This window comes from Dipteris shenzhenensis, chromosome 8 (assembly GCF_047967505.1).
Source record: "Dipteris shenzhenensis isolate YYH24624 ecotype China chromosome 8, Dip_SZ_1.0, whole genome shotgun sequence".
In the NCBI taxonomy this organism is placed as follows: domain Eukaryota; kingdom Viridiplantae; phylum Streptophyta; class Polypodiopsida; order Gleicheniales; family Dipteridaceae; genus Dipteris; species Dipteris shenzhenensis.
The window spans coordinates 40,857,402-40,929,490 of record NC_141603.1 but is presented as its reverse complement, the minus strand read 5'-3'; the positions used below and the strand labels follow the sequence as shown (position 1 = coordinate 40,929,490).

Genomic DNA, 72,089 nt, shown 5'->3' with positions numbered 1-72,089 from the left:
TTGAGCTGTAAAAACAAAAAAGTGATGTAATTTTTGTGCTCCATCTAGCTATGTAGTTAAAAATGATACTTTTCATCCTTCCAAGACACTTTCACCAGATAAAGGGTCCAAGGAGATATGATGATGGTGAAAAAATGGTCATAACTCTCAAACTGGAGCTCGGATTGACGATCTGTAAAAAGTAAAAAAGATGGAATTTTTGTTCTCTATCTAACCATGCAATCAAAACTAAGTTTTTGAATAAAGAAAAAATATGATTTTTTATTTGTTCTATCCAGCCATGAAATCAAAATTGAGTCTTTCCATGCTTCTAGTATCCTTTTGCCACCAATGAAAGCATCAGTGGAGATGTGATGAGAATTAAAAATGGTCATAACTCTCAAACTGTAGCTCGGATTGATGAGATGTGAAAATATATATTTATAAAAATCTATCCAACATAATGGTGAAAATAATCTTATAGGGAAAAAATTACCTCCCAACTCAAAGAAAGGTCTAGGGAGGGTTACATTCAAAATATGAGTCTATGCATGGTGCGCTAAGTATATACATAATGAAAAAGATAGATAGTATACACATGGTGCATTGCACCCTTTTGTTAGTGTGAAAGGTGTCATGGTGGCATCCATCTAAGAGCATGCATTTCCTACAACCATTGGATTCCAAGAGACTCATGTGCATAACAATTATTTCCCTTGATGCTATGCTACTAAGGATTTCATGGTGAAAATATCCTACCATTACTACATTCTAGTAGGCTCATAAAGTGTCCTTGCCACTACAAGCTTAATAAAGTATTCAACATCCCTTTCACTGAAAAAAGGGGTGGCAAAGGGTTCATCCACCCAACCAATACAAGTCATTTTGATGAAGCCCAACAAGAGGGGTTTCAAGGGTTAATAAACCCTTTGCTAGCAAAATGGGTACTAAGGGTTGCATGTCTCCAAGGACTCTTTTTGAAACCATGGAAAAGTAACATGATGTTGTTATCCCTTGTGACCTAAGGGTATGATTCTAAAGTCCTCTCTCTCTCTCTCTCTCTCTCTCTCTCTCGTGTTCCTTTTATCATGAGTTATAGGACAATAGCATAATGCATGTGTAAAATAGTATCCTTTCACCCAAAGATGTAGGTGGTATGAAAAACTATTGTGGGGTGTGTGTGTGTGTGTGTGTGTCAAAAAAACTATTGTGGGGTATGTGTGTGTGTGTGTATGTGTGTGTGTGTGACACACACGCACACACAAATTTGAGTATGTGATTTGAGTTTAGGGCTCATCTTGTTCCAGAGACATGCTATGATAATTACAATAGTAAAGGGTGACTCTTGCACTTGGGTAAGACTCCAAGACTTCAAGACTCACAGTGTACATGGTTGAGTACTTCCTTCAAAGTACATATATTTCACCCTTCTTTCAAGAAAGAGTAGTTTGGGTGGCTGTTTTTTGAAGCTATCTTGGCAATGCAAGCTTGAAGCTTGAGGCTTTAGGCTCGAAAAAGGGAAGCCCTCGGGTGTCTTGGAGTAGTGGATGAGAACGACTAAGATAGTACTAAGAAAATGTAGTCTCATTGCACGGAAACAATATTCCACTTATCTTGGAAAATGAAAAATGTATTTGAGGCTACGCTTCTTTTAGTAAATCCCAAATAACCACCATGCTTGTTTTTTTAAATCCCAATCGATAAATCTCATGCTTGTTTTTAGTATATCCCAAACAATCACTATGCTTGTTTTATTAAATCCCATAACTAATCCACAAATCCTAAACCGAATTAATTGTATGCCATTCATCCTATAATAATAGAAGAAAACCATCATGCTAGTGGCAGTTAATATCTTAGTGTGCAACCAACCACCATGTGGGGTTAAAGGTCACTGAGCCTTAACCCCAGTTATGTACAATACTCAAACACATATATAAATGAATGAAAAAGAAGATTAGGGTGGTTCTGCACCCACCAAACTTGTGTGGCTCTCTGTCTCTCTCTCTCCTTCTTCCGTTCTTGCTTCCGTTGAGAGCACTCTCAACTGGTATCAGAGCTCAGGTGATCTAGCTGAGCGTGCGTGAATGCTTGGAAGCTCAGCAGCTCTGTGGGAGGAAGGAGAAGCTCTGTGGGAAGCTTTGTGGGTGACTTTACTTGCATCCGAGTATGTAGAGACCTTGGAGGAACCTTTGGAAAAGTCACTTTGGCTTTACGAAGTGGTTTTGAGAGCCTGTTAAGAGCTTTCAAAGAAAAAGTCGTTTTTTGAGCTTTTCCCTGTTCCGTTCAATGACAGAGACTCCATATTGACTTGTAGAGGCAACTATTGCTTACTTTTGGTGTCCACATTACTTCAGGAGCCTGGAAACACCTTTATTCTTGAATCTGGGATCATTTCATTGGACTTCTGACTCACTGTGTCAGTTTCTGCGTTTTTTGCCCGGGTGTTGGAACTCAAGTTTGGAGCAACCATTTGCAGATCTGTCAGTTCCGGTGGACTCAGGAGGTCCTAAAACTTCTATCTTGCTCATCATTCGCACTCCGGTGGAGTTTACAAACAGCTCTGTTTCAAAAAACGTTTTTTAGTCCGTGTGTTGGACCCAGTGACTGAGACCACGGTTTCCAAAACTGTTTGTCCCATCGCATTCCGGACGCCCAAAAACCCCTACCTATCAGTTCTTGCGTGATTCGGTGGAGGATTTTCAGAGTTATAAATCTCTGTGTATTCGATTTCGTCTCTCTCTTATGCATTTTTCATACTAAGGTTTTGAAACCTTAGATTTATGCCACATGGCAGTGGATAAGTGTTGACTCCCATTTCTCACTCATCAGTTGGGATTTTGGAGTTCTGGCAGAAGAGAGATATTTGCAAATTTTCTTGTTGAGTCCGATTATGCAATGGCGCCCATGTTTTGAAGCATCTCAGGTTCTATTTTCAGTAGCGCTCATTACCGTGGGACTATGATTTCTTGAGCATACCTTATGCAGATCACTCTGGTTGCAGTTTGAGTAGTGTGCGCTCATTCGTGGTATGCATTGGGTTGCAATGGATGATTTATAGGACATTTGGATGCATTGCGGTCCTTATTGGATGCGCTGATAGGCCCAAATTGCCTTGTGGGATGCTATTTTTTATGGACGCTTGGCACATGGATGCTATTTTATGCTGAGGGACAACTTTGAAACATTGCAGGTGATGCACTGATAGTGCTATGCTCTCTTGGATGAGACATTATTGATGCATATACCAGTGGACAGTGTTTATGCTTGAGTCATTTGGCACTTATTGGCATTTTCTTTTGGGCCAGATTTGCTCATATGGATGCATAGTATATGCACATGAGTCAGATGCATCTTTTGATGCTTTGAGCTTTGAGTTTTGGTGATATTTCACACTATTGTGGCATACACATTTGGGTGCACCTGGTATTTGGTGTGATTCTCTCTTGCAGGCACTAGCATTTGGGATTTTGTTTCATTTGTATCATGGCATCCTCTTCCATGTCTGAAAAGGAGTTTTTCAGCATTAAAAAGTTTGATGGGACAAACTTTTCTTTGTGGAAAGAACAAATAAGAGATGTGCTTATTCAAAAGAAGCAGATTAAACCCTTGGCAGGTATTGAAGCTAAGCCTGCGGATATGTCTGAGGATGATTGGAATGAGTTGGATGCATTAGCAAAGTCTACTATTAGACTTCATCTTGCAGAGTCAGTTTATTTCACAGTAGTAAATGAGCAGACTACGGAAGATTTGTGGAAGAAACTGTGTGCCACTTATGAGAAGGAAACTGCCTCTAATAAAGTTTACCTCATGAAGAGGTTGTTTGAGCTGCAGATGAAGGAAGGGGTCTCCATTGCTTCTCATTTGAATGAATTCAATATTATTTTCAGCCAGCTTCAGGCTCAGAAAATGAATTTTGATGCGGAGACTAAGGCAATATTTCTCTTATGTTCATTGCCATCCTCATGGGATACCTTCCATACAGCTGTCAGTAACTCTGCACCTGGTGGAGTACTAAAATTTGATGATGTTGTGGGTAGCTTGTTGGCCGAGGAGATTAGACGGAAGTCTATGGATGGCAACAAGCAGGATGCAGCCTTAAATGTGCAAAGGGGCAAATCATAGTTCAGGGGGAAGTCCCAAGAAAGAGGGAAGTCTCGTAGCAAATCCAAGGCATGGAACATTGAGTGTTACCATTGTGGCAAGAAGGGCCATATGAAAAAGGATTGCTACAAGCTGAAAAGAGAGCAAAAGGATAAGAAAAAGAATGCAAATTGGGGTGCAAATCAAAAGGAAGAGAGTCCAAGGGAGGACAAAGGAAAAGTGAAGATCGAGGAGATCAATGCAGTCACACGTGATAGTGACAATGATGTTCTCTTCATGTCTACTTTATCTGCAGAGTTGCTTACCACTTCAGATGATGCATATTCCCAGGATTGGATTTTGGATTCTGGTGCTTCATTCCATGTTACTCCCCATAGGGAATGGTTCCTTATGACAGTGGAAAGACAGGTTGTGTGCATCTTGGAAATGACTATGCATGTGACATAGTGGGAGCAGGTGACATAAAGTTTTCTTTTGCAAATGGGTCTGCATTTGTTTTGAAACATGTGAGACATGTGCCTAAGCTGACCAAGAGTCTTATTTCAGTGGGTCAGCTAGATGATCCTGGTTTTCACACCACTTTTGGCTTTCAAAGTTGGAAAATTCAAAAGGGCTCTATGCTTTTGGCCAGGGGTGCCAAGTGTGGGACTTTGTATCCCTTACATGTATCAGGGGTACTTGATCATGTTGTTGCAATAACCGAGCAGCCAAGCACTTCTTTGTGGCATTGCAGGTTGGGGCACATGAGCCAGAATGGAATGAAACTCTTATGCCGTTTGGGTTATGTACCGCATTTGAGTTTCTCTGATTTTGAATTTTGTGAGCACTGTCTCTATGGGAAGCAGACTAAATCAACCCATAAAAGAAGGGGAAAGAAAGAGTTTGAAATGCTTGATTTGGTGCATTCAGACGTATGTGGTCCCATGCCTACACGGTCATTAGGCGGGGCTGAATACTATGTGACATTCATTGATGATGCAACTAGGAAAGTGTGGGCTTATGCTATAGCTCAGAAGAGTGATGTGTTCCAGGTATTTCAGAAATGGCTGGCCTTGGTTGAGAATCAATCAGGTAGAACGCTTAAATGCCTACAGACTGACAATGGTAGAGAGTATCTCTCTCATGACTTTCAGCATTTCTGTGATACTCGTGGGATTAAGAGGGAGCTTACATCCCCTCGTACTCCAGAGCAAAATCCAGTTGCAGAAAAGATGAACCGTACCATTCAAGAAAGGTTGCAATGCATGCTTTCCAATGCAAGTCTTTCTGGTGGTTTTTGGGCTGAGGCAATGAAGACTGCAGTGCATGTAATCAATAGATCACCTAGTAAGAGTTTGGATGGTGGTATTACTGAAGAGGCATGGAGTGGAAAGAAGCCCTCTTACTCTCATTTGCGTATATTTGGGTGTGAGGCATATGCACATGTGCCAAAAGAGCTTCGAAAGAAGCTAGATCCTAAGTCTAGGAAATGCATCTTTCTAGGTTATGGTGAAAGTGGAGAGATGGGCTATCGTCTCTGGGATCCAGAAGCAAAGAAGATCATACGCAGCCATGATGTGGTCTTCAATGAGAAGAAGATGCATAAGGCACCCATGAGGGATGTGGAAATGAGGAGAATCACTTTCCAGGATGTGAATCCACCTGCATATGTTGATAGGCAGCAAGCTGTCCATGCACCAAATGTGCAAGAAATGGTACCACCAAGTACTCCCACAGGTATACAATCAAGGGTAGATGATGGATCATCTATTGGTGGAAATGATGAGCCAAATGTGGCTGATATACAAGTGGGACAGCAAGCTGAAATGCCCTTGAGAAGATCATCTAGAGTGTCTAGACCGCCTGATAGGTTTGTTCCAGGGGTAGACTATGTGATGCTTACTGATTGCGGGGAGCCTTCTTGCTACAGAGAGGCTATGATGCATGAGGATCAATGCAAGTGGGATTATGCTATGCAATCAGAGTATGCAATCAGAGATGAGTTCACTTATGAAGAATAATACTTGGGACTTGGTTTCTTTGCCACATGGAAAGAAAGCATTGCCATGTAAATGGGTCTACAAAATGAAGGTCACAGGTGATGATGTGCCTAGGTACAAGGCCCATTTGGTTGCTAAAGGGTTCAAGCAAGAGAAGGGTGTGGACTTTGATGAGATATTCTCTCCATTTGTGAAGATGACCACACTTAGATGCATGCTTGGACTAGTGGCAGTAGAGGATATGGAGCTTATGCAAATGGATGTCAAGACAGCTTTCTTGCATGGGGATTTGCATGAGGAAATTTACATGGTGTAGCCGGAAGGCTTTGAAGAAAAGGGCAAAGAGGATTTAGTTTGCAAGCTGAAGAAGAGTCTCTATGGTCTTAAGCAAGCGCCTAGAGAATGGTATCAGAAGTTTGATGCTTTCATTCGGTCCCAAGGTTTCAGAAGGAGTGAAATTGATCACTGCCTCTACACTAAAAGGGCTAAGGATAATAGCCTAATAATCTTGGCACTATATGTGGATGATATGCTATTGGCTAGCAAGAATACTTATGAGCTAGATGCATTAAAGGCCAAGTTGGATGAGGCCTTTGATATGAAGGATTTGGGACTTGCAGGTCATATTCTTGGTATGCGCATCATGCGTGATCAGAGTAAGAAACTCCTTTGGCTTTCACAAAAAGAGTATGTTACAAAAGTATTACAGCGTTTCAATATGGAGGGGGGGAAGGCAATGAGTACTCCATTGCCTCCATATGTGAAACTGAGTCATACAGATAGTCCCAAATCAGATGAGGAAAGGGCCATGATGGCCAAGGTTCCTTATGCATCAGCAGTTGGGAGTCTTATGTATGCTATGATAGCTACTAGACCAGACATTGCATTTGCAGTGGGAGTTGTTAGCCGGTATATGGCTAATCCAGGAAAGAGGCATTGGGAGGCAGTTAAGTGCATCATGAGGTACATGAAGGGCACTAAGGAGATGTGCATTTGCTTTGGTAAAGGAGACATGCATGTACTTGGGTACATAGATTCAGACTATGCAGGGCATGTGGATAGTAGGAGATCCACTTCTGGTTATGTGTTCACCTTTGCAGGTGGTGCAGTGTCGTGGATGTCTCGCGCACAGAAGTGCGTTGCTTTGTCTACCACAGAGGCTGAGTATGTTGTAGCCACAGAGGGTTGCAAGGAGGCTATATGGCTTGATCGGCTAGTGGGAGATTTGGGGATTCATACAGGTGTACCGACATTGCATAGTGATTCCATGAGTGCTATTCAGCTAGCACGGAATCCGGTCTTTCATCCAAAGACCAAACACATTGATGTCAGGTACCATTTCATCAGGGAGGTACTTGAGGACAAGCGCATACAGCTTGTCAAGGTTCATACAAATGATAACCCTGCAGATATGCTGACGAAGAGTCTACCTAGTCAGCGGTTTGAGTATTGTCGTGTATTGATGGGCATTGATGGGCACTGGTGGATAGTATGCTCACTGGTTGTTCTCCCTTAAAGGCACATTGTCCTTTAAGTGGGAGGTTGTGGGGTTAAAGGTCACTGTGCCTTAACCCAAGTTATGTACAATACTCAAACACATATATAAATGAATGAAAAAGAAGATTCGGGTGGTTCTGCACCCACCAAACTTGTGTGGCTCTCTGTCTCTCTCTCTCCTTCTTCCGTTCTTGCTTCCGTTGAGAGCACTCTCACCACCATGCTAGCAACCACGTATCCTACACTACCACCGTGCTATTCTAAATTGTTACAAAGTGCTATAGTCCCCTTTAGGCTATTTATCTTTATCTGTCAGATTTCATCCCATTGGCCTACTGAAGACATTAGAGTAGTGTTAGAATATGAAGCCAAAGTGAGTCAAAAATGAGTTATTAAGTGTCTAGGGGGTGTTTTATAGTCTAGTGAGTCCTAGACATGCCATGTGTCATATTGGGAGTTGTCCCATATACACTATGGCTTTCTAGAGTCTAGTGTCACACTATATAGTGTTGTACTTATCTTGAGTCATTCACATTAGTCAACATCAAGCTTTATATCATGTGAGTATTTTGGTTATCATTGCCTAGCACATGTTCTTTCATTTGCTTTCCATTTTGCCATTATGCTTTCCATATTTCCATTCCGTTCCTAGTTGGCTTGGCATTCTCCTACTACCATGTCTCTTCATATGGTATCAGAGCCACCTCCAAGAGGTTGAGGTAAGAGAGTAGCCATGAAGCTACCTTCCCTCCTCCTTTTTGGAAGGTCCTCTCCTCCAATTGACCTCTCCCTTGAGCTCTCCTCTTTTCCACCTTGAGTTCCTCTCCTCCTACCCAACCCTCACCACTAGCATTGGAGCTTCCCCAACATGGAGACATCATAAAAATGGAGCTGCTCTTTCTTTTGCCTGACAGTTTGCTGTTGTACCTACATGAAAATTTCCACCATTTGATGAAGGCAAACCCACATTAAATCTTTGCATATTTCACCTTCCTACAAGCCTTGCAAACAGTTGTTTCTTGCCCACTTCTCAGTGACCTTCCCACAGCACCAAGTTGCCTACTCAGCTACCCATTTTCTCCTATGCCCGCCATCTTCTGCACTCGTTTGAGCGCTCTGCCTGCCATCATCTAGTAGCCCATACTGCTGCTATTGCCCACCTAGCTCCTGCTGTCCATGTAGCTCTGATCCAAACTTCCACTCACTTTAGTAGCCCATGCAACACTTGTTGTCCGCATTGCCTCTACCTTCTCTGCCCTCGCCAGCACCTTAGTCCACCACATGATCTACAAAGCGGTGCTTCTGCCCATGCTACTTGAGATACTTCCTATCCACGTTTAGTAGCCCTTGCCTTTGCTCGAGACTGTTACAACTGCCCACAGGAATATTTGGAGTTGCTCTTACCCTTGGTCACTCTCTTCTACTTCGACATTGGTGCATTGCCTTGAGCTTGATGTAGACCATTCTCCATCAATAAGTGATTTCTCCAACCGTGCTTCTTCGATTGGCACCTGAGGTACTACACATTGATTGATTCCTGATTGCTCATGGTACTTGAGGCCTCTACATCGACTTTTGGGTGACTCTCACTCCGACACGTTGAGTCATGCAGCGATCGCTCCACGAGTTGTTCCCATGGACTTCATCGACACTTCCTTTAGGGGGCATTCTTCTCAAAATTCACCCATATATCAGGAAGAATGTGCACACACATGTGCAACAACTTTGCAGAGGACATCTCGTATACAAGAGATTTTTTTAAAAACCTATTCTATGGCTTGATGTACTTGGGTTCTCTGCCTTGGGTAGTCCCCCAAAAATTGATGTATTGAATTTTGGTTTTCAGTCCTCCTAAAAATGATGTATTGGGTTTTCTCTTTGTGGGTTCCTAACACGTCCTGTTATGAAGCCAAGGGGGGATGTACTATGGGAGCCATATGTATTGGCTTTGATAGGTCTATTTGTTTATCAGGCCTGGCTTGAGAGTTCTAGGATGTTGGTGCATTGGTCTCCTAGACCTCTGAGTTGGTCATGCATCCATGCATGATGAGCCTCTGAGCCATGCTAGATGAGATTTCTATGTTATGCTCACTAGCCTCTAAGCCATGCTCACTTGCCTCTAAGATTGTGTGGGAACCATGTCTTCTAGATCGGCATGCATAGTTTTGATGACCGTCATTGTCATGTTCAATTCTTTGTTCCATTCCAATAGTCTCTCACCTTGCCTTCATGGGGGGGTGTTGGAATATGAAGCCAAAGTGAGTCAAAAATGAGTGTACTAGGTATGTAGGGGGTGTTTTTATAGTCTAGTGAGTCCTAGACATGCCACGTGTCATATTGGGAGTTATCCCATATACACTATGGCTTTCTAGGGTCTAGTGTCACACTATATAGTGTTGTACTTGTCTTGAGTCATTCACATCAGTCAACATCAAGCTTCATATCATGTGAGTATTTTGGTTATCATTGTCTAGCACTTGTTCTTTCATTTGCTTTCCATTTTGCCATTATGCTTTCCATATTTCCATTCGGTTCCTAGTTAGCTTGGCATTCTCCTACTGCCATGTCTCTTCAAGTAGTCCTATTTCATCGTTTCATCCACCTCGTGTATTAAGAAGTCATGTATTAAATTGAGATATGAGTGTACTTTGGTCGACTAAAATAAGATCAGTTAACAGTTTACTTGGTCCGATAATTCGTATATCTTACAAAATATTACGCTCACATATTATGTACACTAAAAAACTAACTGTCTTTCCAAAGACATTTAAGTATTAACATGGAAGTAGTTTGACACAAAAGCAAGTATTATGAGCACCATAGATCATGGATGATCGCAATCTGAGAAGTTTAGAAGTCAAAGAATTGCCTGCAAGATGTTTACTAAAAAAATAATAATACGACATTTAAGTATTAACATGGAAGTAGTTTGACATAAAAGCAGGTATTATGAGCACCATAGATCATGGATGATGGCAATTCGAGAAGTCCACAAGTCCAAGAATTGCCTGCAAGATGTTTACTAAAGAAAAAATACAACGACATTTTGTGGCTCAGGGAAATTGCAAACTCCTAACTATCTTACCAACCTCTCTATAGCAAGCATTCTTTAGGCCAGTTTGATGCACTATCGCAGACCTCATTACACACTTGGACCACCAACTTCTTGCTTGCTTCTGCCGACTTGTACACCCATAGTAACTCCTCCTTTCGCTCGGGGTCCTCTTCATCCTGGTTTTGGTGCTCTATACAACTTTGTACTGCCATCATGTCCTGCCAAAAGAACCTACATCATGAGCTTGACAAGTACCTTAAAGTAGCAGGAAAACCGATAGTAGCCAGGGGAATTAATATTCACCATCTTTGTCAACTCCAAGTCATACACCCAATTGTGAAGCATGTTCTCCTTGTAGCTATTATCCTCCCTCTTCACTGGGTCTGGTTCTACATGGAGGTCATCCAACAGTGTTTTGAGATAAAACATGAGCCATAGATTTGGGTATGCCATAGATTTGCAGTAGATGGATTGGTCTACAGAGTTTTGGGGCTAGATTTTAGAATGGGCTCTTAGTTGTGTCTGCATTGCACTTAAATAGGGAGAGAGTTCATTGAGCCTAGCCTTCTCATTCTTCTTTCATACAACCTGACATGTCCACCTCTCATCATTCGGCTGAGGTGGATAGTCTTCTCTATCAGAATGTTAGAACTCTAGCAAAGATATGCAAAGATAATGTGCGAGCAATGACTTCCATACATGGAAGTTACAGACAAAATCACAAATACATGGGGTGATGTCACAAGAATCTATGTGGACTCCTAAATGAGCGAATTCTAAATGAATGAATTGTAAATAAATCCTAAATCCTAAATCCTAAACGAATGAATTGTAAACGAATCCTAAATCCTAAACAAATGAATTGTATGACATTCATATTCATATTGTAATAATAGAAGCAAACCACTGTGCTGGTGGCATATAATATTGTAGTGTGTAACCAACCACCGTGTTGGCGACCACTTATCCTATATTAGAGGGGTGGTTAGCCCCTAAAAAAGACTCAAGTAATATATATCCAATATTTACTCCTATACATTTTGATTTGGTTTCACTCAGAATGAAAAAGTGGTTCTGAGGTTGACATCGAAACCAAAAAAAGATGGGTGAAAACAAAAAACAGAGTAGCTGAAGCTCCAAGAGATCAAGGTTTCCATTTTATATTCATGCAAGGCTTTCAGGATAGTGACACAACATAGAGCATAGTGAGAGCCTTCATCAAAGTACTTTGCAAACTGTGGGTCCTTATACATTTTGAATTGGTTTCACTCAGAATGAAAAATTGGTTCTAAGGTTGAAGTCAAAACCAAAAAAACACGGGTGAAAACAAAAAAACTGAGTAGCTGAAGCTCCAAGAGATCAAGTTTGCCATCTCTAAAGAACTTTATATTTACACAAAGCTTTTAGGATAGTGGCACAACATAGAGCACAGTGAGAGCCTTCAGCAACGTACTTTGCAAACTGTGGGCCCTTATAATATTGACGGCCTTCCCACAGCTCCTCCTGCAATCAATCCATCTTATGAATGACAATCTTAGGTCGATGTTGTGGAACACTAAGTTCCTCCTCTAATCGATCAATCTCATGGACAACAATCCCGATTATTGAGGTACCCATTGCAAAATAGCTTCATCTTCCGCAGGACAATAGGCTGAAGAAATGTCGTTGCTACCGTGGCTTTCCATCTCTCTTCCTTCGTTGTTCCTTCACTAGTTTGTATTGAAGAGGACGCAAATTTTAGAAATCTTTCTACAACATTGCTTCAATCACTTTGGAAATACTTATAATATTGGATCATATTGATCACTTTGGAGCTTTGTACAACATCACTTCGATCATTTTGTCTATAATATTGGATACATATAGACATATAGATATATGTAGATATTTGGTCTGACATTACAGTAGTCCTTGGCATGTCTTGACACTATCCAGACTCAGAGCATTATCCTACCATACTAAGTGCTATGTCATCATAGCAACATCTCTTCCCCTCTCATTAGCATTATCCAACCACTTTATTTCAAATCTTCAACTCGGTTTAATTGAAATCCAAGCACTTCAAATCTTCAACTCAGCTTAATCAAAATCTTTCATCTCACATTATGGTCCTTGGCCTCTCAAATGACACTATCTAGTCACATAGCTGAGAAGACATCACTTCAATAACTTTGGAAATATTTTAATATTGCATATATATACATATATTATTATATGTATGTATATATATATATATATATATATATCTTAACAACTGCACTTACATTGAGAAATATGAAATCCCATAACTAATCCACAAATCCTAAATGAATGAATTGTATGCCATTCATCTTGTAATAGTATGAAACCAAAAGGTAAACTCTTCCACACAAAATTCACCACTTAATCAATTGGAGAAGAAGAACACAAATCACAACACGAAAGCGACAGGAGCCAAAATTATTCGTCTCTTCCAAACTGAGGGATTTGCTTTACATAGCCATCTTTGGGCCCAAAATTGAATTATGTCCACTCCAAAATATATTTCTCAAACTTGCAATAATAAAGATATACAAAATTGGCCCATGGCCATAAATAATGCACTGTATGACACCTCGATCGGTACCCTCGCACTAACTCCAATCCTTGCTATGAGTTCCATCACTTGTACTCAAGCCGCCAATTACATTAGTTATTAACAATTGATTGAACGAATCACTGAATCAACCAACATAACCGCACTCAAAGCACAATAATCAAGCACAACACCAATAACACTAGCGACATCAGTATTCACATGGAATCACTCACAATACCAACCATCTACCATGGCAAGACACAAGCTAGTCAGTGTCCCCAACTAGCCACACAAGGTATCCACTAGGACCCCCGCCATGTCTGATGCGCTCCTATGGAGTACTTTGCCATAGTCACACGACTAAAATAATAATGTCCAAAGCAAGATATACCAAAAATATAATTTCCATAACATCCCTCTTGCTTGGATTGCAATTGACCTCAGTTGCACGTTTGATTATAGGAATTGATGAGGTCTAGAAAAGTTCAAAAGAATCGCTCAAGCATCCACTAAGCATCATCTCTCGGATGATTCTTAAATTTGAGAAAATATTTAGTATAGACATTTCCTTTTTGGGTCGAGGTCTATTGATGATCAATAATGCATTCAAGTTCTAATATTTCTTCTTCATCAACAAATCAATGGAGCCTCTTCATAAACAAGATGTATAGGTAAAGGTCCTTTGAAGGGCTTTAAGAGGCTGATATGAAAATCATTATGTATTTTCCAATTATCAGGTAATTCAAGCCTATAAGCTAGATCATTGATTTTCTGAATCACCTTGAAAGGTCCATAAAAACGAGGGGACATCTTGATTACTAGCAATTTCTCAACACTCTTCGATCTTCTTTTCTCAATCCGAAGAAGTACATAATGACCTTCTTTAAAAAGCATGTGCTTCTATTTCTTATTAGCTTGTTTTGTGTAATTCTCTTGAGTGATTGCAATGGCTTCTCAAATCTCTTTGAGAATATTTTGATAGTCATGGGTAAATGCATCTGCTGCCTCCACTCTATGGGTCAATCGTGTGATAGGAATAGGTAAAACCTTCCCATAGATGATCTCAAAGGGTGCTCTTCCAATTGTGGAATGAGGAGTATTATTATAAGCAAACTATAAGAGGTGAAGATATTTGACCCAAGTCTTCGGTTGACTTCTCACATAAGCTCTTAACATGTCCAGAATAGTACTATTTGTGACTACAGTTTGTCCATTCGATTCTGGATGAAAAGCTGATGAGAAATCTAACGTAGTGCCTAGATTATAAAATAATGCAGTCCAAAAATTACTGTAAAACTTCAAATCTCGATCAAACACTATAATCTTTGGCAAGCCATGATGAACAAGGATATGCGTAATGAATAAATGTGCAGCTTGCTGAGTTGTTAAAGTCTTCTTGAATGGGATGAAATAAGCTTGCTTACTAAAATGATCTACTATCATCCATATCATATCATTTTGATTCGTTGTAGTAGGAAAACCTATTATGAAATCCATGGATATTTGTTCCCAAGGTTGCATGGGAATAGGAAAAGGCATTAGCAATCCCAGGGTCTTTCCTTTGTAACTCTTGATCTTCTGAAAAGTGATGCACTTGGCTACAAACTTAGCCACATCTTTTCTTATAGTAGGCCAATGAAATTCTCTTGCTATCACTTTTCAAGTGGCAATCACTCCCCTATGTCCATATATGGTGGTTGGTGCATTTCTTCCATTACAATTTGTCTAAAGGGTCGAGTGATGCACAATTTCTTTTGATAAGAGAGGTATCCATCATTGCACGAATAGTCCAACATAGGATTCCAATTATTATTCTCTAATTTGTTCCATAAATCGGAAAATTATGGATCCTCTTGGTAAGAAGTCTTCATACCTTCAAAAGGTTGGGTCTCTACAGCAGTGATGTGATTAATACTTGGCTTTCTGCTAAGAGCATCAGCAACTACATTTTCTTTTCCATGCTGATACTGAATCATGGGCTGAAAACTCTGTATAAATGATGCCCACTTTGATGTGCCTATCAGATATTAGTGGCTGAGTCAACAAATGCTTGATACTTTGCTGATCAGTTTTGATAAGAAACTCAACTCCCATCAAATTACGTTTCCACATTCATAAGGCATGCACAACAGTGGTTAATTCTTTATCATATGTACTATAATTGCATTCCATTGGTTTTAATTTTTGGCTCTCATATGCTACAGGATGTCCATCCTACATAAGCATGGCTCCAATTCCATATCCCCTAGCATTGGTTACAACTACAAAGAATGGCCTAGAGAAATCGAGTAGTTGCAACATAAGAGCTTGTGTGAGAGCTTCTTTCAAAGCTACAAAAAATTTATCTTGATGCTCGGTCCATAAGAAATGCTTAGCTTTTCTAAGAAGGTCTGTCAATGGATGTGCAATGTATGCAAAATTCTTGACAAACTTTCTATAAAAGCTACACAATCCCAAGAATGATCTTAATTTGTGTATATCTCAAGGTTTAGGCCATGTGACTTTGCATTCAATCTTCTTTGGATCTATTTGAATCCCATCGGCGGATACTATGTGACCCAAATACTCTATTTGATCTTGAAAGAAACTACTCTTTTCAAGATTTATGTACAATTGATTTTCTTTCAAGAGTGAAAAGACTAGTTTCAAATGTTCCTTATGCTCCTCAATGTCTTTGGTAAACACTAGAATATCATTGAAAAATACTACAGCACAATCTTGTGTTTACGAAAGATTCAATTCATCATTCTACTAAAAGTAGCTGGAGCATGTGGCACAGGGATTCACATGCTACACTCACACTATGCTTAGCAAGAAGCTATGTGCTTAGGTGGCACTTGGTGATGTGGCACTTTTAACTAGCCCTAAACCTTAACCATGGATATTATGGCTCACTTAACTATTGACCTAGGTTAGTTGAAAGAAACCTTGGTTCAGTTGGTCAAATTAAGGTTAGTTCTCGTATCTGCCGTGTGTCTTAAGGTTACTAAACCTTAGAAAAGAAGAGAACTTTAAGGCTTCTGCAGACAACGGCAACGTGGTGGGGAACTGGAGTTCTGCGAAGCATGTTGGCTCGAGTTAACGAATGTTGATGGAGAATCCATGAGCTTGGAGCTACGTGTTGGATTGCATGGAGCTTGGAGTATGGCGAGGTGCAGCTGTTCAGGCTGGAAGCCGCTTGGAGTAGAAAAGGAGCATCTAGTGGGAGGAAAAGGAGGAAGCTGGCACCATTGCTTCGTGCATGCGTGCTATAGGTTCCCTTTGCCGCACCACCTCCGGTGACATCCGAGAGCTGCACTTTGTACACATGACGATGACGGTTGAACAATATGCCTAGCTCTTCGGAGAATTACCGATTGATCAGACCTCACAATCATGCAGGTTGGAATGCCTTCAAATTTTGCATCGCCCTAGCAACTCGCAACTCTCAAAGCCAATATGCCTTCCCCCTTCTCTCCTATTCCTGCATGTGGGACTGACGCGGCTCGGGTTGGATCACTTGGATCTTACACTAATGGAATTTGCAACTATCACCGAGCTGGCTTCTTTTCTGAGCTCCCCAAACCTCTCCAAGCTCCAAGGCCTATCCTTATCCATCCAAACTCGTTAGGACTTGCAGTATATCGCACATGCTCTCTCCACCACCAAGTCCAGCTTAAGATCCTTGAGGCTAGTGTACTTCCTATTTGGTGACCTTGAAGTACACTAGCTCCCTGAGAAGTTTGTCACAAAAATTATTTGTTGAGTTGCTATTGTAGCGTGTAGGAGCCGCCGCTTGTTGTAGCTGTGCTTATGGCTATTACGGCTACCTTGGAGTGGCTCTGTTGTAGCTATGCTTGTAGGTCGTGAAGGTTGCTAGGGGTCATCTTTCCCATCATTCTACTACCTGAACTTAAGGTAGAGTACGCTAGTAGAGTAGGCTGTTGGGCTTCATCTTCATGTTTCTACTGTCGAAGACTAAGTTGAAGTCCTTAAAGGACTAGAGTGGTAGTGATGACTTCACAGGATCTTCAATAGATGGTGATTGTGGAAGGCTATCAAAGACGAGCTCCACGGGTAATTGGTATTATATTTTAACACATCCAATCAGCATTTTGAAGGAAGATTAGTTCAAGCTACAGACATAGAGAGAGTTTGTTGTCCCTTTGCAAAGATAGAAATACAGGCTCAAAGGTGATGGATTTGTTACTGGCTCAATCAGCTCAGCATAAGGGAGAGGAGAAATCTCTCTCTCTCTCTCTATCTTGAACTCAAAGACTTGTAAGGCAATATTGCAAAAATCTCTCTAAAACTAATAAAGAAGAAAACATGAGCTCCTAAGCCGTGCCTACAACAAATCTACTAGGAGACTAAACCTAAGCTCTGATACCATGAGAAAAAATGCACGCCTCAGGATCGATGGAGCGCTCTAAGGTGGATGGAACCTATGTGGAGACATGATGAAGAGAGTGCTCATGACATGTACCTCAAGTCAATTAGGTTCCAAGATAGATTAGCTTGGACTCATAAATAGAATCTTGAGTGAATGTGCATTTTTCTTCTCAACAATACATGATAGGCCTCTTATATAGAGAGTGCCCTTAGAATAGTCAACACCTATGGAATCCTCTGATCCACATCTCTCCTTGTGGATATCCTCGATCCACATCTCCACATCATGCAGTCCACATCCTAGGGTGGCTACTTTAATACATTCCTATATCATACCTTAGCCTCTAATATGTGCTCATGGCACCATATCTTAACATGTTAAGAAATGGATGGTGGATGATACTAAGTGTATGAAATATAAAGAAAAAAGATCACTTATCTCGCTCTTTGATCAGATGTAGAAAAGACTAGAGTGGGAGATATGTGACCGATGATGTTGCTTGTAGTCGTCTTTGTGCTTGACTGCTCTCCAATTAATTGCACGATGATTTTGTGGTTCCAAATTGCCTTTTTGATTCGAGTGTTCAGATTTGGTTGTGGTATTTGCCTTGTTGTGCCTCGTAGCTTGTTGAATTTCCTTGGATTTTGTTTGTTTGTTTTTAAATTTAAATTTTTCTTTAAAGGGTCTTTTTTTTTTTGAACCTTGGGGTTCCTTTACCCTTGCTTTGTATTTAGTCAAAGGAACCTTTGACTTGGTTGCGTATTATCTTGGGTCCCCCAAGTCTGCTCAAGGCTGATGTTTGATGAACTTTGATCATTCTGAGGCCAGTGAGTGCTGAGGACCTGCCATACTCCAAAGTCCAAGAGTGCACAGCTCCATTGCTCGCTAGTCGAATTTTGAAATACTTTAAGAAGGCTGAGTGTGTTGATGACGGTTCCTGCACTAATGATTTCGAGCTGCTTTGATGAGCAGGTGGTTGTAGGTCTACATTCTGTAGATGGGCGCATAGAGGTGCAGGCCCTCAGATGATGTCAGAGGCTACTTCTGTAAGGGCGGTGCTATGGAGTCCATGCACGCGAGTCACGACAGTTGCTGAAGGCTGTGTGGACTCTGGAGCACGCGGTCAGAAAACAGGTACATATGCCACACTGTAGGATGAATGCACTTCTTGGTGCAAACTTTTGAAGCCGAAGACTAAAGTGAGTCTTTAGCCTTTTTAGCCCAAAATAAGGCATGTTTAGAGTTGCAAGGCTTTGAGAATGGTGTGGCCAATGGGGTTCCAAAACACATGCGTGGGCATGTCCCTCAATGCAAACTTTCTCTCCCCCATGAGCTCTTATTCTGCACATGAGTTAGGTGGTCCTCCTAAATCCTCCACAAGACTGCTCTCTCTTTCAATTTCCACACGAGGGAGATTTTCTTTTCTTCCTCAACAAGAGCGTCACCAAAGCTCTAATACCACTGAAACCAAAAGGTGAACTCTTCCACACAAAATTCACCACTTAATCAATTGGAGAAGAAGAACACAAATCACAACACGAAAGCAACAGCAGACTGGGTACATTTCCCGCCCCTAGATGAGTGGCTCACCCTTCCTCATCTAGAGTATTTATGATATTTCTTAAAAGCACCAAGAGCCTAAATTATCCCTCTCTTCCAAAATGAGGGATTTCCTTTACATAGCCATCTTTGAGCCCAAATTTTAATTGTCCACTCCAAAATATATTGCTCATGGCTAGTATCTCGACAGACACCATACATACTTTGATGGCTGTATGGATGAGTATGCAGGGAGACTCCCGTGTAGCCTCAACTAGGAGGGATTCTTTCTTTAGGGAATGGAAGGATTCTCCTTTCTTCTCAGAGACTCCTACAGGGTTGAGGTGGCACTTTCAGCCTCAGCCTTGGTTGTTTTCCACCTCACTTTGAGGGGATTTTATTTATCCTCATGATTTCATGATGTATTCTACTTTATTTAGAGTTGCAAGGCTTTGAGAACAGTGTGGCCAACGGGGTTCCAAAACACATGCGTGGGCATGTCCCTCAATGCAAACTTTCTCTCCCCCACGAGCTCTTATTCTGCACATGAGTTAGGTGGTCCTCTTGAATCCTCCACAAGACTGCTCTCTCTTTCAATTTCCACACGAGGGAGATTTTCTTTTCTTCCTCGACAAGAGCGTCACCAAAGCTCTAATACCACTGAAACCAAAAGGTGAACTCTTCCACACAAAATTCACCACTTAATCAATTGGAGAAGAAGAACACAAATCACAACACGAAAGCAACAGCAGACTGGGTACATTTCCCGCCCCTAGATGAGTGGCTCACCCTTCCTCATCTAGAGTATTTATGATATTTCTTAAAAGCACCAAGAGCCAAAATTATCCCTCTCTTCCAAAATAAGGGATTTCCTTTACATAGCCATCTTTGAGCCCAAATTTTAATTATGTCTACTCCAAAATATATTGCTCATGGCTAGTATCTGGACAAACACCATACATACTTTGATGGCTGTATGGATGAGTATGCAGGGAGACTCCCGTGTAGCCTCAACTAGGAGGGATTCTTTCTTCAGGGAATGGAAGGATTCTCCTTTCTTCTCAGAGACTCCTACAGGGTTGAGGTGGCACTTTCAGCCTCAGCCTTGGTTGTTTTCCACCTCACTTTGAGGGGATTTTATTTATCCTCATGATTTCATGATGTATTCCGCTTTGAGCTTGCTCTCAGGGGTTTTTTCTCTTACTTAATAGAAGTCACTTTCTTGATATATATATATATATATATATAGCTCAAACTTGCAATAATAAAGAAATACAAAATTGGCCCATGGCCATAAATAATGCACTGCGTGACACCTCGATCGGTACCCTCACACTAACTCCAATCCTCGCTATGAGTTCCATCACCTATACTCAAGCCGCCAATTACATTAGTTATTAACAATCGATTGAACGAATCACCAAATCAACCAATCCCAACATAACTGCGCTCAAAGCACCATAATCAATCACAACACCAATAACACTAGCGACATCCGTATTCACATGGAATCACCCACAATACCGACCATCTAGCATGGCAAAACACAAGCTAGTTAGGCGTCCCCAACTACCCACACAAAGTATCCACTAGGACCCCCGCCACGTCCGGTGTACTCCTATGGAGTACCTTGCCATAGTCACACTTGACTAAAATAATAATGTCCAAAGCAAGATATACTAAAAATATAATTTTCGTAACATAGTTATAATAGAAGCAAACCATCGCATAATTGCAGTTAATATCCTAGTGTGCAATCAACCACTGTGCTGGTGACCACTTATCCTACACTACCGCCATGCTATCTTAAAATTGTTGCAAAGTGCTATACATAAACTAGTCCCCTTTATGCTGGTTCTCTTTATCTATTGTCAGATTTCAGCCCACCGGGATGGTGACCACACATTCTAATGAATGAATTGTATACCATTCATCTTCTACTAATAGAAGCAAATCATTGCACTGGTGGTAGTTAATATTCTAATTGTATGCCATTCATCTTGTAATAATATAAGCAAACCACTGTGCTGGTGGTAATTAATATTCTAGTGTGCAACCAACCTTCAAGCTGCAACCAACCAGTGCTATAGTAAAACAAATTGCATGCTGCAAAGTGTTATCCCAAAACAAATACATTGGCCAAGTAAACTTTGGAGAACATTAATAATTCAATAGATTACATAGATTATATCTCAAAATATCCTTTGCTTCAAGGGGTTGGTTCCACATTGCTTTGAGCAGGTTGCCTTTTTTAGCTTCTCATTGCAGGCTTGGCCCTCCTTGCTCCTTTTTAAGGGGGATGGTTCCTCCCTTTAGGGTATGGTTCCACATTGCTTTGCCTTTTTGAGCTCCCTGATTGCAGGCTCGTCGGCCCTCCTTGCTCCTTTCTTGAAGGGGGTTGGTTCCTCCTTTCAAGGGCCGACCCCTCCCTTCATGTCACTTCCTCTTTCCTTGCTTTGCACTCCTTGATTACATGCTCAGCCCTTCTTGCTCCTTTTGTGAAGGGATCTAGTTTCTCCCTTCAGGCTCCTTTTCTTTGCAGTTAGTTGGCCTTCTTCAATCCAAGCTCAATTTTTGCCCAAATGGCAAATTGAGTTGCAGCATCTACTTTCTCATCGTAGATAGCTATAGTAGGTAGGCACATTTGATTTGTCCATGACCTAGGTAATGGCACATTACATACTCTACATATCGAGCTTGCATGAACAAACACCCTTAAGCAAAAAACATGCACAAGGTGGTAGCACGTAGGCCATCGGATCATGCAGTCGTCTATGATGGGGATATTGCAGACCATGCATTTCAGGCCCTACTGCATAACATGATAGGCATCCAATTTAACTATTGTAGCCGTCAATACCACAGTCTGACTCTGTACATGAAGAAGTTTCTTCTTGGTTCCTTCTTCCCTTACCCTAAGGCTACGTATGTTCTCCTTCATCTCCTCCACTCTTTGCTCACTGCATGCAACAGCTTCATCTGATTCCCTCAACATCTCTTGAAGCTGCTTAAATTGCTCAATGGCATCAAAATGGGTCATTTCTAAGACTTCCACTCTAGTTTGGAAATCTCACATGATGACAAACTGCTTTTCAAAACTTTCAAAAGCCACTCCAAGCTCTCGCACAACCCTATCATAATCTTGTTTTGCAGGGTCTTATAACTTAATCTGTAAACTTACAAAAGTGGTTCTAGATAACAACCCCAACTATGGCTACTGCAACTTGCTCCACCGTGGTTGCTCTCTGCATCCTTCCTAGCCTAGAAAGCTACCTCATTGTCTTCTCCACTATGGCTGCTCTTTGCCCCATCCTTCCTAGCCTTGAAGCTCTCTCATAGCTCCTACAGCACTTCATAGTAGGAAGTTTGATTTATATGACTATTACCAAGCTAGATTTGAGCTATGCTATAGGTTTGGTAAGTCAGTTTATGCAAGCTCCAAGGAAACCGCATTTGGATATGGCTAGACGCATACTAAGGTATGTGAAGTCCACATTGCAGTATGGACTATTTTATGAGACTGGGGTTCAGATACAGTTGCATGGATACACTGATGCTGATTAGCCTGGTAGTATTTCTAATAGACGGTCTACCAGTGGATATGTGTTCTCTTTTGGGAGTGTTGCAATCACTTGGAGCAGCAAGAAACAGCCTACAATTGCCTTGTCGAGTACAGAGGCTGAGTACAAGGGTCCAGTAATGGCTGCATGTGAGGTAGCTTGGTTGCATAAGCTACTTTATGATATGCATCAGTCTACAGATGGGCCAGTTGTCATTTATTGTGACAACATGAGTAGTATACACTTGGCAAATAACCCTGTCTATCATGCTAGAACAAAGCACATTGAGGTGCATTATCACTATGTGTGGGAGAAGGTTCTCGTAGGTTCTTTGATCTAGTTTATGTCAGCACAGAGGATCAGGTAGCTGACATATTCACGAAGGCATAGGGTGCAGAGAAGCTGTGCAAGTTCAGAGACTTGCTTGGTGTGCAAGAATTGGGATTGAGCTTGAGGGGGAGTATTGAGATATCGAGCTCCACTCGTGATATGCTAGGGTGACCGTTGTGCATTTATGTTACCGACTTGTTAGCTGCAGATACGGTTGGTACACCGCCCATGAATAATAGCTGGATGACAGCTATCTTTATGTACTCTAGTTAGTGGCTCAGTTAGTATGCCAACTTAGTTAGCTGAGTTAGAATTGAGACCCACATATAGGGTTCACCTATTCTTTTGTACTTAGAGTTCTTTTGGCTTTCACAACTAAGAAGAGGAAAACAGTTTTCAGCCTCCACCTTTGTGTGTATTCCCCCATTGTGTATGTGAGAATGCCGCAAGTGAGACTCCTTCCTTCTCTCCCACTCTGTTCACAGATTGGACCTTCTAAAGTCCAACATCTTCGAACTTTTGTCATCACTTGGTCATGTAGTCAATTTTGCCTGGAGTAGTACTCCAAAAGGAATGTTGTGTGTTTTTAGTTCTTATAGTCTTTGTAAATCACCTCTGGTCACCATATGATGTAGGCCATGCGATATGGGTTTGCCTTCATGGTACCTCTTGCAAATATGAGAACCTGGATCCACACAAAGGCCTAAGATTAATCCTTGTACATGTAAGATAGATAACCATTTGGAGGGGGGTTTATCCCATTTTTGTAAACCTTGACTCTTGGGCACCAAATGGATGCTTGATACAAGTTCAAATATGCCGAGGATACTTTATTGTGATAGTAAATTTTTAGTTGGTAATTATTGTTCACAATGCCTAGCTCTTGTTGCTCTTCTAATGCTTCGTATGTGAAAGCAAAAGGGAAGAACAAGAAAGAAGCACCTAGATATGTCAATAGAAAAGTGACAAAGCTTGCAAAGAAAAAGCCATATTATTATTTTGATGCAAAAAGACTAGGATTCTTTGATTTCATTGCTTGCAATATGCACTTGTATGGTTGAGATTTACAACCATTTGTAAGAGAGCAGACATTGCCTAATCAATCATAAAGGTAAGACCCTCTCATGGCTACCTTTAAAATAGACAAATTCAATGGCCAAGGCTTCCATACTTGGCAAACGAAAATTAAATTTGTGCTTATGAAGAAGAATTTGTGGGATTTAGTCAAGCTAGGGTATTAGTCATCACAAGAGGGTGAATCCACCACTACCAAAGGAAAGGGGAAGGCAAGTGGCTCTACTTCAACAACACCAACAAATGCTAAAGGCTAGAGAAAGACTATGCAATTATTGCATTAGGTTTGGAAGACAAAGATTGGACCTTCTAAAGTGCAACATCTTTGAACTTTTGTCATCACTTGGTCATGTAGTCAATTTTTCCTGGAGTAGTACTCCAAAAGGAATGTTATGTGTTTTTAGTTCTTATAGTCTTTGTAAATCACCTCTAGTCACCATATGATGTAGGCCATGTGATATGGGTTTGCCTTCATGGTACCTCTTGCAAATATGAGAACCTAGGTCCACACAAAGGCCTAAGATTAATCCTTGTACATGCAAGATAGATAACCATTTGGAGGGGGCTTTATCCCTTTTTTGTAAACCTTGACTCTTGAGTACCTTGCTAGCATGAGATCCTAGCCATATATTTATCCTTGACCACCATGAGATGGCATGTGAAACTATGTGACTAGATGTATCCTTGACATAGCATGAGGTAAACCCTTGAGGGGGGGTATGTTGGGATATTTGTGATCAAGGTCTTGCTCTAAGGTGTATGTGTGCATCTAGTAGCAGTCACATGTTTGTGTGTGTGTGTGTGTGTGTGTGTGTGTGTGAAACACACTTAAAACTAAAGCACACTTAGTACTATCTAGGACCATGACACAGGTGATGATGCAATAGAAGGTGCCCTCTTAAGGAGGTGTCGATGACTTACGAAGTCCCTATGATGTAGGGATGATTGCCTTTGATGTAGGAGAGGTGCCTATAGGACACCTTCTTTGAGAGACTTCTCTCTCACAATCAATAGAACACACTTTTGGTTTCTTCTTGTGTTCTCACTCTTGTCATGATGTATCTCTTCTCACACTACTCCCCAACAATTTTTAGAAGAACCTACTCCACCGCTCCCCGCCTTCACAAGAAGCCACTCCCTTTAATCCTTGAGTCTATTAAAAAGGATGAGGTGTTACTCTGCCCTAGATGAGGTGAGGCATCCATGCCTAACAGAATGGTATGCTTGATCTTTGGTATTCCACCTTGGATGAGGCATGGCATCTATGATATGATGGATCTTTGGTACAGTTTTATATTAAGTTATGAAGTCTATTCTAGTGAATGGATTTTTTCCATTGCCCTATTTTCCCTAAGACCTAGTCTCTTGTACTTAGATAGAAATACCTTTGTAATGTACTAAATTTGCATAGGAAAAAGAGCTTTTCATGATCAAATGAGAAAATGTGCATGAGTAGCGAATTGCACAATGCACCTATCATGCTTATACTATGTGCATCACCTCTTTAAGCATAAATTTCATGTGAGCTAGTCACACGTGAATGTCTCCTTTTATTCACATCTCTTTGATGACTTACCTATTCCTCTCTAAGAAGTAGGGCTAGTACAAGAAGTATAAGAAGGAAGAGGAGAAGCAATAGGACGAGAAGGAGGAGGGGGACAAGAAGCAGTAGGAGTAGAAGGAGGATAAGATGATGATGGAAAAAATGGAGTGATGATTAGAAAAGCATTGAAAATGGGGCACTAAGAAAAATAGGAAGGAGGAAAGATATGGTCCCTGGTTATATTTCCTATAAATGTCTAATAGTCCATAGTATATATGGTTATTAGAAAGAAGCAACTCAAGGGGGATGGATAGGTTTCTATGTATCTATTATTTGAATTCCTTTATTTTCCCTAAGACTAGACTCTTGCACTTTCACTACAAAAGACTTTATAATGTACATAAACTACATTAAAAAACATCTTTTCATTAGCATATGAGCAAAGTTGAACAACTATAGCAAATTGTACAAATGCACCTATCATGCATAATGTGTGCATCACTTTTCATGTGGGATAGTGTAATGTGAATGTCTCCCTTCAGTTATGTCTCTTTGATGGCTTACATATTCCTCTCTTATATATCTAATATTTTATGTATCTACTCTTCTCATGAGTGAATATGCACATCTGAGTGAACCTAGTTGTTTCCTCCAAAAGCTTACACCATGAAGCTCATTTAACTTTTGGGAAATGACGTGTTTAGTTATCGAATGGGATCACAATTTCAATTTTCCAACTTCATTGCTAAAATTTTTGCATGTATTTAGTAATCATGCATTTCATGTGTGATTGGTTGTGTGTAAAGGTATCTTGTATAACCAATTTTGTATAACTTTTGCATCAATTTGGTAATCATGCATTTCATGTGTGATGGGGTGTATGTAAAGGTTCTATGACCACTTGCAAATTTATCTCATACCATGAGTATATATATATTCCTTTGATAGCTCGTCATAGTAAAAGCGTTTTTGTATTCATAGGGTTACAATATACCAACTTGGCCTTTTGTTGTCCATAAATGAAGTTGACTCCAACTTGCTACATATTCTTGTAAACCTCATAACCATATATAAACCTCTCTCATTATCCCATATTTGTGTTCTCCCCTAATATGAGGCATTACTTCAATAGTGTATTTAAATACCCCCACTAGATAGATGTATCCCCCTATTGTTTGAAAAGCTTTAGGGGATCATTGTTCAAATACTCCCACTAGATATATGTATCAAGCTTTAGGGGATCATTATCTTCTTAAGGAAAAAACTGTAAATAAGGTAGTTTGATAAAGGACAACTCTAATGATGTTCTCTTAAATATAATCAAGGAAGGGTCTTAATGAAACTCAAGAAAAGGGCTCAAGCAATGGAATTGTCTTATGGAGATAGCCTGAAATATGGTCAGGGCAAAGAGCAAACTTTGCATTGGCCTTGTGATTGATTAAAAATGTGGCAAGAGAAATCAAAATATAACACTTCCCTTCCAAAATACGGCAATTTTCAATATCTTCTTCTGGACAACCCACAAGATGACGGTCTAGAATCCTAGAATCCTTTATTCTTATTATTTGTGACTAAATGGATTGGTTTATTCATAAAAAACCAAAGGACAAAGTGATCAAGATACAACCCTCTATAATGACAAAAAATTCAACTCTTTCTCTTTCAAATATGATGGTTCTTAATAGTTTTTAGCCATTGAATACATAAGGTAGGAGGAATTCTCCATGAGATGTGTGGGTGCTGACAAAACAAAACAATATAACAGTGCACAATTGGATGTGGGCAATGCCTCCTAATAAAGTAGTAAGTGGCACTTTTGGATGCAAAGAGGAAGCAAACAATTTTTTTAGTGCATTGGGCTAGCGTGAAGGTAAAAGATTTGTCCATGAAAAGCTGCCCAACTCAATTAAGTTTTTAAAAAAATACACAAGCAAGAATGAATTCTTTGCCAATGTTCTCAAAGAATTTCACGTTTGTAGATAGAGGAACCTACAACTTAAATACCTCTCAATTTTTCCCTAGAACTTTTTAGGATTTATGGCCAAAGTATGACTAAAACGTGAAAAGTTTTACGATGTTTGAACTTGCGAAAAATAAAATTATCGAGTAAACTTGAAAATTTGTAGTTTCATTGTATATAGTTTGCGAGGTTCTGTTGAGTGTTGTCCCCTCTGAAGAGACGGTGCTAACAAGAGTGCACAAGTGTGTGCGGCCACTGCCTCCTAGTATAGTGGAAAAACAAGTGCTTTTGGATGCAAAAGAGAAAGCAAACGATTTTTAAAGGGAGTTAAAAGGCAATTTTTGTAGGATGATCTCCATTAATGGCAATTTGAAATAGAGAACTTAGTCAATTTTTTAAAATTACACGTGGAAATTAACAAAAGAGTTTCAATGCTAAGCAGGTAGTGCTAACAAAGAAGATGGTCAAGGAACATACATATTAAGGTTCAACTAGTTTAGCTAAAGTGAGTTTAGTTTGGCATTATAAAAATGGAACGAGCCATTTCATCCCTGTGTAGTTTCATTCAATAGGTTGACACAGAAGACGAGAGTATCGACAGTGACTATCCCTTTTGTTGCTTTATTGCTTCCGTTTGCCTATGGGAGTGATAGAAAAGCCATGTACAGAGAAACACGACCTCATTACTGCATGGTTCAAGCCACCGGAAAGAGCTTTCTAGTCCTTACAAGCAAAAACAGCCTACATTGATTTTGGTTTGGTGCGTCTACGTTGCAACAACGTTTCTAGCTTTGTGCTTTGTTCCAAATCGGCCTTGAAGCAACACTCGAGTCCCCTACTTGTTAAGAGCCTATTCACGCTGAGCCCCTATTGTGAACCTTGGTTGCAAACCATATTTCGTTCACACACTAACCAATTTTCTAAGATTGGACAGGTTGTGCGAATGATGTGGTAGCCCTAGAAATGCTTAGAAATAGTTCAAAGCACTCATTGCGCTTGTTTTTTTCATGAAACCCCTACCTAGAAAGAGAGGTCCATTGGGAAACTGAAAATCTCTTCTAGGTGAACCTGCCGATTGCAAACTACAGATTTTGGTTTCCAAACCAAGGCCTCCGCGTGAACAAGCTCTCACTTTGGGCACATGACATATAAATAGTCCCCTTCTTGACGACTTTTGTTGTTGTGGCAAGATAGCTCCTAAAGGATTCAAATCGGAAGGCTGGTCACAATTGGAGTGCACGGGCAGCTAAGGCAAGGCACTCAACTAGTAACCAATGAAATGTTGTCACTCGACACTAGCCCACATTACGATGAGCTTACCTACGGGCTCTATCTACCTACCAGATTTTTGTTAGCTCATGTGGCCATACTCGGATCAGATTCCTATCCAATCATGTGCCCCCAATTTAGACAGCACCCTTGCAACAACAGTCGGCATTTCAAATGCTATCAACGTATGCTTAGAGCCGGTCCCCATGGACTGGCTGAAGAAGGTTTTTTCGGAGGAAAGATTTTCATGCTCAGTCCTCTCCAGGCCCCATGGTGGGGCAGAATTTCTTACCAGCCAGAAAGAGGGAGAGAATTAATGCATGCTATGTTTGGGACTGACGCTAGAGTCAGTGGCGGTGGCTACAACAGCTCAAATTGGCACAGAAACTCCGGAGTGGGCATATCTGCTCTCCAGGGCGTGCCTCTAGCCACCCTGTAAACCAGCTCAGTTTCCTTGGTGGTGGAACTCCACAAAAATTGAGGTGGGATAAAAAATAGCAAACAATAGTCAGGTTATTCGAAGACCCCGGTCCATGGGGACCGGCTCTACCTGCGAGGTTCCTATGGGCTCATGTGGCCGTAAAGTGGATGAGATTTCTATTGCCTACGGGCAGCTCAGAAGCATTCGTTCCGAATGCAAGAGGTGTCCAAGTTAAGCAACTTAGTGAAGCTAAAAAGAGTTTAGTGTTGGGAAAGGTGAAGAGGGGGGGCAGTGAGGCTCTTCCCTTCTCAGTAACAAAACACCAGTTTTCCCAAACATCTCTTGTGAGCCGCAAAATCGCCCACATGTACTCCTCCTCCTCCTCCCCCTTGGATTGGGCTGATTGGGTTCCTGAATGCCTCCAGCCCGCCATCGCCATCGCCAGCGAGATGCCTTACCACCAGGAGGAGCACGATGATGATGATGATGACGATGACGACGACGACGACCCGCAGGACGACGATGAGGATCGCCACCCTGCTGCCCTTGAGGAGGACGACGATGAGCAGGACGAGGAGGATCCCGATGACCCCCTTGACCACGAGGATCTCCGTGTTGATCAGTACCGCCCGGAACCCCGCAGAATCGAAGAGCAGCCCCAATTCCGGCAGAATCGGCATGTCCATCACCACCACCACCACCACCACCCTCAGCAGCAGCACCAGCAGCCGCAGGCGGCTGGAGTGGGTATGTACACCTCTATCGTCTGCGTCTCCTGCAAAGAGAGCTACACTCCCCGCAGGGCTGGGACATGCCGTGAATGCTACGAAGAGGCTTCCGAGACGGAGGAAGTGTTGAAAAAGGAGATCGAGGAGCTCAATGCTCGCATAGCGTTTTTGAAGACCTGGGTTCCTGAGGCGATGGGCGAGGATTGCACCGACATCGTGTTGGAATGCTCCGACGGCTCCAAAATCCGAGCTCATCGAGCTGTGCTGGTACGAATTTTTGGTTGTATAGCTTCGTTTTGCATTTGTACGTTCCCCTGTGATGACAGGCTAAATCCTAGTAGCTTTCCTAAACTGCAGAGCCCTTACGACTGAGGTCCATTCTTCTAGTGGTAGTAGAGTCGTTCAGGGCGTGCTTTGCCCTTTCGTTTCGGCATGTGCTACCTGTTTATCTACCCTTGCTCGTTTTTGGCCTGCCCTCTAGGGAAGGCCTTAGTAAAGGCACCCTCCCTTGAGAAAGGGAAAATTCATTTTTCCTAAAATTTTCATTTCATACTTTTGTATCACTTGTAGTGCCTATTTTGGACGGCATGCCCAATAATACTTGGAACTGCGCTATCACGTCCTCAATTTGGAAGCGTCCTGAATTAGCATCATTCCGTAAAGAGATTTTCTGCGATAGAGACTCAAATCTTGGAAAGCTGTTGTGCTTTGGTACTGATGGATCATAATTGTTGCTTTTTTAATCTCTGATTTTTGTTAAAGGAGCACACACAGGCAGACCTTATCACCCACACCCTGTGTGCCCGAGTGTGAGAGAGCACATGCCTATGTGCGTGGGTGAACGCACACATGCAAAACCAAATGCAGGCTTGTGTATGAACGCACAGACCCTTTCGGTTTTCGGTTTTTTGTATCTATGGATTCTGTGATAGTGAGGCAGTTGTCACTTGCCCAGATTTACCTTTGCTCTTTTAATTTTCTTTGCAAATCAGTCTTCCAGCATCATAATTTTGTGAACTCTTCTTTGGAACCAGATCAGCCGATCTTCAGTTTTTAAGGCTATGCTGGAGAATGAGATGGAAGAGAGCAGGAGTGGTACCATTAAAATTACTGATTTTGCTTATGATGTTTTGAGGCTCTTCATACATTATCTATATACAGCTGAGCTATATCCGGAGTCTTTGGACGAATGTGCATTTGATCTGTTGGCTCTAGCAGAGAAATACAATGTAAAACATTTGAAGTCAGTGTGTGAGCGATTCATGACGTCAAAGGTTAACAATGATAATGCATTGTTCAGCTATGAATATGCTAGTCAGCATGGGGCTAAGACTTTGAAGGAAGCAGCACTCAGCACTATTATGGAAAATATTCATGAACTTCCTGGAAAGGATGAGTACCGGGACCTTGTAAACAGAGATGCAAAGCTGGTTGTAGAAATATTTGAGGTTTACCTATCAAAGCAAACCAAGTCAAGCAATTAAGCTCCTGATAGAAATGCCAATTGCTTGTTTCAAATTAACAAGTGGACACATCCATGGCCACAACAGGAATTGTTTTGGTCATACATGTGGTCATTACCAACCTTTCATTGCTGGGACTACAAAATCTCAAAAAATCAGGGGGTGTAGTCTGGCCATCTGTTTGGAAATCATGCTGTAAATTTTGGATAGCTTTCTATTCTGGATCAATGATAGAGTATATTATTTTTTATCATCTACTTCCGAGATAGAACTGTCACAGAGACCTCAGAAAGGAACACTGAGTGGACTCTCTGGCTAAGGTATATACGTGTTTGTTCTGATAAAAAACTGGGCATTTGTGACAAAGCCTGGGAATTTCTTATCATAATTCGATGCGAACTTTGATGGTTGAATTTTTGTTGATGCTTTGCAAAGACAGTAGAAGGGACCCTCTGGCTAAGATATATACTGGCTTGTTTTGTTAGTACGAAGCCTCAGCATGCATTTGATTAGAATTATATACAAACTCTGATGATTGGAGTTTTGGCTGATGTTTTTTGTTCTATTTTGCAAAAGCTGGCAGGTATCTTCCTGTGATGATTATTATTATTGGGCTCGGACAGTTTTCATAGGTTGATGCTTGAATATCAGCAACATACTGTCCACTGCAAGCTGTCTCGAAGTAAAGAGATGAAAACCATAAGCCTTAAACCAAGAGATTTTTACTTTTTTATTTAGTCATGCTGAATAGATATGACCAAGGAATCAGGAAGTAATGCATATGATCGATATTTCTTTCTGTTTTTAGAGGTGTGTTGTCTTATCTACCTTTTTAAAGCTTATTTTCCTTAAAACTGTTTGTTTATGAGAGAGGAAAGGAAATAGTCTTGCTTTCACAACCACATTTAGCTTCGGATGAGAAGAGCGGGGATGGTCATTGCCTGCCTCGATCCGCCCTTGAACTCCAAGAGTATGAAGACCTTTATACAAGTGTATGTGTGTGTTAATGTGGCTTTTTGTACGGGTGCATAAGTGTGTATTTGATACAATGTCCTGCACCCACTGTTGTGGGTGCTAAGAATATCGGAGGGAATATTATGGTTGCTAATCCTGGTTTATCATATTTTGTTTGGGTGACTATGATGAGGGCAGATGAATAAATGTTACGTGCCGTCTCTCTCTCTCTCTCTCTCTCTCTCTCTCTCTCTCTCTCTCTCTCTCTCTCTCTCGCACGCGCTCAATATACTTGCATTTCCCACCTAAATTCACATTTTTAAAGTTGGACATATCCTAGTTTTGGGAAGGCGTAACCTGCTATCACTAATTTTCCTCAGTCCAGACTGACAGAAAATAGTAGCAATAAATGCACATGCCCTCTAAACAAACTGTCCTCCATTTTGGTTTCTCAAGTATCTTGGTGCAAGTCTGCAGACAAACCCCCTCCTATAAATGGGGCCAATGTGCCCTTATATTGTATGAACAACTAGGTCTGGGTTGGCTGGTCAGCTAACCCGACCTGGTCAGGTCAGCTGACCTGACCCTTTGGGTTGGGTGTTGGCTGGCCAGACTGGCCCCAACCAGCTGGCAATAGCGAGCCCTAAACTGCCTTTGACCAGGCCGTAACCAGGCCCTATTCCAGCCCTTAACTCAGCCCCTAACCATGTCTACTTGCCCTGGCACAGTCCCGCAACCTACTCCGTATTTCAGGAAGAATCTACTTAGCTGAAATAGTTGGGGCAGTAGACTAGGGAAGATACCTGTAGGTGAATGGGGTGGGAGAAGCCTACAGACAGGCTGTTTGGTGCGTGCATAGCTCCTGGAAGGGGAGAAGGAATGGACCAAAAAGGTGCCTATATTTAGGCTGGCTGGAGGACTGGAAGGAGTTAGATCTGGCCGGCAGATGACCTGACCTTGTTGGCCATTTAGTTGGCCCTTGGGTTGGGTCTGATCAGCTCCCTGGTCGGCCCTATCTGGGTCGACCAAATCCTCCTGCAGGTGGGCCATTTTGAGGCCTCTCCTGGCCAATGCCCTCCTTATTCAACCAACTGAACCCTAACTGAGCTGGTGCATAGGGAGAGTGAGCAGCCCGGTGCTCTCATTAGAACTCAGTTTCTTTCCTCACTTTTTGGGCGATAGTGTTCACAGCCCATGTGTTGGAAATTTCTTGCTCATTTTGAGCTGTTTGGATGAGATATATTTTGGAATAATAGAGTCAATGCTCCGCCTTTGAGCCTCTATATGAGGACAAAGGGGCTTGACACCTTGCACAGGCATGGGGTAGAGTAGGTGTCATGTGGGCATATACTGTAGATGCCACATGGACAGACGTGGGCTGCCATCTGGGAAGCAGAACAGTAATCCTTTATTGGTTATTTTAGGACAGCCATGTGGGCTACCCAGGCCAGCAACTGGGTTGGCAGTGGCCCTAATTTAGAGCAGATCTGTAAGCTGGCAGAAGGTCTAGAGTGGACAGGAAATGGCACCAGCAGCAAGCCTCTACGTAGGCAGCAAATTCTACGATGGTCAGCCAGATTTGGTTGGCAAAATTGCTGGTCAGGCCAAAGAATGGGCCAGTCAGCCCTTCACATGCAGCAAAACGCTAGGGTAAGACGGTCATATTTGAGGTCTTTAACCCTATAAAAGGAGCCCCTCTTGGGAGTCCGCTAGCAGTTCTACACGCCTCCTTGGTCCACTAGGGCACTACTTGGTATAGGAACATGCATAGGATCAAATGTTATCTTTGAGAATGCCAACTTTATCGACACGTCTTTGGTGTAGGAATTTAACTTATCTATGGTGGACAATAACCATAGTGGGTGGTGAAATTTACCAAGAATAGAAACACTATTCGAGAAATGGAGCACATAGATGTATTTCTTGGTAGAGAGCGGTGCTTTAGAGGGAATCCTAATGTGGATTATGTGGGCCATACAATTTCTTTTTGTTGTTTACCCAACTTATTACGTTGGTGGTTGACCTCAATGGCCTCGTAGCCAAGTTTTGTAATTCACAGCTCGATAATAAAGACACAAGCAACTATCACGTCATGATGCTTCTAAGTCTTTATTCTTTTGTATCTTTATAGAGCTTGAATTGATGTTAAGTGAGCTCAAATTTATTTAAATGTAGCTTACAACTCTCATGTGTATTAGATAGTTGTTGTAAGTTTAAAATTTGTTATTTGTTGTATGCTAGTGAAGCAATTCATTCTAAAAGTTTAATTTTAATATAAGTAATAACTTAAAATTCTTGGACAAGTGTTAATCTTCAATTTACAAAGCTCATTCCATGGATTTGAATATTGTCGAGTGGATTTTGGATGTGCTAGTTGGATCATGGACTCAATCTAGGACTCAATCCAAGGGTTGCTAAAGCTTCTTGTAGACTACTTTGTCATGCGGCTATTCTAGATTCTCAAGTTGTTTGGATGCACCTCTAGAGCTTCAATGGATTCTAAATAGTCACAGCTACTCCAATGCATCTGAGTTGCATAATGCCTTCCACTGTAGCAAAGTGTGGACCATAAGGTAGAACTTCTTGGTTATCCACATAGTTTATAAGACATTTGATGAGTTGGAATTACCTCCTGATGTGAAGGTACAACTAGTTTGTATGTAATTCTTCTAAATAAAAAATTAGGCACATGTGACAAATTTAGACTAGAAGCTTGTTTGATTACAAGATCTATCAGTATTTATTTGTGATGAAATAGAAGCAATTTTGAGTTACAGCAAGAGACTTCTTAAAAATGGGTGGTTCGTAAACTTCTTATCAATGGAAGGATAGACCTAGTTCTAGGAGAGTGTAACCTTTGTGTTGGCATCTTTGCATGAACAATTTTCCAATTTCCTAGGCCAAAGCATAATGGAGTTACATCCAAGTGATGGAACTTTTAAGAAAGGATGGTTAGTATTCCCAGTGTACGTGGGATAAGGATACTCTTGGTGGAGTCTATATATATAAGATGTGGTCTCATTTTCCGGATGGACTCCTTGGGATACTAGGACCTAGAGTACACTTATGCCTAGTTTGGCCTAAGACTTGGGACTCCCTTGGTGTGGGACATGGGGGTTGTGGCCATGGATGCGGTGCGGTGCTTGGCTAACCTCACCCTTGGAGGGTGATCCTTTGCTCAACAAGTGCCTTTGGGTGCATTGAGCAACTATTTTAGAGCTTAGAGTGACAATAAGGAAAAGAGGAAGGAATGAGATAGATAGATAGATAGATATATATATATATATATATAGAGAGAGAGAGAGAGAGAGAGAGAGAGAGAGAGAGAGAGAGAGAGAGAGAGACGTCTGCAAAAGACCTCATGGGTCTATGACACACAAGTACAATATCAAAAAGGGACTTGCTTTATCTAAATAACCAAAGAATAGGGGGAGTGCACAAACCCATCAAGTTCTATAGGGCATAACTACATTCTAATAGTATCATGAGAGAGAGAGAGAGAGAGAGAGAGAGAGAGAGAGATTAACGTCCATGGGAGACCTCGCGGGCCTATGGGACAAAGTGCACAGAAAAGCGAACTCAGTGGGCTGAAGCAAAGGGTACGCTAGGACCGTTGTTGAGTACTAGTCTATGCTAACAGAATCATAATCATAATCATAATCGTATCCATCAATCTACCCAGGCGTTGGGACGAAACCGAAGCCTGGTACAGTGATGGCTCTCTGGTGGGCTACGAAAATGTCTCGTATTTGCGTCTGTCGAGCTGTCTTGCGCTACGGTGGGGGGTGCGGTCTCCTCGCTCTCTGAACTCTTTGAGCTATGTTTAGAGTGACCCTCGTCTTTGTCGATCTCCCTTGAGGAAAGCTGTGATAGGTTAGACCTCAATAGAGTGCACTCTGGGGGCTCTCTGTCGCACATGTGGCCTCCACACCCCTCTCTCGATGGTACTGTGCCGGTTGCTCATCCAGACTGCTCTCTTATCGGCTAGCTCCTCTTCCTCCACTCCACTGTGTCTGGGGGTACTCAAATGTATAGAAGTCTGTGACGTGCTTGGTCACCCTCTATGTCCTGTAGTGATCTGACCATCCCCTGCTGCTCTCTGATCTGTCGTAGAAGCGCCTCCCTGTGTCACCGCATCTCCATCAGATAAAGCCTGATACAGACTGGTCATGGAAATGGGACCGAAGCCACTTCCCTCTAGGTAGAGACAGTGATAGCGTCCCCGAACCTCGTGGGCAAACACAAAGAAAATGCTCCTCTATCTCAACCGCCCCCAACGTACATAGTGTGCAGACCCGTTGCTCTCCCTGCCTCAATCCTCTGATGGGATGAAACCCGCATCTGACCAATGGCAATCCTCAGTGCATGAGATACTCCTCTATCCTCGAGATACTGGGGTCTGATAATGAATCCCTCCTCTGATACTCTCAGGAAGTGGTCGCGATAAAACTAGGTCTTGGTGGGGAGCTCCCGGTCCTCCCCCCAAGTTCAGGATGTGTGAAGTTGGAGGAGGTTTAACCGTATGATATGGTTGATCTCATCTCATGGGATCGACTCAGGAGGTGCATCCATGCCGTATTGAAAGGGGGGAAGCCTATCCATGTGGATACCGTGCCTGGTAAGCCATGTAGATATGCATGCATACCATGTGTCTGCCCTGCTCTCTGCGAGTTGTTTGGATGACTCTAGAGCCAACCTCAGAAGTCTCCAATGGGGTAAGTCCCACACTCCGTGGATGAAAGTCACTGTTTGAAAGATGGCATCAACCTGGAGAGGTGTCATGGCGAACTTTGCCTGTATTATATCATGTGGAATTGAGGGCTTACATCGGATCATCCTGGATCCCATCGTCACCTGTAGTCGCTCGAAGCTCCTCTAATCTGTCCTTGGAAGATCGCACCCCCACAAAGGTGTTGCATACATGACAGTTGGCCGCACTAGTGTGTCAAAAAGCCAGCCCTTCGTCGGTGGATCTTGGAAGTGCGCCTGGAAACATTACCGCTCTAGTCTAGCCAAAGCACTACACCCTCGTGTGAGTTGTGCCTGGTCTGCATGTTTCATCATGAAGATGGGTCCCGTGAAGACTGCTCCGAAATATGTGTATAACTACACTATCTCCATTGGTTCACCACGATAGGTGAAAGTGAGTCGGTTAGTCATTGCTCGTGAGGTGGAGAGAGAGAGAGAGAGAGAGAGAGAGAGAGAGAGAGAGAGAGATTTTATGAGAGATAAAAAATTGCTTATCACAACCTGGGATCAGGTATGTGAGAAAAACTCTTGCCCTAGCCATTCTTAGAATGCATGAGTAACGAGATTTGGAGTCGTGTAAATTCACAAAATATCTCACAAATTTTGTAAAGTCATATTTTAAAGAGTCTTATTAGACCTCATGAAAGTCCCAAATTATAGTAGTTATGGTAGTCTGTTGCAAAACGAGGTATGGTCTAGCCCCTTCGTCTTTCCTCTCCTTGATGTAGAGCCTGAAGGATGCTTCCTAAGTGATCCTTGGAAAATAGTTTGAGTTTGATGTTTGGTTAATTGATTCCCCTACAAAACAATGGCACAAGCTCCTCAAAGGTGACAAGTTTTGTGCACTATCATGTCATCATGTTTGTGATATATCCCCAATAGTTCCAGAGAAGCATGCCATGCATAAGTGTGGACATTGAGGATGGTTTCATCTTTGACCAACCATTGAAAATGTTGATCTCATACATAACTGGGATCCTTCATCACAAATGCATGTGCAAGCTTCATGACCTTTCCCAAATCATTCTTCTGGTCTTTAGTCTTCAATTCCATTCCTTTGTTCATCTCCCATAATATACTTACCACTAGGTAGCGTCATCTTGCTTGATCGTATCCCCAAAGTTTAGAATGGGCAATCAAGTAACTATGATAGGAGATGGACAACTAGGACGAAGGCCGCACTTTAGTAAACTCAAAACCCCAAAGTACCTTGTGGAGAAATAGTCTCCTCCTTCTTGTGAGGGGATCCTTCAATGTTGGAGATCACAAGAGGGATATTGAAATCAGTACCCAAGGCGATGGTTAGCTAGGCCCAAACCTAGCTATAGTCCAAGTTCTACTATGATGCTAAGTCCTACAAAACACATAGATTAAGAAGACCGGATTGGGGTAGATGGCTGCTCACCATGCAACCATAGATCTAATATAACATGCATAGGGCTCTTTGACAAGTGGATGCTACTACTACTTTATTGAGGTTCAACAACTTCTTAGAGCTTGATATTCTCACTCGATAGTTGGGCTTGGTTATGTTGCAACATCCATCTTCTTCAGTGATGTTCTCTTGAGATTTTCAAGCAATAGGATTCATAAGTAAAGGTAGGCATGCTACAGGTACATTTTGCAACAAGCATGTGAAGCCCCGCTAATTCATGTCAAATGAGTTTACCCACAAGTGTTGGAGCTAAACTAAAACTTCTTAGCATCTTTTGTGGCATCTACAACATAACTCCCATCACATAGAGTTGTCAGAGTGTAGGGAACTTCTAGCTCCTTCACCTCATACTCTCACCAATCAAATAAATAATATTTAGGAGCACATAAGAATCCTAGAATTGCTAGGTGGTACCCAATTGTAGTTCTAGCTCACTCCACGACACATCAACGAATGCATGTAGATAGAGGTAACTAGAAACAAGTAGAAAACTACATTCAATGGTATTTTTAGTGAAGACTCGTATTTAGTATATGTAACACTTTTCTTTTGTGGAGCTTAACTTAGAGAGTTTGCTCTATTGACACTTGCAAGAATATTTCTAGTGAAGACGTATAGTTAGTATGTGACACTTATTATAGCACATTACCTTATTGTGTGGCTGGCCTTTATCTCTCGCTTGATGGGATATTAATAACTAGAGATAGGAGGGCTTATGGAGGTTTGACCATCTTGAAATCTAAAGTTAGTGCATGCTAACTTCTAAGTAATGCTTCCTTGGAAAGGGTGTATGTCCAAAGATGAAGAGAGTTGTAGATAGGTCGGGCACATGGGTGGTTTTGAATTCGTTCCTTTCCTGTTGGATGTCATTGGAATTAGGGGCACATGGCAACTTAAAGTTTGTTAGAGTTACATGCACATGTTCACAATGAAATCCAAGAAGCAACCTTCTTCATTTCTATTGGATATCCTCGACTTGTCATCCGTTTGCATTCGTCAGCCATCTGGTTGCCTTTCCATCAGGCATTCGGTTGCCTTTCTTGCTTGAACCTTGCCAAAAGTGTTGCACGCACATAGGGGGAGATAAATTGGGCACATGTGTGCCGGAGATTGCTATCCGTTATTCGTATCGGCTATCCGTTGTTGCAAACGGAATTAGAGGCACATGGTTGCTCGGAGTTGGCTGGACCTTATCTGAAATCGGGGCACATGGTCCGACAGCAAGGGAATGTGAGTTTGCACGCATGTGGCATTTGATTGGTTGTTGATTAACTGCTTGCCCTTGGCTGCCTATGCAGTCCGATATGCGCAGTGAGGTAGTAGACAGATTTCCGATTGCATTCCATTGAGCAAATGGGTGCCAACTCAGCTCGAAGATGCCAGGTGGAGAAAAAAGCTCATCATGTGTTCAGGGTGAGAGCAAGGGGAAAGTGAGGCATGGGGGTGTTTACAGACCGCTTGACTACTGTGCTCCTATGAGCACTGAGGCGTGGGGGTGTTTACAGACCGCCAGAGTAGTGTGCTCCTATGAGCACTGAGCAAACTCCCCGCCAGACTAGTGTGCTCCTATGAGCAGTGAGCAAACTCCACAGGCGAGGGGGGGGGTTGCTTGTGTGTGGCGGGAAAAGAAAGGATGCAAAAAGTCAACTCCCACCCTCTGAATCTCAAATCTCACCAGTCCACCTACATCCGTCAACTTACTTAAATACTCGCACTTCTCCTTCTCCTCCTCCTGCGCCTACGTCCATGTTGAGCACCTCCCTCTGCCCCTTCTCCTGCTTCTCTTCCCGCCATGGCTCGTCTCTCTTCCTTCATCCTAGCCGCAGGTCTCGCCCTCCTCATGGCTCGTTTCGCACACGCTCTTCCACTCTGCATCAATTCTGGTCTCTCTCTCGCTCTCTCTCTCTCTCTCTCTCTCTCTCTCTCTCTCGCACCTCCTCGTCCACAAACACGTGTGAAGCTAGCAGGAGAAGGAAAGAGAAAGAGGCGCGAGGCGGAGGAGGCGCCGGGGGGGGGGGTTGATAAGAGGCGCACTGACGTGAACATCTCGGTGCGCACATAGTTGGTCTTTCTGGTTTGCTCAGCGTTTCTGATTGCGAATCCCCACAGAGAGAGAGAGAGGCGCGGCGGCGGCAGCAGCAGCAAAATAAAAACTATGCATAACGAGCTTGCAGCGAGAGCGAGGGAGCGAGAGAGAGAGAGAGAGAGAGAGAGAGAGAGAGAGAGAGAGAGAGAGAGAGGCAGCAGCAGCAGCAGCAGCAGCAACAAACATGACCAGTTTGCAGCAAGTCGAAGAGGCGCTGCCTTGCTCACACCAGTGCTTATCCGCCTGTGTATATTGGCACACATTTCCATTCCCAACGTGCTGTTGATATTCGTTTTCGTCAACACGCTTATCCGTTGGTACTACTACAACGTTCTTATTACGTATGAACTGACCAAACTCGCATTTCCACGCCACTCTAATTTTCTCCGATCCCAAGGGTCGTCGTTTGCTGCTTTTACTGACAAAGATAGGCTCAATAGGTTCGTAGGCGAATACAAAATGTCATGCTCCGTTACCTCACCAATACCGTTGTAATGTCTATCTCATTTATTCATGTGCGTGAAGTCTAGCCACGTGGAAACACTCAAACTTATTTCTCTCGCCAAATTAATCACCCTCAAATCTTGGATACCATGACACTACTGGAACGACATTGTATTTTGCGAATAACCTTTTCAAGACTATTACACATTTTAGGGCATCTTTATCTACGCAGATATTAAGGCACAGGGCTGACCATCGAGCTTGTTTGATGTGCAAAAATGAAATTCGGTTCCAATTCGATGCTGTTTTCTGTACCGTCAGATGTAGTGCACATATTATTCTTTCCGCAAGTGGAAAGTAGTTTCTGGTTTTAGAAGGTTTTAGGCATGTTTTCAACTCAATGCCATTTTCTGGAACATCTTATGTAGTGCATTGCTACGTTTTCACGTTGGTTTAAACTTAAGTGGATTCTTATTTTCTTCGCAGAGGCACCTGGAAGCTTTCATGTTTTCGAATCTATGCCATTTTCTGTAATCCGATATAGTGCATTGCTATGTTTTCCACGTTAGTAAGTTCTATGAGCCATTGAAAATTACGATTGGCTTAAACAGGTAAGTGGACCATTTTCCTTTTTGCAGAGGCACCCTTACCGTTGAAGAGTCCTTTGGTGTTTTGCTCTTCATTTCTCCAAAATCAGTCAAGCTGTTGCAACACAAGTATAGACCAGCAGCTGGAGACTAAGTTCCAATCCTTTAATGTATCAAATACTCAGTGTGCTGGCTATTTGAAGCAGATACTATGTGCTGTGAGTATTTCGTATTTTGCCTATGGTTCCTCACACTTTTGTTTTTTTTTGGAAGAACCTCAGACTTAGTTTTGAAAGTGAGTGATTCAATGAATGGCATGATCTTTCCCAATCATGAAACCTAACCCATCTACACCTATTGCAGCTTTCAACACTCTAAATAGACCTTGCATGGACACCTCTGCTAGTTTACACTGCTCTGCATACAAGGGATGACAATTCAAGTTTTGCTAAGTTTTAGAGCATGTCTGTTTGTGCAGCAATGCGATCCATATTCAGGAGATCTTTTTGGAGCAGAGCTGCAACAACAGCGCTCAGTTCCTATTTTGTGCAATTCTACTTCGGCGTCCAATACATCATCATCATCAAATACAAGTACTTACTGTGAAAATGTCTGGAATGCATGCAAGGATGTGCCTGTGCAGAATTCCCCATTTGCACCTTCTTTGCTGAGAGCTGGCAGTGCTTCACAGCCCCCAGTTTTAGCTACTCAAGATTCGGCTAAGCTGACAGATCTTTGGCAGTCAGAAAATGACTTTTGCTCATTCTTAGGTGGCTCTGCTGGCTCAGGAGAGTTCTGTTATAGTGGAGACATATTTGCACCTTTCAACATGACTTCATCACAAGCAGCTCTTCAGGGTATTTGTTTCGAACAAATAGGAAATGGATCTTATCTAAGTATGATTCCACATCCAGATGGATCCAATCGTGTTTTTCTGGCCAATCAGGTTGGGAAAATTTGGTTGGCAACACTTCCAGAGGAGGGATCTGGGCAACCTTTGAGCCTAAAAGAATCCTCCCCTTACTTGGACATAAGTGAGAGGGTGACAAGTTCTGGTGAATATGGTTTGCTGGGCGTGGCCTTCCACCCAAAATTTAAGAATAATGGTCGATTTTTTGTGTCCTACAACTGTGACAGAACCCTGTGGCCTGACTGTAATGGGCTTTGCTCTTGCAATGCTGAGGCTGGGTGCACGCTTTCACAATTAGGGCCAGAAGGTGGATCAATTCAATGTCAAATCTCTAGTGTGATTGCTGAATACTCAGCCAATAGTTCATCTTCTTCTCCATTTGAGGTTTTACACGATTCCTGCTTAATAACAGAAGAAGACTTATTTTTTTGCATCTTGATGAGCTTAGAGTAAACCAACTTTACATAGAAGCTACTTGTAAGGTGCAGGTTTTACCGGCCTATATGGGCTTTGTGTGCTTTGTCATCAGGTCTTTCTACACATACGTTCTCCAAACTAGCTGCAAGACCGAGTTGCATCTTGTAGATAACTTAATGTCTGCTGTTGTAGCTTGTTTTGCATGGATAGAACTCTCACAATTTTTTTTTCATATGACAGGCTCTGGTTGCAAATCCTGATGAAGTAAGAAGGATTTTCACAATGGGACTTCCTTATGCAACCCACCATGCAGGCCAGATTCTCTTTGGCCCGACTGATAATTTTCTGTACTTCATGATGGGAGATGGTGGGAGCACCGGTGATCCTTTCAACTTTGCCCAGAACAAGAAATCTCTGCTTGGAAAAATCCTCCGTCTTGACATTGATACTATTCCTAGTAAGCACACTTGATACGTTTAGCTTATTTTCTTGTTTATGGGGGATGATCAAAAGATGAGGCCTATTTGATGCAGATGTAATTAGTGGTGACGCTCTTTAATTCACTGTCATGGTGCTGATTCTATCTGGTTTGTGAAAGATGCTATTATGAATTGGATAATGCCTAGATGCTAAAATTTATGTTTTCCTTGCAGGTGCTCAAGATATCTCAAATTTGGCACTTTGGGGAAATTATTCAATACCTGCTGATAATCCCTTTGTGCAAGACAACTTGGCGCAGCCTGAAATTTGGGCTTATGGCTTGAGGAACCCTTGGCGTTGCAGCTTTGATAAGATCAATCCAGCATACTTCTATTGCGGTGATGTTGGCCAGGTTAGCTGTAACATACACAAAGACTACATCCTTCTCTCCCTAACTTGCCCGTACTATCTACTTAGTGTGGAAGCATGAATCCTAACTGCGGAAAACCCTTGTGACATGCATAGTATCTATAATCGCTCACAGATAGACTGGTACAAATGGAATACCTGAATTTGTTGCTTATGGACTTGGCAATCATTAAGAGCTCAAATAATACATCTGTAAAGATACCTCTGTGAAAGGCGCTGCATGCTCCATGTTTATCCTTAATGCATAAGCTTAAACTAGGCCTTACGAAAGTGGGCTATGGTTGGCTGTAGAAGCTGGAGGGGCTAGATCCCACATATTGGCTAAGACTGAAGAGGCTGAGGGCTGCGCTGCTGCAAAGATGCTGCCGCGGTCAATCCCTGACCTGAGTGACTAAGGGTATGACCAACTGGGTCTTTCAGAGGGACAGAATGCTGATGTGGCAGACCCTTGGAATGGCCCGATTTCCTTCCGAGTTTGTTGACTGCTGACATGGCAGTCAAGCTGATCTGTCCACATCTGGTGCTCTTGCTATGTCCACCTGCCACGAGGTAGGGAACCTGTCTGCCATTGATCTTGCCCAAATCTGCTGATTGGGCTGTTCTGAGCACAAGCGCTCAGGTGGCAGCCCATGTGGCTGCCACGTGGGCATGAATGGTTTACTCTTGATGTTGTGGCAATTTGTGGCTGTTGTCCACGTGGTTGCTCATGGTGTTAATCCCAGGCTTCCTAAGGCTTCATCTTATTGTATGACAGCCCCTGTCGCTGTCCTGGGGTGGGCAAAATGTCCACATGCCAAGGGGGGATGGCTGTGACATGCGCTCTTACTCAAGATGTAACAGATGTGTGTGTCAGCACCTTCACTGCAAATGGTTGAATGATGATGTGTGATTGGCGGCTCAATGGCAGACGCTTCACTAACTCTGCTTGCTCTCTGTTGTTTGTGCCCCTATATCCCATGCTGTGCTAACTTGGCATCCATCAAATCCTGTTATTGTTGGTATGATAAACGGGGTGCTACCAACATCCAGTCTTTAGTCCTGCCCATGTGACCTTTCTCATACCCAAACCTTGCTACTGATATACTTCCACCATGTCCTCATTGGGAGCTCACAGGTGGAGAGGTGATCACAATATTCCCAACACCTCCTCTAGGCTCCCACCGACCCACAGTGGGCCAACATCCAATCATGATGCATCGATGCAGATGCTCCATCACCTCACACTGAGAAGCTCTCAGGAACAAGTCAGATATGTCCTCGATATTTGGTCTTCAAACCCATAACTCCTGTTGCTTCCATCAAGGTAAGGCATCCTAGAACACCAAGTAGTCCATTGTTGACAGTACCACCATCCTTAATTATGAACATGTGGGTGTACTCATGCAATCTTGGGCAAACAGCAAGTCTATCCATCTTCCCCCCTCAGAATCCAAGGATGGCCTGATTCTTGCCAAGCACCCTTTGAAAAAGGAGCTCCTAAGTGGGCTATCCTACCATCCTCACTCTAGAGAATGATAGCATAAAATGGGCGACCATGCTCTAAATTTGGTAGAGAAAGTTAGCCATAACTTCATAAAATGCTTATTTTAATACATGTAACTTTACAAAATGGTGCAAAAAACATGATTGACTTCTAAATCATGTCTTGCCATTTGATTTTATATGTTGCCTTACCTGATTTGGATTTTTCAATCAAAAGATATAGGTTGTCAAAGTTTGGATGTTTTCGGCGATCAGCAAAGATTTTTCAAAAAAAAAAAAGAATGCCAAAATTTTTTTGCATGATAACCTTACTTGATTTGGATTTGTCAATAGGTTATCAAAGTTTGGCTGTTTTTGGTGATCAACATAGATTAAAAGAATGCCAAATTTTTAAACATTCGCAAAAAAGAAAAATGAACACTACCAAGCACCATGCTCCCAAGGTTTATTTCAATGTGTCACCACTCAAGCACCATTTGTAACTAAGTACTCCACCCGAACAATGAGATCCTTATGGCTCTAGTTTCACGATCTGTGACGTATTCCTTTCTCTATTTCTAGACTTATGGATGGTTTGATGAATGGACACTTGTGGAAGGGTATGACCTTTCGACGGGACACTTCCTATGAGGCACAACCCTTGCCCTTTCGACGGGACACTTCCTATGAGGCACAACCCTTCACAAGAGACATTCTATTGAAGAGACATTCCTATTGTAATGTAACCTCTCATGAAGGGTCACACCCTTCACAAGGGGTACACACCTCTTCATGCACATACACTTTGGAGTACACACCTTTTCATGTGTGACTCTTCACTCTCTATATAAGAGAGGCCCAATTGTATGGATGACACACAACAGATACCCTACAGACATTCAAGCAATACAATTATTCCTTGTTCTCTGCTATTTCAGTCTCCTTTTTGTTCCTTAGCACATTTCTAAATATAGTAAATCTAGGATTTCCTACAGTGGTATCAGAGCAAAATTCGCTCCTGCCTGTAGGAAATGCCCCCCACCTTCTAGCGTCGATCTGATACATCTTTTCCGCTAGAAGGACATCCGTGCACATTGTGCATGGAAGAGATGGAGAGGATGAGTGTAAAATTTTTTTGCACCAACCCTGCCTTAAGTCATCTATGGCCTCTCCATCTCCCACACATCACGAGTTGATGTGAATGGACACGATAAAAATCGTGTCTTTTTAGGTGCTTGGACTGTCCCAAAACCAAGGGACGCACCTTTTCCACCATTGGACACACCTTTTGATGAAGAGTCTCGACTCCTCACCCAATGGACACACCCCATCGTGGACAAAGGTGGGACACCCCTTTTAAAAACAGGGACACACCCCTTCATGAAAAGGTGCACCTATTCCAAGGGTCACACCCCTTCGAATAGGCACACCTTTTAGGCACCAAGCACTTATAAAAAGGGTACCTAGAGGGGTTAAAATGGAAAACCCAGCCCCAAACCTTAGGTTTACCCTAGCTACCCTAGGGTTAAATAAACCCACCTTTTAATTTTTGGGCAACCACCCAACCTAGGCAGCCACAAACGAAAAAGGGATGCACCCCTTGATGTCCGTATGGATTTGCACGCAGGATCTGCCCTCTTGCCTCGCAGGTTCGCTGCCAGCCCGCGTAGGTTCGCTGCCAGCCTTGCCTCGCCATCTCGCTGCCAGCCCGCGCCGGTTCGCTGCCAGCCCGCGTCGGTTCGCTGCCAGCCTTGCCGCGCCATCTCGCTGCCAGCCTTGCCTCGCCTTTTTCGCTGCCAGCCACCTTGCCATTTGCAGCCCCGCTGGTTTTTCGGCCCTGTTCCTTGCCAGCCTGCAGCGTGAGCACAGCGCCAGCCAACCTTTTTGTCGCAAATCAACTTGCAACCAGTTTGCGCCATTGATACCCTGCTCTCCTTGGTTCGCCACCTTTTTCCTGCCGGATCAGCAGCAGTTTCAGCCTCCTATCGCCTATTAAATGCCAGGCCCAGATCTGCTCCTCGCTACCCATTGCAACATGGACCTCCGGACAGAAATCTGCAGGCCTCTTCTACGCAACAATTTGGCAGATTAAATCATTGCCAGGTGGAGTCTTTCCATTCTACTTCTAAGGATTCTCTTGTCATTATCAAATTACAGCAAATGAAAGACGCTTCCTTAAAGCATGGAAACCCCTGCTAATTCACCCGGCATTTCAAGGACACCTCAGGCATCATCTACCACACAATATCGTGTTCAAATTGCACAACCAGCCCATTTCGGAGCTTTTGCATCATGGGTCTTCTGTGTCACGTGCCCTCCTAGTGATTTGGACCACATCCTATATCTTCTGCGTGAGGCACCTCAGTTACATTACTTCCTCAGCACAGTCTAGGTTGTGTTCCACGAGACACGAAGATACTCAGAACCCGATATTCCTCAAGAGTTTGCTGTCCATCTTTGGAGAGAATTTTACCCCTCACCTTCAGCATCTCCAGGGTACTCTCCACCTCCTTCAGCTCCCAGATATCCTCCTATATAGGTTGTACCTTCCCCAAGACAGTATTTACACTCCGAAGGCACTCCTTCTCTTGGATATCCTCCACTTCCGACAGCAGCTCCTTATCCCTTCTCAGATCCGTGGACTCTGCAACCTACTCCTGTCCTCTCACGAGCAGTAACATCACTTTCGACATCACCAGTGTTACCTCAGACAGGACCTCCTTTACCAGACTTCCACGGGTGGTTCCATCCTGCCTTGCCCGCCTCCTCCAACATGAGCAACCTCAGGGAGCAGCCCAAATCTTCTTCCAGGAATGGTACAAACTAGAGCGCAAGTTCGCGCTTTTCTCACAGGAATCTCCGATATGTTGCAACGCTCGCGTGAAGCCTCTCCAGAGATCAAAGACTCAAGTCCAAAAAAGACCCCTGAAGTCAACGTACAAGGCGAAACACTACTGCAACTTCAAATTTTCCAACTTCAGGACAGCATCTCCGACTTGGTCCAGAAAGTCCAACAACTTCAAGATTCTCGCAGTACCACACATACAGAGGATGACGTAATGCAACCGGACGACTATGCGGATTCATTCCCACTAGAGGTAGAAAACACTGAACTACGTGCTCTCTACCATTTACTTCAAGCTTCCAAAACTAAAAGAATTGACATCAAACTTCTGGAAGCCTACACTAGTCAACGCAATCGCCGAATAGTTGACCAATGGCTCGCAAAAATGCGCATGTATTTTGATACTGTTGACCTCACTGAAGGCAAAAAGATCGCCTTGGCAGCCTCCCTCCTCAAGGATACAGCTTTTCTATGGTGGCAAAGACGCTTAAAGGACGGCGAAATGTTGGAATATGGAAGCCTAGAGCAATCATGCTTGGCGGTTGCAGCAAGGGAGCATGGCAAGGTGCCTAAAATGCTATGTCATACTAATCTTGGTTCTTATGTTTGGTTGTTCTGATGCAAGTGGTAAATGCAATTGAAATTGTAACGATGATATCCCACATGCCTGCTCCGAGAATAGGATTTTCATTTTGTTCAAGTTATATCACAAAGTGTTCAAAAGCTTTGATAGTACAATGAAGCATGGCATTTTTAAAACTCACATGATTGAGTAGTATTAACAAATCTGATAACATTCCACTGTAGGAAAGATACGAGGAGGTTGACCTGATCACGAAGGGTGGAAACTATGGATGGCGCGTGTATGAAGGGACTGCACTCTACACACCCCCAACATCGCCAGGAGGAAATACAAGCGTGAATGCAATACAGCCCATCTTCCCTATACTCCAATACAGTCACAGCTCTGTGAATCCTGTGGAGGATACTGCCTCTATCACGGGAGGCTACGTCTCTCGGTCAACACAAGATGCGTGTCTCTATGGCAGGTGAGACAACATTATAATGCGCTTATCTTTGATGGTTTTGGGAGGTTTATCAAACAAAGATGTTTCCCCCTCTCAGATAGGCTTGGGAGCTTACGAGGAGTTGCCTGCAGGTATGTCTATGCCGATCTCTATGGTGGTGCTATGTGGGCTGCTGCGGAGACACCTCTTGGCAGTGGCAATTATACCACGACTAGAGTAAATTTCACCTGCTCTGCAGACTCTCCTCTCCCGTGCTCAGAATCAACCCACAGCTCAGAGCCCGGTTTTCTGTACGTCTTCTCGTTTGGCCAAGATAACAGCAATAATCTCTATGTGCTGAGTGCTGGCGGGGTATACAAAGTGGGTAATCCCAAAGGCTGCAAATTTACCTGTAACGCGAAGCTGCCTGTTCAAGCTCAATCGCCCACCTTCTCGCCCATCCCAGCTCCTACTCCAGCTCCAACTCCAAGCCCATTAAATACTACCAAGCAAAGTTCAGGGGCAAGTGAACTGTCCAAATGGGCTCTGCGTGCTGTAGTTCTTATTTACGTGGTTCTTGCCATTTTTCTGTAATGTATTACACGATTTGTTCCCATTGCTCCTGATAATAGAATTTGAAGCTCCTTGATTGGTTATCGGATCACCAATTGCTTGTTACACAGTTAGCTATGTAATGAAATTTAAGGGAATGGTCTTTGGGACGTGGAAGCTCAGCCTAAGGTGAAATTCAAAACTTAATTTTTGAAGTTAAGATTCTAATTTCAATCCTTACATAACAAACAAAAGCCACTAACATACCATGGCTTGAGCTCCCAAAACTCTCAAACATCTACAAGAAATGACTCTACCAAGTTGAAGCCCAACATGGCGGCGAACAAGCTTATTAAATTTTTGCATGACAGGTGACACAACAATCAAGGCTCTACTCACTCTTGCAATAAGAACGAAGAGGATAAGACCACTTAATGTAAATTCCATTGCACTTGTCAAGCAACATTGCTAAAAAAGCCCTTTAAACCTCCTAATTATGAAAATGCCATAATATAACTTGTAGCCTTTTGATATCCATGTCCTTGCAATCAAACAGGCTTTCATTGCCATTGACACATGAAAGGCATATGTGCCACTACTTACCTCAAATAGTCTTATCTCATAGTCTCATGTCGTGTGTACAGTCTAGAACATGCCTAGTGCTTGTACGTCGATGTTAGACTGTCTAATAAAAAAGCTATGAAAAGCGGCTCTTAATCATTCGGTTGAACATCAATTACCAGTGACTTTCCTCTTGACAAGGTCCTCTCATGACACAGTTGTCCATATGTGGTCAAGATTATGGATCAGTGCACAATTGACAGCAATCCTCATACAAGACCCAGTGAGACCAATAAAATTCACAGGGAGATGTAGAACAGACAGTAGTCTGTCGATCAAACTCAAAACTCAGATAGTACTAATGCCATACATAAAAGTTCAACCAGTGCATCCATAAATCCATTCGAAATAATAGAGAGCCATGATATTTTTGAGGCAGAAAGAGCATTTGTAAAACACATGAACAAGAGGTGTAGGGTGAAGGAGGATGGAGTTTGGTAGCTTTGGACCTACAAGCCAATAAATGCTATTTTTTCAATTCAATGGTAAGTTATCATGGCAATGTGTTAGCGTAAGTATACTCTTAATGCATTGTAACTTTCGTGGTACACTTACTCTTAATGCATTGTAACTTTCATGGTGTGTATCTTTTGTAATGCACTTATTCATTCCCTTGTATGTTATGATGGATAGGTCCACATCAAGGTTAATAAGTGCAATTAAACAAGTCACAAACTATGATGGTGACTTGCAAGAAGCAATGGACTTACAATGATGCGAGGTTGTAGAGCAAGATGATCCATACAGTTGTGGGTGGAGAGTGTGCTACAATTGCAAGTTGCTCCTCAATGAAATATTTGATGTGAAGGGCTCACAATCCTCAATGTCTACATATTCCCATGCAGAACTATATACATTATATACATTTGTGGCTCATACCATTCGATTCATAATTGCTCAATCTCCAATTAAAGTAATTGAGACATCCAAGTCTGCATCAAAGACTCTCGAGGAAGTAGAGACTTAATATACTCCCAATCCATCACAGCCTTTAAGGGAGTCTACTCTCGAAGCATCACAATCGAGTCCAACCTCCACAAAAGTAGAGATTCAGCATACCCCCGAGGAGTATAAACCCAAAATGTCAGAAGGGAGTCCACTCGCGGAAGTAAAGACTCAACCTACGGCCAAAGCATCACCCCATGTTGGGGAGTCTATGCCCAAAGCATCCCAGCAAAGTCCACGAGTGGAAGTAGAGAATCATTCTACGCTGCAGGCATCATAGTATCATGTGAAGTTTTGTAAGCTTTTGGATTACCTTGTTTATGAAATGTGTGCCCTGATCTAAAACAATTTTGATTGGAACTCCAAATCTTGTAATAATGTCTTTATATAGAAATTTTGCCACACTATGCTTCAACCCACTTCATGCAATAGTCAGTTGCAACCAATATATACAGGTTTTGTGTGTACTTTGCTCGAGGTTTGATTGGACCAATTAAGTCGAGTCCCCATTTATGAAAGGGTTTTAGTGGCAGGATCGGTTGGTGTTGCATCCTATCAACATCCGTGGGTTTGCCATCCCTTTGGCATGGTAAGCATTCCTTGGTGTATTAATGTGCATCTTTGAATACTGTTGGCCACCATAGGCCATCTTGCATGATTTTTCTTCCTATAATCTCTCCTGAGAAGTGACCCCTTGATGTCCCCTCATGAGCCTAAGTTAGGACAGCTTTTTGTTCATGGGTAAGTACGCATGTCCTGATCACTTGATCAATGCCTTGTTTGCACAACACCCCTACAATCACTAGGTAGGGTCTGCTTTGCAGTGCTTGTTTCTTTTTTTAATCTCGGGTCAATGATTCTGATATGAGACCATCACTTAGGACAGTACTCTGCTAGCATAGTAGACTGGTCGGAACCATTTTTTAACCTTTTGCTACATTAAAACTATGCCTACATCCACATCAGATGCATCAACAAAAACGTGGAATGGTAAGGACCAATCGGCTGGTTGCACAATAGGTGCAATGGCAAGCATTTTCTTCAAAATATCGAAAGCCATCCTTTGACTTTCGCCCCAAACAAAGGGTACATTATCTTTAGTGAGCTCAATCAATGGTTTGCATATGTGGGCGAGATATCTCAAGAATCGATTATGCCATTTAATCTGACCAATGAACCTAGATAACTGCTTGACATTTTCAGGAGGGGAAACTTTATGAACTACGGATACCTCCTTGGGCCTATTGCAATACCGTCTTCAGATATGATATTTCCTAAGAGCACTCCTCATTTGACTGCAAAAGCACACTTGGTAGGGCTAAGACTTAGTCAAGACATCCTGCATTTCTTGAAGCATAGTCAAAGATGGTGGAGATGTTCCGACTTTTTTCCAAAGACTGAAAAAGTCATCCAAGAAATTTTCTCTCATGAACTTACTCAGATATGGTCGAAAGACATCTTGGATCCATTTTTAAAATGTTGGAGGGCCATTTTTGAGACCATAACCCATGACATTATAGGCAAAGACTCCCCATTTGGTGATAAAAGCTGTCTTGTCTTTGTCTTCTAGTGCCATTCGAATTTGGTTGTAACCACTGAGCCCATCGGGGAAGCCATAGATCTCATGGCCAGCTACTGCATCAAGCATAGTGTCACAAAATGGTAGTGGGAATAGATCTATAATTGTAGATGCATTGAGCTTTCTATAGTTGACACACACTCGAAGCTTACCATTCTTTTTGGGCACAATGACAATAGGTGAGAGCCATGTCACTTTGTCTAGAGGATAAATTAAACCTACACTCAGGATTTTGTCCAGTCCCTCTTTGACTTGTTTGGCATCATTCGGATTCATCCCATACCTTTGTTGTAATTAAGAATCTTTATTATTTGACTTCATCTTACACCTCGCAAAAGTAAATCTGAGGTTGCAGTGTCACTTACGTCTCATAATATGGAAAAACGATAACTCGTACATTGTCCATATTGAGACTTTGCAACCAGGTGCAGATATCTTCTATTGACTTTTTATTATTATTGAGCCATGTAGAAAGCACGGAATCTATGGCATATACACACTTTCCAAAATTTGTAGGAAACCAAGATATCATTATACTGCATCAAAAAATAACCAAACATTAGCTCATTAGATTTAGTCAATATATAAATACTAAGCCAAGATAAAGTTTGTATCAAACCTGAGGGCGGCCATTATAACTTTATCATTAACCTCTTTCCCTCGATATCTTATGCACCAAATGATAGATGTTGAGGTCAATGTCCAATCACAACTTGAACACCAAAGTTGCTTCCTATTTCTTGTAGCTTAGACAAATCTTCATAATTCTTCAGTGTGAGCCGCGCCATCATCATATGCTATGAGTTCCCATATAAGCGATGTAGTTGACTCCCTATGGTAGGAAAGTCTTTCGGTGATCCTTTTATTGTCTTAAATATTTCACTTTCAATTTTTCCAGCAATCACCATATCGATTAAACTTAAAGGAAATATCGTGGCCTTCCTGACTTCAGATCCACGTGAACTCATTTCTTCTTCCTTCCCCTCTGCCGTCTATAAAAAATACAAAAGCTTGTGAGATTGATAGGTTATAGTTAAATGTAATGCTTGGAAAAGAAAATTAAAGGGTCATACCAGGATATATGTCCATGATTTCTTTGCGTAATATTGTGAGCCAGGAAGATCATCCATGTCATTGTCTGCAATCATCTGTGCATCACCTTTGTCTTTATCTTGGGAGCCATTAAGATCTTCCATGTCATCATCTCCAATCCTCTTATGTTCCACCTCTTTCTCGTAGCCGATAGTTAGATTAGCTTGCAAGTGGAAGTGTGCCATGCAAGCCTTTCTTTCAATAATATTAGTGCCCAATCAAGCGGTTACAAGTATTCCAGCATAGTAATCAAAAGACCACCACTTTTTGGAGGACATTCGTAGATTTTGGAGTGCGCTTGATGATGAGAGGACCTATGGATTTCTTTCTCCTCTAGCATGAGATGTAAACTCTTGGAAGTCCCCCTGATATTATGTTGTAGGGACTGGTCAGGATATGGACTCCGCATGCATAAGAGGAATGATTCGAGGCATTGGATCTTTAATCCACATTCTGTCTTGCTTGTCTTGGATGCATACACACCATTCTAGATCTTGAAATCACATGCATAAACTTTCTCCAAAGTGTTATGTATCTTTTCCTTGTTTTCTTTATTGACAAATATGACAATATTGCAGATTCCAGCTCTACTAATGGTGGTATATAGTATTCTATCAACGATATTCACCAATGGAAGAAACCTCATGGCCTTATCCCAACTTGTTTCATCAAGTAAAAAAGTCCATTTCTGAAATGCCCTTGTACGCTACAAGCTTTCCAGATTCTGAAGTGATATTCACATTGAATTGAAAGCCATGGTGGTTGACTGCACTTGTCAGTTTATGCTCATTCACAAGCTTTTCAACATATGCAATCACCTGTGGTGGGATTTGGGATCTCATGAACGAGTTGATGACTTCAGCCCCATCTTCTTGATTCTTCATCCACTTATGTACCCAGGCCTTTTACTTAGCTGTGGATAAAGTGGCTATATGCTTCACAATATTAGGGTCAATATTGCATTGACCAGTAGGGATATCTTTTTCTGTGAGAAAATATCTAATCGCACTATCCACTGCATCACATTTCACCTGTATGTTGATGCACTCCTCAATGCAATGATCTTTGTCCTTCCTGCCAAAAAACCATTCTTTCTTGAGGAGTTTTTTTGTTGCCATTGTTACATAGCTATCCGTTAGTGAATACTTTACGGGCCTCCACATTCTTGTTGTCACCTCTTTTTTCTGGTGATAGTAAAAAAGGACCTTCATAAGTAACCTCACCCTTCTCATATGCACGGCAAACTACCACAACTTGCTCAAACACCTCATCAAGTCAAAAAATTATACTTGTGTAGTCTGCATATCTATCTCTCGCTACCTTGAAGCTTGTGAAAGATTCTTCCCATTCTTGACTTCCCCTTGGTACAACTACACTTAAACATGTAAAAAAATTGGCTAGTGTGTCTGCATCCGCTTTTGTGGCCATTCTTTTCAAATGTGTTGTTGGAGAACCAAGTGTTGTCCATAGACACCTCGCTTTCATTAGGATTTTCGATGTCAAGGTTATCTTATGTTTTGCAAAAATATCATGATTTAGTCTTTCGGACTCAATCAAATATTTTCTTGGATGCTTAAAAATACATATTGTGGCCATATAAAAATTGAAGGGAAGAACCTTTGAAATTTGCTCTGCAGTGAGTCTTCTGGAGTCCCCTGCTTGTCTAGCAAGTTCATTACAGGCATATGCATAATGCTGACCATCAATCGGCTCAAATTTACAATGCAACAAGAAATTTCTCTTTGCCTCTTTCAAAGATTTCTCGGAATTAGCCTCTTCACCATGTTCATGCAAAATTTGTCGAAGGCTTTGTGTGAAGAATTCGCTAAAAGTCTCCTCAAAATGGGTAGGTCCTTCAAACATAATTCCATTGTCACGACTACCTATATTTGGGTAGAACATGATTGGACGTAAGACAACATTAGAGACCACAGATTTCTTGCCATCCACCAAAGCCTTGAATATTTGCATCACATAAGATATATCAAGATTCCTATTATTTTGGTAAAAAACTTGCACCATTAGTAAATTCTCTTTTGTGAAAATTATTATTGCCTTCATCCTTTCTAAATGATTTCTATTCCCATTCACAAAACTTAAAGGTAGAATGCTCTTAAAAATATCCTTGGAAAGAAACTTTTGGAAATCCATTCCACCATAAGACTACAAAGGGGAAAGAGGAAGCATTGCCCTTACATGCCTAAGGGAAATGTGCTTTCCACTCACTAAATTGAGTTAAATTGTACCAAAACTAAAAATGACATTTTCTTACTACTACAAAAATGATAGAGCTATTAGAAATTTTAAATGTGGTTAATTGTTGTATAATCAAAACCCTAAAGAGCAATTTTACTTTTTTTGACTCATATTTAACACTATCAACATTAGGGAGAGGAATAGGATGGAGGCTTCTATTAGATATCAAATGCTCCACTCTCGTGTAACTATGCGGGAACTAGATAACTCTACTTGTAAGCCCCCCATATGAGGAGAAGGCATTTGAGTAGCTCGGTTATCCGGTAGGTCTTGGTTTGGACACCAAATGGGGGCCATGTGTGGCCTGATGGCTGGACGGCTTCAGATAGAGTTGGCACATTGCCAACTAGGCTACATGAAAGTGTGGGAAGGCATCCCATGATTGACCACACTGAGGGTAGATGGAGTATTTCTCGGGGCCACTCTCGAGTTGCGGGGCTCGTTTGGAGCCCCAAATGGATGGCTCTGGGCGGAACGGTTCTAACGTATGGTCAGTGGCCTATTTCGGGACTGACCTCTAGTTGGCCATTTTGGGCAGACTGGGTCGATCTCCCCATTGGGTCTAACCGACTACAATTGGTGGCTATATAAGAGCAAGCCCAAGAAGGCCATATTCATCACTGGCTATAACAACCCTGATTCCTTAGCATCCTGCCTCCGTCCTCTACTATTTCTAGCATGCCATCGAAGCTTCTCACATAGGAGCGCATGGCTGGGAGGCAACACCATCTATTGTATTAGTTTTACAGTAATCAAATATTTGATTCTCCATACTATCTGCTTTTCACTCTTGCATACGAGATCCTGTTATCTGTTGAGCACAGACGTTGTATTGTTTTCTTACATGGCATCAGAGCTTGGGCTCTAGCAAGAAGATTTGGTAGTGTGTTTTTGTTTGTGAGCAGATTGTGAGAGATGGACTAGCCCACAAGATTGCGAATCCCACTGTTCGGTGAAAGTGGAAAGTTGGACGGCACTAACTATCCACTCTGGAAGTTCAAGATGAAGACCATCCTAAAAGTGCATACGAGCTTTGGGATACTACTTGGGTGGACTTGAAGCCGATTGCGAGACCGAATCTAGCCAATGTAGCACAACAGATAGTACCAACTGCGGATGAGATTCTCGCGTGGACAAGAAATGCAGATGCGCTGTGTTCTATTGTCTGCAGTGTAAGTGATTCTATCATGGCGTTAATTCAACATGTCACCACAGCGAAGGAGGCATGGATGGTCTTAAAGAATCAATATGAGACCATGAATCAAATGCGGATTCAGAATCTGGAGACTCAACTCATGAACGAGAAACTGTCTGAGTCTAAAATAGCATAGAAGTTCATCACCAGGGTGAAGAATCTGTGCGATCAGATGACTGCGATTGGCATCACCATCACCAGCGAGATTCTAGCACGAAGGTGCATACGGATTCTCTCACCAAAGCACGACTTTACCGAGTGGTTTGGTAAAGATGTCTGCAACATTCTCTTTGCTATCACAATGTTGCAATGTGATGTCACCGAGTAACACTCTTTCTCTGATGAAGTGCTCTCTGACATCAATGTGCTTTGTCTTGGAGTGATATACTGGATTCTTGGCCAATGCTTGAGCCGATTGATTATCACAGTATATTGTTGTTGGCTTTGACTCATCAAAGTAGTCTGTTTCTGACATAGTCTTCTGAGCCATATAGCCTCACATGCACCTATAGTGAGTGCTCTACATTTTGCTTCAGTCAGAGACAAAGAAACAGTTGGCTGTTTGTTTGACAACCATGATATAACACCTTGACCAAGGAAAAATGCATATCCCTATGTTGATCTCCTGGTCTCATGATCTCCGGCATAGTCACTGTCACAGTATCCACCGTGGATGACTTCCTCTGTATTCTATCCCAAACTGTCTTGTACCTCTAATGTCTCCTCCTCTTCCACCAATTCTCTTATCATTCAATTTCCATCCTTCTTTCCCATGGATCTGGAAAATGATTTCTTCGAGTTTAAGATGGAGCTCGGTCTCCACCCCCAATTCTGCAAGCCACCGGCCCCTTCGAATCTCAAAGTACACCATTAAGGACCCTTTATATGCCTTTTGATATCCTAGTAGAGGACCTACAAGCGGAGGAAGAGATCTTGACATGGCAAGCCACTCAAGATGCGCTTACAGCAACTAGCATTACTCCCTCCAAGCCATCCAAAAAGCACACCCCCTCCCCCATGCAAGGGGAATACCAGATTATGCAATCATAGACAACACTCGCCACTTGGAGAGGCTTGGCTCTAGTAGCTCAATGGATGTGCCATCCACTCCAGCTATGACTACGAGGGACATGAAACCCTCTACTACCATGATGCAATGGTGTACCAAGCGCTCAAGGAGTCGAAGATTCTAGAATTTCTCGCATTGGCAGGGCTTGGATCCATGGTGAACTGCCTCTCCTGTCACCTAGACATGAGGCTACTAGGAGATCTCCATGGTCATAACTTGAGATCCGTATCTCAGATTGAGGAGCTCTAAAAAGGGAAAGTGTGTGGTTTTTTATATATTCAATGGCCCAATATATGATTCAAAAAATTTTACTTAATGTATTCGTATGAATAAATTAGGAAAATTTGTTGGATACATTTTAAATCAAGAAATTCATGATTTTTCACATTTTTTCGAATCAAAAAAAAAATCGAGAGACTTAATGCAACTTAGATCATATGCTGTATCAGTAAAACTGCCAATTGGCTATGGGTTGGTCGACAAGGCTACTATAGGACTAGTGTAGCCGATGAAGTGGAGACGGTGGATACATCTAAGAGATCAAGGATAGAGCCAAGTGCCACCCTTGCCAGCTGCCCTACTTAGCCACCCCCCATCTATAGTCAGCTGCTCACCTAGTACAAATATAAACACAAGTACAACCACTCCTACATAGGCAACGCCTAATGGATCACTCCTATCCATGCTACAAGGGCAAGGCCATAACCTAGGACCACATCCAGGACCACATCCACATCGACGATCTCCTCGAGGAACACCATATTGGGAAATTTGGGAATCTCCCAAATCCCACTTTAGATTTCCTGAAGTCCCCAATACAATTTTTTATCATACAAAAGATACAAAACATGAACTAAAGTAGTATATCAATCAATATCTTTCTAAGATGTGCTTAGAAATTTTGCACATCTTATGATTTTATTGGAGAAATGTAGTAAATTCATAGCACCAGATGGACCAAGTAGATCTTACATGGTCAAACTTCATGCACTAATTGCTAGAGTTACTATGTTAACCATTGTGCTAGCTAGTAATACAAAGACTTTGCTTGATCTCAAAACATTTTTAAAAATGGATGAAGTGACTCATAAAAATTGGTTCTTAGAAACAATTCAATTCTCACAATTCATGCCTAATTGATGTCACATATTTGATAAAGAATAGCTAAAGGAATGATTACTCTATCATAATCAATGATAACAAAAAATATTATCAATTAGAACTCATAGGTTACAAATAGCTTAAGGAATGACTCTTCTCATCAAAGTTGGCGAATATATTTAAAAAATCAATTAGAAATCATAGTTTGCAAATTGTTCTTCCCCTGCATTGATATTGCAAGTTGTTCGTATAGTGATGTTTCCATATGTAGCACCACTATCGAATTCATAAGAATAATGTGGCTCTAGTTTAGGTGAGAACATATAGCATACATTTTCATATTCCATGCAATCTCTACAATTGTTTATCTACTCTCCCACATTACCATCATGTACAACAATGTACACTTGATTCTCTTTACCATCAACTCCTGGATCCTCAATGATACTGTACTTTAGTGCTATATGGTTTAACAAGCACAAATCCCCCTAATCAGAGTACTTATACTTTGGTCCTCCGTATCTAGAATAGTTTATCCACTTGTTATGGTTTTGAGTGCAAATCAGCCAAGTCCAACTCCATTAATCATTGAATCATCAATCATGAAGGGAATCCCTCTCACATAGAATTGCTTATGATCTTAGAATAGTAAGGTCAAGGGTTTGAAATCATTGTAATCAATATTTGCATAGCACATATACTCTTGTTTTCTATCTTCCAATCTAGCAATCACAAATAAAAAAATAAAATAAAAATTTTGGATACTAAACACACAACAATACATTATTGTATTAAAATGATGCACTATAGAAGTTCCATAATACAACACACTAGAATATAGTACATTGATCATTTTGTTAATAGAAGCTTCAGAGTTTTCCAATATATCACTTTGTTTTGTAGCACCGTGAATGGTTTCTCATATCCCAAATGTTGAGCCATGTGCATGGCCTCCATGTCTTTTAACATAGACAGATGAGGAATCCTTCTCAAACTTGACACTTGTAATGTAATTAAGTAGATAGGTGGATAATCAGAAATACCTACGGATGGGGATTGTGTGTTGGATGGGGATTTGGATCTATGCATCACAACCTTTTCATGCTCATCACCTCTGATGTTGGAGTTGGTATATGTTGTCCCTCACTGTTGATTGCATTCTATTCAAGAATTACATTCATGCAATGGGGATACAATGGGTGCCCGGATTTCACTAGTTGTTGAAGAAGTATCTTGGATTGTTGATTGTATTCCATTCAAGAATTACATTCATGCAATGGGGATACAATGGGTGCCCAAATTCCAATAATTTGTTGACTATATCTATCAAGGTTTATTACCTCATGGACATCCTTAGCTACATCCAAACGAAGCAAGAAGGGTAGTGGCTCTTCAATCAAAATGGAATCCTCACAATCACAATTGAAGTTTGTATAAAAATGCAATGTTTTACAAGGGTAAGGCACCCTTTATATGGATGATCATCTATGAGAACAGTTCTGTCATGTTTGCAAATAATAGCCCATCAATTCCAAACATGTGCTAGGGGCCTGAACATTGCTTCTACTCCCATTTTATCTGGCCTATATACGTAGCATTGTTCCTGGTCCACACCATGACAAAAGGTGATTCTTATTTATAGGATTCTGTGGACACTCAATGATTGCCATAACATTCTTGTGCACAGCTAGTGACCAAATGCCAATTTCAAAGTTCTCAAAAAAACCATCAAAAAATTGCATGTGCACCTTAGCCAAGGTACTAACCATTGTTTGCCCATGCGTACATTTTCATAGTTTATTGACTTTGAGAAGCAACGTTGCAAAAGAATACCATTGAGATGCAACACAATACACAATCTGGCTAAGTTTTCAAATAAGTTATATATCGGGTATATGGACTTCATCCATTTCCATATGTAGACCCCCTCAAGTACAAATGTGTGTAAATCAATACTCAATTCACACATGGTGTTCAAAGGATTAGGCAATAGCACAATCCATAAAAAAGCATTTCACCAAAAGCTTCTTGAACTAGTTTAACATGCACGTAGAGATATAGACAACATCCACATGTTGAAAGAAAAGGATGGATTAAATAGTTGGTCATATGGTCAAATATATTGTTTTCAATTCTTTATGATCATTTACATATTATCAAATCTTTTATTCCTTACACTCCCATCAAGCTCTGTTTTGGAAAAATCTTATTTATGCTTTATGAGTGTGGGAACCATCTTGCCATCATAAAGATATGGCCACAAGGATTTGAGATTGTGTGGACAACATTTTGCAAGGGAGAGAGAGAGGTAGAGATAGAGATTTGAAAGTGAACACAGGGGGGGGAAGAGATAGATCTCACCATGTGCTCAAAATGTTTTGTCATGAAAACCTCTAAGGCTAAGATTATCCTACCAAAGATTGCCAAAGTTTTCATCATGTGGTCAAGTTTTTATGTCAAAAATTTGAGTAGATAATAAAGAATACAAGACAATATAATAAAATATTCAAGATAGAAAAGAATACAAGACCATACAGACCATACTATAAAATACTTTAGATACCTAAGAGCATAAGACAACACTACAAAATCTTTAATATTTATAATATCGAATTTGTTATTTGTATATAAGGTACAAAACTTCAAACACCTTTATTTTCATTTGGATTAATAAGCTCTTCAAAATTTTCTTCTACTTACTTTTCATCTAATAGTAACAAATTCAATTTTTGAGGATTAATAGGACCAGGCATTGGCTTTGGGTGTGCAATCTCATGTGCTCTCCAACAATGAGCTTCAATATATCTTTGCCCTTGTGCATTGCATGCCACTACGATAGTTTTCCTATTATTATCCACTACAATAGTTGAAGCTTCACCATTAGCAAATATGTCAAATACAACCTCATGCTTTGCTGTGAATACTTCTATTGTGTTGGTGATCACATGTCTCTTCTTCTTTACCTTCTTCTTCCACGCCTTCATCATCCTCACCACCCTCAACCTCCTCAGCATATAAAACACTAGAAATATATGAATCAATGGCACCACTAGCAAAAGTATTAGAGACCAGAATGAAGTCCACACTCCCTCTCAACTCTTGTACTTGCCTTTGACCTTATGGTCAAATATTTCTGGAGAAGATTTGAGCTTGTGGCCAAATCTTTATAAGAGTATTCCCCTCAAAAATTTTGGCCACAAGGCCAAAACGTTTTTGCATCCTATTCATGAGGTCATCCCTCAAGAACAAATTTGGATACCCTTCGCAAAGTTTTGACATTGTGGCTAAATCTTGATGAGAGTGTTTCCCTCAAGAGATTTGGCCAAAAGGTGAAAAATTTTCCACATCCTATTAATGAGGAAAATATTTGACTTGCCCAAACGTTTTAACACCACAAGATTGAGCCTTGTAGCCAAACGTTTATGGAGAAGGTTTGGTCTTGTGGCATACTTGTAATGAGAGTGTTCCCCTCAAAAGATTTGGACACAAGGTCAAAACTTTTGCACACCATGTTCATGAGGTCCTCCCTCAATGACAAGTTTGCACACCTCTATGGGAGATTCCATCATGAGATGAGATGAGGAAAATATTTGATCTTGTGGTTGAATCTTTATGGAGAATTTTTGGTCTTATGGCCTATTCTATCTAACGATGTTTTCCTCAAGAGGTTTGGACACAAGGTCGACAAATTTTCATATCTTGTTCGAGGTGATTCCTAAACGATAGGTTTTGGCCACCCCCAGGAAGGATTCCATTATGGGACACTATGAGGAAAAGATTTAACCTTGTGGCCAAATCTTTTGATACCACAAGGTCAAAAATTTGGCCACAAGGTCAAATTTTTGGCACATCCTATTGATGAGGTCATCCACGAAGGATAGTTTTGGACAACACCATATGGGATGTAATCATGGGATAGGTTGATGGAAAGATTTCACATTGCGGCCCAATGTTTTGTGGCAAGAAAACATTTAGCTTTGTGGTCAATCTTTATGGAGAATGTTTGGTCTTGTGGCATAGTCTATGAGATTGTTTTTCCTAAGAGATTTGGCTACAAGGTCAAAAATTATACACATTGCATTCATGAGGCCATCCTTGAAAGACAAGTTTGGACACCCCATGCTAGGAATTCCATCATGGGACATGATGAGGAAAAGACTAGATGTTGTGGCCAAATCTTTATGGAGAAGGTTTGGTCTTTTAAACTACTCTTCTTGATGGTGTTCTCCGTAAGCGATTTGGCCACAAGGTCAAATATTTTGCACATCATATTCATGAGTGTTGAGATATCAACTATAGAAAGTCTTTGACCACCAATCAGGGTTGCGTAGAATGGGTTCTGAAGCCAGAGCACTCTTGATTTGTGCAAACCCATGATCACAATCCTCATCCCAATAAAAATCAACCCCATCTTTTAATAGCATAGTCATGGGTCATGTCAAAGCAGCATATTGATCAATGAAGCAGCGATAGTATCCTGCTAGATTGACAAATGAGTGTACTTGATGTTTGGTTGTTGGTGGGGAGAGCTTGAGGATAGCTTCTACCTTCTCGGGGTTAGGCTTGATGCCCTCGAATGAGACAATATGTCCCAGTAACCTCCCTTGAGTGGCTCCAATGGTGCATTTATCAGGGTTGAGACTGCCATTTGCATCATTAACCCTTTGAAAGGCCAACCTGACCTTCATGACGTGCTTCTTACATGTGCCGAGAATATACAGAAATCATCTAAAAACACTTCCAAGAAAACCCCCAAATAAGGAGCAAACACCATCTGCATAAATCTTTGAAAGGTAGCAGGAGCATTGGTGAGGTCAAATGGCATACCTTTGAATGCAAACATCCCCCAGGGTGTGGCAAATGTGGTTTTAAGCACATTCTCCTCAACAATTCTGATTTGATAAAACCCAGAGTAACCATCATAGAAAGTATACATCTCATGACCACTTACCTTCTCAAGAATGAGGTCTTGAAAGGGCAGAGGATGATGGTCCCTCTTGGTGGTGTTATGGATAAATTTGACAAAGGTAAAAACGCATGAATATGTGTGTGTGCTTGTATGTGTGGCAATAGTATAACAAAATATGGTGTGCATAGGGCCTAGGGTTGAGGTGGCAAGGCATGACCATCTGCCACCCTTCCACATAAGAGGACCCATAAGGTGTGCTGTACATAATCCATGGTAGTAATATTATAAAATGTTAAGGTGGCATGGTTCCTCCATGTGCAACCCCTCCACCTAGGTAGTCCCATGCCTGAATTTAGTGAGACATGGCCCAAGGACCATGGGAGAAGTAATATAAAATAGGTGGAGATGGATATTATCTTGGGTTATTCCCTCCATGTAGGATAGGCCCATGTGGGGGGCAGTGTAGATAGTCAAAGAATGCAAGTTAAATAATGGGGAAAGTAGGATGAGGTGGCAAGAATCCTTGTGCCAACCCTCCACTTGTCCTCCTCGATGTTTGAACGTCTTATAAAATTGGGAAAAGACCAAGGGGGTATCTTAGACTTGGGATATGGGGTTTGATCTATGTGGAAAAATGAGGCAAAGGGTTGTTATACACAATTGAGAGTGCGTACCCACCTAGCCCACATGGGAGACTTTTCCACACACACCATGCATGTGGGAGGATGCATTTATTGGGAGAGACCCACTCTCTTGGCTATAAAAGGAGGGGGCTATTCCTTGATGTAACACGCTCATTCTTGTAAAGCCACCTAGCTAGTACTTTGATTTCCCCCCCATCCTTCCTTTCAAATAAAGTACATGTGATTCTCTTCCCTTGATGTCTCCATCTCTACATTCCACCTCCCATCATGTACATACTCCTCTTCCCCCCTCTTCCCCCTTATTCCATAGTCCCCCTCTTCATTCCCACCCCTCTTAATCCCTTTTCCCCACCCATGTCAATGCTTCTCCCCTCACGTTCCCTTTTCCTCCATGGCCCTCGAGCATCGCCATGCCTAGCGTCAAGCCTCATGGCTCAATTTCTTTCCTAGTTAATAGAAATGGTGTGGCTGCTGGGATCGAACTCTCCATAGCTAGTGGCATAAAATTCGTTACTCCTACAGCTGGTGTAGTTCTGTAGCACCTTTCATGTGCGGTTCTCTGCTTCTGTGCCTCCAGTTTGCATGCGTTCTGCTCGCGGTTCCTGCACAACTGCGCATATTCTGGCTGGTGAATCTTCTGGTCGTACTAGGCGCATCTGCAAAACTACAACACCCGCATGCCCCCTGGTTACGGTTGGTGCATCTGTGCATCGCGGATAGATCCTGACTATTTTTCTGAGTTCCTGCATCTTCTGGCACATCTACGTGTTGCGGACAGATCGCGACTATTTTTCTACATCTCTTGGTCGCGACAAACTTTTCGGGCTACTGCAAAAGATCTCGCGCCCCTATCCTGTTGTTCTCTTTCTCTTCTCTTCTCCTCTGCTCTCCTCTCTTTTTATTAAGGAGTGGAAATTGAACCCAAGGCCTCCCCATTCACAAAAGGAAGACTTACCAATGGGCCAGCAAATAGGAAGTGATGAAAGTGTAATGATATTGCTTATATGGTGAAATCTCATGAACTGTAACTCTCTAACCGTAGGGAGTTTCCTCTTGCTATAAAAAGAAAAAATACTTCATTTCATGTGCTCTATTCATATCTCATACTAGATCGCAAATTCTGAACTTTTTCAAGTTCACTCCTTGGATGCACGCCACGAGGAGGGTGGATATTTATGTCACTTCTCGACGAGTTCAAGGATTTGGTGCTTGGTCCTCCCCTCATTATGGCTACCAATTGGCGAGATCTCTTTCTTGATCTTCATGTCGATCTTCAACTGATTGTACAATGCATTGCTCAAGGAGATGAGGGGTGGGATGATACACCGTGGATGATTCAAGGTGAAGAACTAGTGATACACTAGGAGGGCTTTGATTCCAATTCTACTCACTGTGTGGTGATCGAGCTACTTGCTACATCAGAGGTAATTAAAAGGGTGAAATTCTTCCAAGGGTGGAATGATCCGCAAGCTTGGGGGGAGATTTGGCACATCTGCTTATTAATTCCTATGGACAAGCTCGTCTTGAATGATTTCTTCTTGACTTCACTACAAAGGTTTCTAGGGCTCGGCTAATGTTTCGATCAAGGAATCCCTTTGTACCTAATCAACCCTTTGTGCCATATTTTGAGCTCCAAGTTGTAATTCTTTTTGGTCTAAAGATAAACTATCAACAAAGGATTGCAAGTTTATTTGGTGCTGAATGTCTTGCTCGAGTATTGAATTCTCCCCACCCTCTCCTTCTACCTATCTTGGACTACCGAGAAACTTGGGATGTCCATATTTTAGTCTTGGTGTGATGATATCTTCGCTCCTCCAATTTGATGGCGCATACAAACCTTCGACCAAGGCTGCTGGTGTGGGTGTGAAGCTCACTTCACTAGGGGGTGAGGTGTATTGTTATAGCTAGTCTATACTAGCAAGTACTTGCAACCAAGCTGAGTACTCGGCACTCATTTTTGGGCTACAAAAGTCGCAAGAACATCGCATCAAGCAACTTGAGGTGCAAGGAGATTCTCAACTCGTGTGTGAACAAGTTAGTGGGAGGTGGAAGGTGTGCGGAGTGAAGGCTTGGTTCCCTGACATCAACAAGCATTGGAATTTTGCCAACAATTTGAAGAGGTAAAAATTTAGCATATCCCTCGAGCTCAAAATTTAGTTGCTGATTTCTTGGCACGAGAAGCTTATACTTCAATCATGCATGAAGCGAGTGGAAGCACCGCCTCAACAAAGCCGCAAGCCACGAATGAGGCTGATCATTTGTAAGGAATGCAAAGGTTGTGGTCATCATGAAACTAAGTGTTGGGCATATTTGATACGAGTTTACTGACTTTGGAAGATCATCAGAAAGGTCCTCAAGGACATTGCTCAAAAGAAGGATGCCAGACCGCACACCCCTTGAAGAAATAGCATGAAAACTACAAGAACTGGAAGAAGCTAAAGGTGATCTGCAAGCTCTGCAAATGTTGACATTTGTCATGGCATTCTTGTTTGCCTTGATGAACAACCTCATGCAGTGCTGTGTCTCTAACCCTCGCTTGTAAAGATGGATGCAATATCATGAGGGTTGGTCCTTTTAAAATTATTTATGAGCTATTCTATGCTGAAGATTCTTCCCATATAGTATTTCACAATACACCAGTCACACCCTACCCTGCCTATGTGTGCTTTGTGGATGTATCTTCACGTGATTTTCAGTTCAAGCTACCTCTTTCCATTTTTTCCAATAGATAAGCCTCATTTCATCTCTCTTTTCCATTTTCTAAGCATGGCTAACATTCTCGTGTTCTGTGGATGGGTTGAAGAAAATCCAAATGAGTATCTTGTGGCCTTCAAGCGCCGTTGTGTTTCTCTCAACTTTCTTACTGAAGATAGATGGTTGTTGGTTCTCCCCACATTTTTTGTGGGTTTGGCTCAAGTGTGGCATGAGAAGCAGGCCGAAGATGTTTGCAAAAGTTGGCCAAGGTTGATAGCAGCTATGATCGACTATTTTGGCAAAGAAGAGGAGCCGGAAAATGTGTACCTATAGGTGGCAAACTTGAAGCAATCAGAAGGTGAGACGGTGCGTCGATATGAAGATCAAGCGGCCGTGCTTCTGGACCATTTAATTGCCATGCATGAGGATGTCGGATTTTGAGCTAGAATGACTCAGCATGTGCTGAGCTACATGGTAGCAGGAGCAAGTGATGAATTACGCCTCAAGCTTAAATCGGAGAATCCAGAGACCATGGTGCTAGCGCAAGAGATTGCTCAAAAGTTTGATAAAGTTCGCTTCAAAGAAGACGGTTTTGCTTCCGCAACCCCCTCAACTCTTGCAACAACAACCTGGGGAGTCCAACTCATAGGCATACTGGTCCTCCCATATGGTTCTTCAAGGGTTGTGTGGTTTGGCATCCTTCTTTTGAGCAATGTCCTTAAGGACCTTTCTGATGATCTTTCGAAGTCGGTAAACTCGTATCAAATATGCCCAACACTTAGTTTCATGATGACCACAACCTTTGCATTCCTTACAAATGATCACCCTCATTCGTGGCTTGCGACTTTGTTGGGGCGGTGCTTCCACTCGTTTCATGCATGATTGAAGTACAAGCTTCTCGTGCCAAGAAATCAGCAACTAAATTTTGAGCTTGAAAGATATGCTGAATTTTTGCCTCTTCAAATTCTTGGCAAAGTTTCAATGCTTGTTGATGTCGTGGAACCAAGCCTTTGCTCCACACCTTCCACCTTCCACTAACTTGTTCACACATGAGTTGAGAATCTCCTTGCACCTCAAGTTGCTTGATGCGATGTTCTTGTGCCTTTTGTAGCCCAAAAATGAGTGCCGAGTACTCAGCTTGGTTCCAAGTACTTGCAGGTGCAGACTTGCTATAATGATACACCTCACCCCCTGGTGAAGTGAGCTTCACAACCACACCAGCAGCCTTGGTCAAAGGTTTGTATGCGCTGTCAAATTGGAGGAACCAAGATGTCATCACACCAAGACTAAAATTCGACATCCCAAGTTTCTCGGTAGTCTAAGATAGGTAGAAGGAGAGGGTGGGAAGAATTCGATACTTAAGCAAGACGGTCAGCACCAAATAAACTTGCAATCCTTTGTTGATAGTTTATCTTTAGACCAAAAAGAATTACAACTTGAAGCTCAAAATGTGGCACAAAGGGTTTGATTAGGTACAAAGGGATTCCTTGGTCGAAACATTACTGTAGCCGAGCCCTAGAAACCTTTGTAGTGAGGTGGAGAAGAAATCATTCAAGACGAGCTTATTTACAGGAATTAATAAGTAGATGCGCTAAATCTCCCCCCAAGCTTGTGGATCATCCCACCCTTGGAAGAATGTCACCCTTTTAATTACCTCCGATGCAGCAAGTAGCTCGATCATCGCATAGTGAGTAGAATTGGAATCAAATTCCTTCCAGTGTATCACTAGTTGTTCACCTTGAATCATCCATGGTGTATCATCCCACCCATCGTCTCCTTGAGCAATGCATTGTACAATCAGTTGTTGAAGATCGACATGAAGATCAAGAAAGAGATCTCGCCAATTGGTAGCTGTAATGAGCAAAGGACCAAGCACCAAATCCTTAACATGCTTCTATAGTTAGAGGGTAGCATTCATTGAGTAGTGGTGATGCGAGAGTGTGGGGAGAGAGGGCATCGTAATGTGGGTATTGGTAGTATTGGGTGGAGGAGGGAAGAAGTGGAGCCGAAGGTCTCTTCCATGGAGATGTACTTGGGTGATTTCCAGGCGAAGAAGTGTACGAGGTTGGCAACACCAAGGAATGCGACAGCAGTCCCTAGGTGGATCTCAGGGCATCCTCTGCGACCACTACCAAATGGCAGCAATTCGAAGTCACGACCACCCACACCTATGCCCTTGCCCTCTCCATCTGCCATGAATCTCTCTGGGTGGAACTCATCAGGTTTCGCCCAAAAGCTCCCATCCCTCCCTATGGCCACACGTTCACCATCACCCGAGTGTTCTTGGGTAACGTGTAGTCTCCTATGTGTGTGGTTTGCTTTGCATAATGAGGTAATAGCATCGGCAGAGGTGGATGTAGTCTCCACGTCTCCTTTATCACAGCTTCTAGATATGGTAGCTCTTGGAAATCCGACTCCTCCACTTGTCGATCCTTTCCAACCACACGATCCATGTCTTCCTGGAGCTTCTGCATCTTTGCTGGGTTGCTCAATAGCTCTGCCATCACCCACTCTATGGTACTGGAAGACGTCTCTGTGGCTGCTGCCAATAGTTCCTGCGCAATCGAACAATTGCTTGAGATTGTGATTAAATACTTGGCCTCGCTCCATGGAGTGCCAGAAGTACGTTACTACAAATTCCGGAATATATGACAAGCAACAGTGTTATTGTAAAGGCGACGGCGGACTATTACTTACGAGAAGCATAGCCTTAACGACAGTAGTATCAGAGGGGTTGATCTTTTTGTTGAATTCCAAGAGCGTTGCGAGCATGTCTTTTGGCACTTCGTCCTCCGTCTCCGTCTGCTGCATGCGTTCCCTAACAATTCCGTCCAGAAGTTCGTCCCACTTCTTGAACCCGGCATCCATTGTATTCAGATGTCCAGCGGGATCGAACCATTTGAGGTAAGGAAACAGATCGCCCATAATTGGTGCCGCCAGTAAATCGGACGCCTCTTTCAGTAAGTCAGCGATAATCCAGAAGCGTCCGTCCGCCTTCTGACTAAATAAAAGCCGCGATACAATGTTTACGGACAGGAAAAACGCCCTTTCTCGGATGCGCACGGCAGAGCCCGCCTGTTCTTGGGTATCCTGCAGGAGAAACGTGATCTCTTCGTCTCTGATGTGCTTATACAGCTGAACGCTTCTCGCAGAGAGGATACCTTGTGTGTAGAGCTTGCGAATGTCACGCCAACGCGCATTAGCGTCCATTAAAGCTGAAGAACTATTGTTGTACAACATACGTTGGGCGACTTCCAAGGGAGGCCGGTCTGCGAATTCGTTGTCATGGTGATGGAGGACGTGTTTTGCGAGGGCAGGAGAAGAGACTACGACGGTGGGTACGCTGCCGAGTCTGATGAAGAAGATGGGACCATAGCGTTGCGAGAGCTTAAAGAGAGCGTGATGGGGGATGGAATTGCGGAGGAGGTGGAGGTGGCCGATGAGGGGGAAGGCAGGGGGGCTGGGGGGAAGGCGACGAGGACGAAGAAATGCAAAATAGAGATAGAAGCAAGAGGCGAAGATGAGGAGCAAGGTAGGAAGGATGAGCGTAGAGCTATCGGACGGCCATCTCCAAGCAGAGAATTCCCACATCGAAGAAGCTGTATACTCCATGGGTCTCTCGGATGTGCTAACAAAGTTCTCTCTCTCAATCTCTTATATAGAACCGCCCGGCCTAAATTTTAATCCCTATACATTCTCTAATATCCACACATTATTATTATAATCCATATACATTCTCTAATATCCAAACATGGGACTAAATTATAATCCATACATTCTCTAATTATAAGACTAAATTATAATCCCTATACATTCTCTCTACATTCTCAAAAGATTCACTAATCTCCTTCGATTCTCCCCTCAAAAACTAGTTCAGCTCGTGATTTTAGAGTATCCTAGTCACTCTATGGGATTCTCTCACAAAAGATCCCTCGAGGATAAGGCAAACTCATGGCTGAAATATGTTTGACATTTTGAAGAGCACAAGCTTCGATTGCATCATCATTTTATATGGTCAGTGATATGTTGTCTATGATACCCTAAGTGCTTTCTATGCTTTGACAAATAATTTCACCCAATATCAAATCCAATGGTTTTGCAACATGTGGCAACAACCATAAGAAGGAAAGGATCTATTTGATTAAGGGGACAAAATAAATTTGTTTGTGGTAGAGTAGATGGGGTAGTGCAATCCTTGCTATAGATTTCATATAGCCCATGTTATATATCTATCATAATATTAAAAAGGGGTGAATAG

At 42.0% G+C, this 72,089-nt stretch overlaps 3 protein-coding genes across 3 annotated transcripts; 2 read left to right on the top strand and 1 right to left on the bottom strand.

Moving 5' to 3' along the window:
* Positions 1–29,451: 29,451 nt before the first annotated feature.
* On the top strand, positions 29,452–31,939 carry LOC147899508 (BTB/POZ domain-containing protein At4g08455-like). The gene is made up of 2 exons (XM_087378413.1): positions 29,452–30,234; positions 31,002–31,939. Exons 1-2 carry the CDS (start codon positions 29,605–29,607, stop codon positions 31,449–31,451), a joined length of 1,080 nt encoding a protein of 359 aa, XP_087234539.1. The 5' UTR covers positions 29,452–29,604; the 3' UTR covers positions 31,452–31,939.
* Positions 31,940–40,222: 8,283 nt separating this feature from the next.
* Positions 40,223–49,791, top strand: LOC147899507 (HIPL1 protein-like). The gene is made up of 7 exons (XM_087378065.1): positions 40,223–40,451; positions 41,737–41,903; positions 42,164–42,979; positions 43,253–43,469; positions 43,666–43,844; positions 48,975–49,216; positions 49,327–49,791. The coding sequence occupies exons 1-7, from the start codon at positions 40,361–40,363 to the stop codon at positions 49,766–49,768; spliced, it is 2,154 nt and encodes a 717-aa protein (XP_087234191.1). The 5' UTR covers positions 40,223–40,360; the 3' UTR covers positions 49,769–49,791.
* A 19,929-nt stretch (positions 49,792–69,720) lies between these two features.
* Positions 69,721–71,469, bottom strand: LOC147899506 (geraniol 8-hydroxylase-like). Its single transcript, XM_087378387.1, has 2 exons — positions 70,529–71,469; positions 69,721–70,386 (listed from the first exon to the last, which is right to left on the bottom strand). Exons 1-2 carry the CDS (start codon positions 71,441–71,443, stop codon positions 70,081–70,083), a joined length of 1,221 nt encoding a protein of 406 aa, XP_087234513.1. The 5' UTR covers positions 71,444–71,469; the 3' UTR covers positions 69,721–70,080.
* Between the last annotated feature and the right edge of the window lie 620 nt (positions 71,470–72,089).

Excerpts from the sequence above, each read along its gene's own strand:
- LOC147899508 (XM_087378413.1), top strand. The coding sequence starts at position 29,605 with ATGTACTCCTCCTCCTCCTCCCCCTTGGATTGGGCTGATTGGGTTCCT. Across the intron at positions 30,235-31,001 it reads GAGCTCATCGAGCTGTGCTG|ATCAGCCGATCTTCAGTTTT; the intron begins GTACGAATTTTT and ends CTTTGGAACCAG.
- LOC147899507 (XM_087378065.1), top strand. The coding sequence starts at position 40,361 with ATGGCTCGTCTCTCTTCCTTCATCCTAGCCGCAGGTCTCGCCCTCCTC. Across the intron at positions 42,980-43,252 it reads CATCTTCTTCTCCATTTGAG|GCTCTGGTTGCAAATCCTGA; the intron begins GTTTTACACGAT and ends TTCATATGACAG. Across the intron at positions 43,845-48,974 it reads ATTGCGGTGATGTTGGCCAG|GAAAGATACGAGGAGGTTGA; the intron begins GTTAGCTGTAAC and ends ATTCCACTGTAG.
- LOC147899506 (XM_087378387.1), bottom strand. The coding sequence starts at position 71,443 with ATGGAGTATACAGCTTCTTCGATGTGGGAATTCTCTGCTTGGAGATGG. Across the intron at positions 70,387-70,528 it reads TCGTTAAGGCTATGCTTCTC|GAACTATTGGCAGCAGCCAC; the intron begins GTAAGTAATAGT and ends TCGATTGCGCAG.